The 70,794-nt window shown below is 45.5% G+C and overlaps 4 protein-coding genes, 2 long non-coding RNA genes and 2 pseudogenes across 6 annotated transcripts; 3 read left to right on the top strand and 5 right to left on the bottom strand.

Annotated features, from left to right (window-relative positions):
- The window catches only part of LOC125560653, a 7,989-nt pseudogene extending 7,149 nt beyond the window's left edge, over nt 1-840 (bottom strand).
- Nucleotides 840-1,326, bottom strand: LOC125561743. Its single transcript, XM_048725913.1, has one exon. It carries the CDS (start codon nt 1,266-1,268, stop codon nt 843-845), a length of 426 nt encoding a protein of 141 aa, XP_048581870.1. The 5' UTR covers nt 1,269-1,326; the 3' UTR covers nt 840-842.
- Nucleotides 1,327-13,859: 12,533 nt separating this feature from the next.
- Nucleotides 13,860-16,396, top strand: LOC116612856. The gene is made up of 3 exons (XR_004294011.2): nt 13,860-14,219; nt 14,964-14,995; nt 15,082-16,396. It is a non-coding gene; the product is annotated as an uncharacterized LOC116612856 (long non-coding RNA).
- Nucleotides 16,397-18,272: 1,876 nt separating this feature from the next.
- On the bottom strand, nt 18,273-19,651 carry LOC125561742. Its single transcript, XM_048725906.1, has 2 exons — nt 19,478-19,651; nt 18,273-19,213 (listed from the first exon to the last, which is right to left on the bottom strand). The coding sequence occupies exons 1-2, from the start codon at nt 19,557-19,559 to the stop codon at nt 18,648-18,650; spliced, it is 648 nt and encodes a 215-aa protein (XP_048581863.1). The 5' UTR covers nt 19,560-19,651; the 3' UTR covers nt 18,273-18,647.
- Nucleotides 19,652-19,779: 128 nt separating this feature from the next.
- LOC125561746 lies at nt 19,780-20,666 on the bottom strand. Its single transcript, XR_007307465.1, has 2 exons — nt 20,090-20,666; nt 19,780-19,965 (listed from the first exon to the last, which is right to left on the bottom strand). It is a non-coding gene; the product is annotated as an uncharacterized LOC125561746 (long non-coding RNA).
- An 11,023-nt stretch (nt 20,667-31,689) lies between these two features.
- Nucleotides 31,690-37,228, top strand: LOC125564326 (annotated as a pseudogene).
- LOC116612857 (5'-3' exonuclease PLD3) lies at nt 37,144-47,629 on the bottom strand. Its single transcript, XM_048722628.1, has 6 exons — nt 47,020-47,629; nt 46,008-46,216; nt 44,781-44,928; nt 44,294-44,489; nt 43,136-43,304; nt 37,144-37,920 (listed from the first exon to the last, which is right to left on the bottom strand). Exons 1-6 carry the CDS (start codon nt 47,501-47,503, stop codon nt 37,675-37,677), a joined length of 1,452 nt encoding a protein of 483 aa, XP_048578585.1. The 5' UTR covers nt 47,504-47,629; the 3' UTR covers nt 37,144-37,674.
- A 1,952-nt stretch (nt 47,630-49,581) lies between these two features.
- LOC5505059 (uncharacterized protein NKAPD1) lies at nt 49,582-70,230 on the top strand. Its single transcript, XM_048728396.1, has 5 exons — nt 49,582-49,662; nt 49,841-49,932; nt 67,999-68,097; nt 68,833-68,949; nt 69,338-70,230. Exons 1-5 carry the CDS (start codon nt 49,588-49,590, stop codon nt 69,354-69,356), a joined length of 402 nt encoding a protein of 133 aa, XP_048584353.1. The 5' UTR covers nt 49,582-49,587; the 3' UTR covers nt 69,357-70,230.
- The last annotated feature ends 564 nt before the right edge of the window (nt 70,231-70,794 follow it).

The raw sequence follows: 70,794 nt of genomic DNA, 5'->3' as shown, positions 1-70,794 counted from the left end.
GGGTCTGCCGTACGGACCGATTCATTCACGCGAGAATTGAAGCATGCTCTTGTTTTTTGTGGTCTGGACTGTTCTAGGTATAAATCCCATAGCTTTAGAATCGGAGCCGCAACATGGGCAGCTGAAAAAGGTATGACCGATACACAAATTCGGAGTCTTGGTCGCTGGCGTTCCGACGCATTTAAGATCTGTATTCGCCTTACGTCTATCAGTTTGGGTCTGTCTCACTAGGCTACTATTGTAAAGTGTATGTCAGACAAGCGGCTGCTCTGCACTATAGTCTACCAAAACGATTACTCATTGCTTTCTAACGGCAGGGATGTATGCCAGACAAGAGGCTGCTCTGCATTCCTATATTGCCTGACATATTCAGGGATTTATTGCTTAATCAACTTCTGTTTAATTTGAAGTTGTCCTGCCTAGCGTGCTTGCAGCAGTGGTGGGGCTTGCCACATGGTGTGGCTGCTGGCGTAAATTCGCCCCACCATTTCTCTGTTTTAATTTCAATTGGTGTGATCTCTGAAAAAAATTGTATACTTTTATTAATTAATTGATTGATTAGAAATTAAAGCCACAATTATCCAAAACAATCAGCCCTGTGTCACTTTATGTCGTGTTTACACTGCTCGCACGCTACGCTCGTTTTGGCCTTCGTCTGTGCTTGCGTATGATGTGCGCGTGAGCCCGTGATCCGAAAGCACTATCGTGAGCGTGTTCGGGTCGTTCGCGATTGCGTTAAGAAACTGCGCTAACGGCTCGTCATCGTTAGTGACGCGCGTCCCTGTGGGAGTATGCCCCATGTTGAAGTGCTGGTACGAGATCAGAGGGGCCGCGCTTGCGCCTTATGATGTATTTGTGATGGAAACAAGGGACCCCCCGCATACTGTGACGTCACATTTGAAGTCTGGCGACTCGCTGCTTCTGTTGCTTGAAAACAGCGGTCGGATGTTATCAAAGGTGTGCATGCTGATTCCGTGGAAAAACTCAAAGTCCAGTACAGTTGCCGGAATGGTGTCGTCATAAATAATCTCCCGCATGGCAGACACAGATCTCTTCATCGCCCGGAAAAAGTGCGTCCTTGCAACAGAGTCAACCACGACTATATTAATATTAATTCTCTTTTTCAAAGGGACTGTTGGCTGTATTCGCTTAGGTGGGAACATCAGCACTTGTTGAAACCCATTGCAACGGAGAAACACGAAGGAGAACCCCTCATCCAGAGCCTTTTTTGCCATTTCCTTGACTTTATTGACATCGAAGGGGTTCATATATTGCCAGGAAGCCACCAGACCCGTCTTCGCATCGACCTTTGTGATGGAAACAAGGGACCCCCCGCATACTGTGACGTCACATTTGAAGTGTCCTCACAGGCCCTTAGCACCCCAAAGATCCCCAAGACGGTCAAGTTGTCCTTACTTTTCCTAATTTATACTTTCCATACTTACTTTCCTTATTTATTCTAAACTTGCCACTCTTCCCAGAATTTCCAGAATTGTTTGCCCCACACAACCTCCTACAACCACCCGAAAATGTATTCATGTTATGGTCTGCCCCATTTCAAAACATTGCCGTTGACTTACTCGTGTTCACGGCATTTCGCTGTTTTCTGGTCATTAGAGGCAGATTCGTCAGGTTTCTTGGGAGCTTTCCGAAGTCGAGTGTAGACTTTGCGAGACTTTAACGGGCGCTCGTTCTTTCTGTCCTCAAGATAGCTTACGTCTCGCACTCTAAAATTACATACGGATGCTACCGGGTCGCTTGGCTATGCGGGTTTTTTTTTGGTAAACACTGGTTCTTTGGCGAATGGCCTGTTAGCTGGAGAACTTTTAACATTACATTTTGGGAATTATTCCCTATTGTTCTTGCTGTCGAGATTTGTGGATCTGCGATGCGGAACCGCTGCGTTGTTTTCTTTTCTGATAACCAGGCTGTAGTAGAAATCCTAAATAAGCAAACCTCCCGCGAGCCGAAGGTTATGGTATTGGTCCGTCACCTGGTCCTAACCTGCTTGAAGCACAATATTTTGTTTCGCTCAAAGCATATTGCTGGAATCCTTAACACAAAAAGTTACCTATTATCGCACTTACAGGTCGAGAAGTTCCGCGAGATTTTACCCGAGGCGGACCTTCTAGCCACGGAAATCCCCCGTCAATTTCTGCCAGAGAGTTGGAGTCTCGTTTGAGCGCTTTGTTGACAGCCGCTTTGACAATGGCTTCTAGAAAAACCTATCAGCGGGCATGGCAGAAATATTTGGAATTTTCACGCCTTTTTTTGTAATACATATTTCTTATCGCTACCGATCAGCGTGAGTAATATAGCACTTTTTGTGGCATATTTATCAGCGCAACAATTTGCTCCCTCTACTATCTCTACCTATATGTCGTGTTTAAGTTAAGTTCACAAACTCGCCAATGATCCTACTAAAACATTCTTAGTCAATAAGATAATTTCGGCCCACAGAAGGCTCTGCTCTCGGCCTGATGTGCGTTTCCCAATTACGCGAGATGTGCTGCATCGTTTGGTCCAAGCGCTCGGCCATACCATTTCCTCACCTTATTTCCGGGTGATGTTTCAGACAATGTTTTTGACCGCTTTTTATGGTTTCTTTCGCGTGGGTGAGCTATCGATCAAGGCCCCGAATCGGGAATCCGCTATACTACGTTACCAATCGGTCACCTTTCTTAAAAATGCTAAGGATATTCAGGCTGTCAAGCTGGTCATAACCGATTACAAACATAACACCGAGCGTAGACCATTTCCCGTAATTATTCAAAAAGGGGATGTTCCGCTCTTTTGTCCGGTAGATTTTCTGCTTAAATTCTTCCGTTTACAAGGCGATCGGCCCGGCCCTCTATTTTGCAACGTAGCTGGGTCTGCCGTACGGACCGATTCATTCACGCGAGAATTGAAGCATGCTCTTGTTTTTTGTGGTCTGGACTGTTCTAGGTATAAATCCCATAGCTTTAGAATCGGAGCCGCAACATGGGCAGCTGAAAAAGGTATGACCGATACACAAATTCGGAGTCTTGGTCGCTGGCGTTCCGACGCATTTAAGATCTGTATTCGCCCTACGTCTATCAGTTTGGGTCTGTCTCACTAGGCTACTATTGTAAAGTGTATGTCAGACAAGCGGCTGCTCTGCACTATAGTCTACCAAAACGATTACTCATTGCTTTCTAACGGCAGGGACGTATGCCAGACAAGAGGCTGCTCTGCATTCCTATATTGCCTGACATATTCAGGGATTTATTGCTTAATCAACTTCTGTTTAATTTGAAGTTGTCCTGCCTAGCGTGCTTGCAGCAGTGGTGGGGCTTGCCACATGGTGTGGCTGCTGGCGTAAATTCGCCCCACCATTTCTCTGTTTTAATTTCAATTGGTGTGATCTCTGAAAAAAATTGTATACTTTTATTAATTAATTGATTGATTAGAAATTAAAGCCACAATTATCCAAAACAATCAGCCCTGTGTCACTTTATGTCGTGTTTACACTGCTCGCACGCTACGCTCCCTTGTGTTAGATATTCCCGGCATAAATTCCACATTACCTCAAAAAAGATAATGGGTTTTATGCCGAGACGCGAAGAATATCATAAGAGGTTTATCTGATGGCGGCCTTATGACAAGGGTGATTGATCCTGGCGGTAAAAGGTATGTTGATGGCCCTGTCGTTGACAGGGTATATAAACACTTCTCTGCACCCAAACTGACCTCTTTGCTCGTGTTAAGCGCAGTGATAGAAAAACCTTTTGACCACCCACCGCCGCCCGCATCACCTTCTTTGTCTAGTCTGCTTTTCAATTTAACTATGTTGTTGTTAAGGTGTGGCGTAAATTCGCCCCACCATTTCTCGGTTTTAATTTTAATTGGTGTGATCTCTGAAAAAAATTTGTATACATTTATTAATTGAGTGATTAGAAATTAAAGCCACAATTATCCAAAACAATCAACCCTGTGTCACTTTATATCGTGTTTACACTGCCCGCACGCTACGCTACCTTGTGTCAGATATTCATTACAAGTTCATAGTTTGTTAATTAGTACTTTGATTCCCGGCATAAAATGAATTCCATCAACAGTTTCCACATAGTGGATTCCATTCGACGGGTGAGTAGTATAGAAGTTGGCTTGGTTCTACCGCATTTTCATGAAAATGCGTTGGAACCGCCAACTACTATACTACTATCAGTTGAAAAAAGAATAAGTAGAGTTACAATACATTTTTGCTACACTACGAAAAAAAACCCCTGGAAATCTGTAGCATGGTAACAATATGAAACAGATCAACTCCCAGACCGTGGAAAAAATCGAAGCTCCCAGACCTCGAAAATTTTTGAAAAAGCGAGACGAGTAAAAAAACGTCGAGATTCCGAGACTTTGCTGTGAAATTTCTGCGATACTTTCGAAATTTGGAGATCCTTGCTACCCCTTTCCTTGGCAAAACTGAGCTTGTTCATGTCTGCCCATAATGCTTATGCAATATTCCTCCATGGAAATGAGGCTAATAACTTTAAGATACAAAAACAAGCTGCTAGCCTTCAGCAAGTCCAAAGCAGGGTGCACAGTGGAACTAAATAACTTTACAATTTTCTAAGAATTTTTTTCTCTTGAGTCATTTCTACTTGGATAGCTTGAACTCCCTGCAAACTTGAGAGAGCTTAGAGGGTTCCACTCTCATTGACAATAACATTGTTTTTCCCTGACAGGCTGCACAATACAGTTAAGGCTGAATGTTCCCTTAAAAGTAAACTCCCTGTGGTTGATTTATTATCGTCTCACAAAGAGCCCATCAAAGCGCCACCAGTTTCTCAAGGTTCTCAATACCAAAGATGTGACATAAACGGTCTCCCTCAGTACTGGGACAAAGGGGTGTGGAGTCAAGTCAGAGAAAGAACCCTGTTTGGGTTCTACTCACCGAACTATTGGACCAATTTGTTGACGGTATGCAAATAGTTTATAACTTATAACTTTTATAGTTTAAAACTTTTTTTTATTGTAACAAACTACTTCCAGGCAAATAACTGACTTATGAAATGATTGACACTTTAATTCCTCTGTTTTTACACTCAAACACAGAACACGCCGAGGACTCTTAAACTACACAACAACAACTAGTACCCTAGTAGAAACTCAAATGCCTAACCCCATTATATTTTTTGTGTTCATTAACTCTGCATTTGTTTTTGTTACAGATGACATATTATCTTCAACAACAGTAGCATCTACCACTACTGAGACACCAAAAACCACTAAAGCACCCAAAACACCTATAACAATACCCAAAACTACTACTAATAGACCACAAACATCAACCATAACTGCTAAAATTACAACAGAATCAACCACTGCAACTCAAGCAACCACAAAAACAAAAGAATATACAACCAATAAACCTAGTACTACTGAAGGATCAACAACGACTGAGGCATACATACATTCTGCAACAGCAGAATTTACTTTTACACCAACCAAACGTTGGGTAAAGTCTACACTTACCATTAAGGTAATGAACTGCTATACTTTACTCCATACCAAAAAAGGAGTATTTTACGCTTCTCCCAAATGCCCATGCGTACACTGCGTACCTACACATCATAAATATAGGAATCATTTCTTATTCATCCTGTTTTTTTATGGCTTTGACTGGACCATGCTTTATGAGCACTTTTACAGGCCCGTACCCAGGGGTATTTTGACTATATATCATGTAAAGTACTGTGTCCATGGGGGGGGGACTAGGGGGTTTGGAACTAGTGGGGGGCGCGAATCGCCCCTCCGGGCCTCCCAGCCCCACTCCAGGCTGGGGACTTTCGGTGACGCGTAGAATAATTATTTAATCTACGTCGGGACCACTTCGTGTAGATGGGTAATTAGCGATGGTGTCGGGGGCGAGTGCTAGGGCCGTGAAAACGATGAGGGCCGCCAACCTACGGAGCCGTTTTTCGGCCGCGCTGGCGTGGCGTTTAAACCTGAGTTTTACTCGAACACCTCGCTCCCGAACTCCTCGCGAATTTCTCGCAGCCTCTTTTTCATCTTTTCGCGTGTCTCCAGGGAGGGCCCTTTCCTGCTTTTTTTATCACTCGGTGCGAGGCCGTGTCGAGCTCTGATAGCGGCCTTGAGCGCGTAGTATCTCTCTTGTTCCTGAAGTATTAGCCAAAACTCTTCGTCTGAGATATGCCCGTCCTGCAGAGCCTTAGAGACCAGCTCGCTGATCGAGTTTTTTCTTACTCTTCGCTAAAACCATCGTGTCTTCGTGTTTAGCCACCTTGCTCGTAAGACCCCTAGAGACTACCCCCGCGCACGCGCCCAAGAACACCGACCAGCCCAGCGACCCCTGCCAGCGGACCGCCGATCAGAACCCCTATCCCACTCAAAGAGACTCCCACCCCGGCGCTGGAAAGCGCCCCTGCAGCGATGCCGGATGCCACAGAAACAGCATGGGGAACGGCAAAGGCGCGCTTATACTTCTTCCGCACCTGTCGATGATGCGTTATCTCGTTGTCTAGGACCGCCTGAGTGTCACATATTTTCTGGAGTCGAAAGCTTTGCACGTCGCCGCCGATGCTTGCCGGAGCGGTAGGCGTCGTGTGCGTTTGCGGGGGGCAGACGCTGGGAAGCGAGGGGTATATGCCACCGCTGCTAACGTCGCTGTTTGCCATGCTTGTTATGTCGGACCTAGGTTAGCTCTAATACGAGGCGAACAGGCTTGCCCTTAAAGTCCACCCGTCTACCGCGGTCATCCCTGATCCATATTTGGATACTCGAGACAAACTCAGAGGCAGATGCTGCGACACAAACGGGGATGTCGGGACGACTAGCACTTCTAGGGTTTCTAGGCAAGCGAGAACTTTGAAGGCTCGTCTAAGGCGAGGCATTGCGTGCGGTCTACGACATCGCAGAAGATGTAGAGGGCCTCTATTTTCGGCAGAGTCACCTTGAGTGGGAGCCCCCCCTCGGGCAGTGCGAGTCCCCCCCCCCAACGGATCGTCTTTAGCCTCTAGGTCAAATAGTGCGCAAAGCTCGGCATTCAGGGACGCAACGCCTTTGGACATGAGCGCGATCTTCCCGGTGAGGGGATCCAGCTTCGCGGTCAGAATCTTGCTTTCAGCCCGGTTGATCGTTTCCACGATGGACTCGGCCGTGTGGTGCCCGGCTGGCAGAGTAGCGATGGGCGGGAGGGAGGCTATGGTCGTTATCTGATGCTCCCGCTTGAGATTATACCAGCTGTTAAACAGCGAGCACTGCCGGAGCGCCACGAAGCGTGGGCGCCTTATCGGTTGCTCGAAGAAGAGCGTCAGTTCGCCTTCGGTGAACACAGCATGTAGGACCACCATTGTATTGAACACAGCCCGCCTTCGTGTTTAATAGGACTGAGCATGGATTGGGAAGGCTGGCGGATGCTGAACGAGGAGGCGATTCCCCGAAGGGAGGAGGAGGAGACGAAGGAGGCGGCAGTTGCGGCGGGAGCCTCTGTTGCCGAACATATCAAACACGCTATAGCCGAACAAGTCAAACGCGCAAAAACCGGTTTCCCTAGGTCTCTGACCCTCGCGCGGCCTCGCAGAGGCCTGCTCTACGCCATGCCCGCGACCCCCGTGGAGAGCACGGCCTCAGACATCACCCCACTACTCACGCAGCTAGAGATACACGTGGCTGAGGACAAATCATTCACGCCTAGGGTCCGAGACATATTCAAAGAGACAGTAGTCACGCACAAGTCCGCCAAGGAGTCTCGCCGGTGGCTATCGGAGCCTTCCTATGGGTACTGGCCACAGCAACTCAACTTTGCGGTCTGGTGCGCAACCGCCGGATGTGGGGTGTCCCTAGTCGACCCCGCTTTCGCCACGCTGCCCTCTGTCATCAGGGGATTTCTAAGGTTTCACTTCTACTTTACCACGCGCAGGATACTCTACGAGCCCGCCGCCTCCCTGACTGGCGACAGCCCGTTCACACAAAAAGGTAACCCCTACAAGAAGGCCGCTTTCGAGCGTCTATGTATAGAGTTCGGTTTGCCGCGTAAGCCGGACTTCCGATGGAAAGGCGGGCGGAACCACGGGCTAGGCGATGTGTTTGTGTTCTACCCGGGGGAGGGGTATCGCAACGTGCACGTGATCCGTGGCTACGGCACGGCGGCGGACGAGTACCCGAGAAACCCCAATCTGTTTAGCGACGAAGGTGGGACGTACAATAGTGGAAAGCAGGTGGGCTACATACGCAACGACGACCACGGGGGGCGTGCAATATAGCTGGTTTGCGCCCCCCAAAGGTGAGGGGCTGACAAAAGCAGGGCTAGGAAAACTCGATCGCTCGGTCAAGGCGTTCGTCTACACAGTGCTTGGCGCGCAGGTAAACGTCCGTTCCTCTATCGCGGGGGCCGGCGGGCCGGCCATGGAGGCGCAGGCGGAGTTCACGAAGCTGCTTGAAGACGCGATCATAGAAAACGACATCGCTCAAAGCGTGCAAAGGTACCAGTTAGCCGTGCAGGAGGCCAAGGTGAGACTGAGTCTTGCGGTCGCACCAGGAGTGTGGCTGATGCCGAGCGATCTGGTGATAAACACGCAGAGCGTCGTGGGCTACAACAATAAGCTGCAGGAAGCCACAGACTCCATGACGCTCGGCGCAAATGCGATCAACACCGAGACGAAGCCAGTCGGTGCTCATGACATGGTCGGTGGGCATCCTAGGGTGCAACACGCGACTGATCCGGGGATCGACTGCGTGCCGTCCCGGCGGCGAAGCAAGGCTTCCGCCCCTGCGAATGTGCACGCAGAGGGCGCGGCGCCTGCCCCCTCTCCACGTATGTATGCTGCGCATAGCATGACTGCCGCCGGAGCGGGCAGACACCCCCTCCTCCGACTACCTACGCCCACTTCTCGGAGCAGATGCCAAACCGTATCCACCAGTCGGACCTGCTATTCTTGCCAACCGACCGCGTGTACAAGTATGCCCTGACTGTCGTTGACGTTGCTTCACGATATAAAGCCGCCCGCCCACTGAGGACTAAGAGCGCGGCCGTCGTCTCCCGCGAACTGGCTGGCATCTATGCAGAGGGACCTCTCGCATGGCCTAAAGTCCTCATGGTTGATGACGGCACGGAGTTCAAGGGTGCTACCACAAAGCTCCTAACAGACCATAGGGTGGAGATCCGACGGGCTGAGCCAGGGCACCACAGGAGCCAAGCTTTCGCCGAGTCTTTCCATCGCCAAGACAAACCGCGAGTGGGTTACTGCTTTGCCAATCGTCATCTCGGACATGAACGCAACGAAGACTTGCATGACTGGCTTTGCGCCTAAGGACGCCATAAAGCTGAGGCGCGTGTCTCTCAAAGCCGAAAAGTCTCCCTTAGAGGTCCCCTTAGAGGTCGGAACGGAGGTGTACATCGCCGTAAACGAGGAAGACCTTCAGGACAAGGACCGACGGCGAGCGACGGACCCGTGGTGGACAAGCAAGGCATACCCAATACTAAAAAGGGTCATGGAGCCCGGACAGCCAGTGTTGTATTACACGGCGTACTCTAACCACGGCTTCACGCGTTCGCAGTTGCGTAGCGCGACGCTAGCGTGACGCTAGCGTCCAAAAAAGCCCCCCACGCTAGCGCGATCAGCGCTTGTGCCTTCTATTGCAGCTAAGGCACGTGGGTCTGACATTCCACTTGTAGTGACCCTGACTGTCGCCCAGCCGGTCGATACTGAAGCATTGGGGATGACTCTTGGCGTACCCCTGAAGCAGAAGCTGAGTGCCACAGACCGTGCACTTCTTTTCCGCGTCAGCAATCTTGCCAATTACGTGGTCTACCGTCAGAACGTGGTGTGGTCCCGTGTACTTTGTGCGGCCCTTTTGCCTGTCGTCTATAGCGTATCGCTTGATTCGCGCTATAATGAGCTCTTCACTGGGCGTAGCCTGCAGTCCTGTGGGAACCAAGGCACCGGGGGTGTTATCGGGGGGGATCACGCGGACTATCTGGTCGGCGCACCGCACGCGGGAGATGCCGGTGTATACAGCATTTGTGATCCAGCCCTCTAAGCTGTGGTCTACGATAAACAAACGTCTTGGAGTCTGGATAGTCTTGCCCTGTACCCGGTGGACTGTCCCCCAGCCCGCGTATTTCCACTCGAGGGGAAGCCCGTTAAGGACCGCGTCGAGAGGAACCTCGACTACCGTGCCTTTGTACGCGTCGACCTTCTCACCCCTTTTGCCTGGCACGGGCACCGGCCTCCCTTGCTTGCGATAACGGTGCGCGACGCTGGGTTTGAGGTCAAAGTAGATAGTTGCTGGCAATCGGGGGTAGTTTTACCTGTGGTGCTCTACCAATCGCTGCTGGACAAGGGCCCCCATCTTGTTGGTCGAGCACACCCACATATCGCTTGGGTGGGCCTGCTCGATCGCCGCGTCAAACGCCACCCCATCCCACTCCTCTCGAAACACCTCAAGCTGTTGGGAATCTGGCTGACACCAGATCCGGCCCTTTATGTCGTGGAGCCTGGAGGAGGGCGCGGCAGAGCCGAAGTCGCACGTACTCTACGGCTTTCCGCAGTTTTCACACAGGCAGCGGTAGTCGGACTCGAACCAGCGGATGTTCCCTTGTGCCCACTCCTTGAGCAAATCGTGAGGCCCCTCTTTATCTCCCCAGGGCGGGACCTGCCCAAAGTCGCCACAACACACTACCTGACACGGCCGCGTGGCGAGATACCCTAGGATGGCGCGTAGCACCCCAGTCTGTACCTCACAGCACTCGTCAATGATGAGTACTTCTGCAAGGCGGTCGAGTTTGTGCCCCAGCTCGGAAGGTCTCCACTCCTCTATGGGCTTCTCCGCTGGTATGCAAAGGGAGTGGTGGTAGGTTTGAGCGCGCCCCGCGCACGCAAGGCGCGGGTTGTTGCGATGGTCGTGGGCGAGGTCGTTCTCGGGGGTGAACACCACAACGTTGCGGCCGCGGAACATGCTCACCGCCCACTCGGTCTTTCCCGATCCTCCTTGGCCGGCTAGATACATTTTTGCGGAGGTTGCGTCCACTAGATCGCACGGCAGACTCGGCGCGGTGCTTGGTCCCCTAGCCAAGCCCCCCGACTTCTTCGGACCCCAAGCCGCTTCGGGTCGCCACTCGTACCAAGGCTTCTTGTGGCGCCACTCTCCATACCTCGGATTTCACTCCACGAGCTTTACACCACTGGGCACCGCCTTTGCGTATATGGCGTCTGTGCACACTCGGAGGACGTCTTCGCGAGGGATCCGCCTCAACATGCGTCGCAACGCTATGTTCGTGTATGCCAAGACGAAGGCCCTGATATGGTACCATTGTGAGCGCCGGACACCGTCTTTGTATTGGATCAGATAAGCCCCGTCGGCATGCTCGAAGTTAAGTAAGTGGTCGGTGCCCGCAAGGAGGTTTGTCAGATACGCGGCTTCTTCACGGTCGCGGACTACGATCGAGGACTCGTCGCCGTGTCGAGCGCACTTGCCTACGAAACGGACAGCGAGATCTTGACCCTGTGAGTCTTCGCCGCCGGGGCGGCGCGCGATGGAGTGGGGGTAACTTGGTGGAGTCCTTTTTTCCGACGCTATACAACACCTCCCTCGCCGCCGCCATGACGAGGTCACCCGAGTCTAACAGGTCCTTGAGCTCTGGCGGTGTCATCCAGCCCTCGTTTATCTCCAAGTGCTGCCCCACCCTCCCGGAAGTGTAGGGGTGGCAGGCCTCAGAGAACTCCCACTCGGTCAGCTGAATGGCCCCGGTTAGTTGAAGAACCTCGCTCAATGGCCGTCTCACAACATCCGCGATACGATACACGTTCGTAGGGAAGCCGTATTTCCGTACCAAATCAATGGCGTCCGAGGCGCCGCCGGAGAGGCTGTCCTCGCATCCTGGGTACGCCGCACGCATGTCGATGTGCGCATGAGGCTGCGCTATTCCACACTTTGGACTCAACCTGCGCCGCTCGCCTGACGTCCCTGTATTTAAGAGGCGTTGGCCTGATGTTCTCTCTTTGGGTCCACTTCTTGAAGCGATACCCTATTGCACCGCCCATCGAGTGCGTAGCTTCGGTGTACTCTTGGTAGGCTGGGTGATCATCAGGGAGCCATTGAGGATCATGTCCAGTCTCGTCTGTAAACGCCCTGTCGATAGCCGCTCCGTCCTGTCCCGATCGGTACAGTTTGCCTTCGTGCGTGACTATAACACGCCCACACAGCCAGATCCTCGTGCTTCTGGGGATCGCCCTGTTTATAAAGCGGATGAGCACCTCTCGCACCTTCGCCTCGCGCGAAGCGCTGCCTTCTCCTGGCATAACGAACGAAGCTCCCTCTCAGCCTCGAAGTCTAGGCCGTGGACGCTTGCGATCGCAGGTGGTTCAGTCGGAAGCTCCGCCCAGGCGTGGTTATTGTGGCAAGGGATGCGGATTTGTGCGTACCCCCTCTTGTACTTCCCCGAGTCCCACATAATGTTGCCCAAGGAGTCCACGGCTACAATCTTTATCTCGAGCTTCTTTTCCATCTCAAAGAGGTCTTCTTTGGTGCATCCCGTAGTGGCCAGCTTCTTGTCATATCGCTCGAGAATCTTGCCTCGTGTCTTGGTTAGACCAAGGGAGCGCGAGATGCCGCGATTCCTCAAGAAGTCGGCAACATAGCTCACAACACAGTTAGCGAAGGCGTCACTCCCCCCTCGCTCAAACATTGGCCCAGGCTCCCCATTTTGCTCAGGTAGAGGGCGAAGCTCGTATCTCACGTAGACGAGGTACTCTCGTCCTTTCTCCCTAATACCCGCACCGATGCCTTCCAGGGCGCCGACTGCGATTTGGTCTCCTCTTTTGACTAACGACCCACCAATCTTGTGCTCCGAGCGCCCTTCCTCCTCCGTGATTGGCGCCAACGGCTCTGCGGGGCCCTTACCAACGACCGTGAAGAATCCGTAACGCCGGTCGGGGTCTACCATCTCGAGCACCATCGGCAGCACTGCGTTTGCCCTCAGAGACTCTCGCTCGTGCAAGACCCACCAAACCGAGCCGTAGTCATTAATATCAGGCCCCCGCATAACCGGCTTTAGAGCAATGACACCTGCTCCACCAAGATCTCGTATCTCCTGGTAAACACCGGCGCTTACGTCTTGGCCCCTAAGAGTGGCATCCACGCTGGGGAACCGAAGATGGGCGCCGCCAACGAAGAGCGAATAGTACTTCTCGGGGTCTAAGCTCTCTGAGCCCCTTTGCTGCCGGGACGGCGGCAAAGGGTCGAACCCGCGCCGGACTTTCTCTGCCCACACTTTCGCCGGTACGAGCGGCTTAAGCAGCTTGTGTTTGACATCGTCGGGGATGTCCTCGTCCAGGATGTTCGCACCGCGGGCCACGGTGTCGGACAGGACGAGCGTTTGGGTATGCCCTGTGCCACCCAGTCTCTAATTGCCCGTACCGCGGGCTGTGATGCCAGACAGGACGAGTGCGAACCATTTCCGAGCGCGCCTCCCGACGCCACCCATCCTCTGCCCTTCACGATTCGCTCCGCAGGGGCGGCACAACCGCGTCTCCGACCGAGTTCCTATGCCGTAGATCCTGCACGGCACGGGGAGGGGGCTGCCCTTACGGAGCCTTTGGAGGTGCACCTTGCAGTAGGTGTCCATGCACCTCCGGCCGCACGTGTTTGCGTGGCCGACCTTTAGCCACCCGCAATAATCTTTTCCGCACTTCATCCTTCGAACGCTCGGTATACCACAGGACAGACGGATGTCTAATTGCAAGTCCTTTGGGGTTCGAACTGCATCATTGGAAAAATGCAGCCATGATACTTCATAACAGCTCCATTTATTAGAGTGCGAGTCACAAAGCCCTTAAAAACATATGTCATGAAGTACCAAGCTCAATTATCCAAGATGGCGGCTCGACCCAAATAAGACCTAAAGTGCTTGGCTGGAAACTTTCAGTAACAACCGAGGGGAAAGAGGAGGACGCCTTCGTAGATGGAGTCTTAAAATGTTCGACCGCCTCTCTGAAACTGTATTTCGGAAACAGGAGGCTTCTGTGGCAAACAAGGACTGCCATAAGATCGTAGACCTGTGGTCGGTGATCGAGCGTTCGATAAAAAGAACACACGACGGTATTCGTTCGAATCCCTCAATGGCATCGCCCTATCATCGCTGCTTTAGCAGAGAAATCCCGAGAGAAGTTCTAAGTCATAAAAACAAGCATAATTGAACGACCAAACTGGGGGATTGGGAGCAATTCAAGCACCGCGTGAGTAAAACTCAGGTTTAAACGCCACGCCAGCGGCTTTGAATTTACGGCCGAAAAACGGCTCCGTAGGTTGGCGGCCCTCCTCGTTTTCACGGTCCTAGCACACGTCCCCCGACATAGATTAATGATTGCTAATTACCCATCTACGCGGAGTGATTTACCCATCTGCGCGAAGTGGTCCCGACGTAGATTAAATTATTAATCTACGCGTCACCGAAAGTCCCCAGCCTGGAGTGGGGCTGGGAGGCACGGAGGGGCGATTCGCGCCTCCCACTCGCTTCACTGAAAGCGGGGCTGGGAGGCCCGGAGGGGCGATTCGCGCCCCCCACTAGTTTCACTCAAACCCCCTAGTCCCCCCCGTCCATTGATACGCCTAGGCAATAATGACTTTTTTATGCACTTATCTGCTCGACAACAATTTCTAGGGCACAGCCTACGCTTAACAAAACAAAAATGTTACAGGTTTTGAAGGATAGATTTCTTTTTTATTTATGCTTACTTGCATTTATTTGACATCCATGAAGTACTGCGGGTTACAAAACATAAATTCTCCAAGTGCAACCGTATTTCTAATTGTTCTGTATTCATTCAGGTATTTTCCAGAAGTTTGCCTTATAATACTGACAGTCTTGCATATCATTTTCTTTTCTACTTTCTTTCCCCGGCTCTTTAAATAAAATGAGTTGCTCCTACGCTCAAGTGAAGGTCTTTCCAACTAACTACTGCTTTATACTCTTTATCCAGAAATGAGGAAGCATATAGCGCGGACATGACTGGTATGTATTGCCGTTTTACTAACTAGGGAGGCAGATGGGGTATCACAATCAATAATATTTCCTAAACATTTGTTTTACGTTTACAGTAATCATGAACTAAACAGGCCAGGTGAGTTACTTGAAATTATGTCATGACCGGGCTATTATTTGCTTTAGAGCCTTGGTTTATTATCTTCATTAAGTCAGTTGTTTCAGTTATTGCTAGTCATATAAGTAACTTTAGCAATGATGACGTTAGGAGGACAACTAGGAAGACAAGAGCTCAAAAACCAGCCAACCTATACTACTCACCAGCGTATGGTATCATATTCTGGTATCATATTCTAGACTATATGATAAAGGATTCTGGTATGACTATATGACTGATTTTTTAACAAAAGGGGCTTTAGCAAAATACTCACCATCAACTTTTCGGTTAAGCTAAACCGGTCTGCAATGAGCACTGTAATGGCTTTTTTGGAATAAACTTGAAAATCGATTATTGTACAAGATAATACAATAGTTTAGCAGTTTTGATGACGCTGTTTATATTTTTGTCTTGCATTCTTTTGTAGGACTGGGGTTGTTTGTGACTGAGTCGAGCTCTTGGAGCGTTTTTTTAATTTTGTTTAGAAGCCAAGCCAGAATCTCGTGTACTCTTGGAAGTAGGGTGAGCCCCTATTGGGAAGATAGTAAGTGTGCAATGAGTATAGGGGCTCATTTTTATCACGAGAAAGGAAACTGGGATTGATTTGTGTTGCATCAGTTACGAAGGGTGACAACAGTTGTTGTAAGCCTTACTAACAGAAGGGGGGATGTCCTGGACATCGCCTAAGAAGTCAGCTGCTGAACGTATTGTGGAATCCGAGAGATGGGACACTGGCTCATTTGCAAACCTCAACAGGGGGAAGCTTGTAACTGATGTGTGTACATAAATAGTGTTTAGAAGAGACATTTTTGAGCAACTCTTAGCATCAATAACATCAAGCTGACTTGATGAATCAATTTTGTCAGAGCTCTTGAAGATGTGATCAGCTGTTGTAAGCTGGCTTCTTGAGAAGTATTATTACACAATGCCTTGATATAGGTAATCAATACTCGCAGACTTTGATTTAATAATACCCCACGTCACATATATCTAATAAGCCATGTTACACAAACTCATAAACCCTAAAACAAAAATATTTAAGAACAGTTAGGCTATGATTTTGAGTCTTGGCCAACCGAATTTCTAGTTCACATGCCATTAGGCAGTCCTTTTAGTTGTGTAGCTCTTACATGGAGCTTTACAAAGGCATTTCTTTTTTATCATTATTATTGTTATATCTAAAATGACAAAGTCTGTACTTTACTGTACTGTACCTTGCTCAGTGCGGATATTTTCACATGAGACCAGGCTAATACAATAGCTTCTATTCTGTACCAACTGTCTATCTAGTCTTTCAATAAGAAATGACCAACTTGTTTGCGGCCAGGAGGGAGGGGTGGGGGGTGTTGGGGCTCGGGGAGGGGGGAAGGTTTGGACATGCCTGGTCTCAAGTCCCTTAGGGATAGGAGAGACGCAGTTATAGCCTGCCATCTAACCATCTAATGCTTTAAGACCTCAGATAGGACACACACATAGGTTCAATGATTTTATTTCTGTAAAATATCAATGTGTGTGATTGTTGCTGGCGCTGACGGACCCAGCAATTCAGTCACTACTGCAATTGGTTTTAATAATCCAACATCTATCTGTCTGTCTGTCTGTCTGTCCGTCCGTCCGTCCGTCCGTCCCTAGATTCATCGTGGGTTCTTTTCGTAACCTTTTTTCAAAGTTGACCTTCTGTCATATACGACATACTTTTCGAACCATATTAAGGCGGTTGGCTAGATAAAATACATATTTTACGGCACTGATGACCGTATTAGCTTGCGTTAATATTTAAGGGCTTCAAGTCTTGACAAAGTCGAAAATGTTACTAAAAGGAACACTCTTCAGGTTTCTGAAATAGAATACTTAATCATGGGGATATATCCCCTTTACTAACATGCATACTGGCCACCAAGCTTCCTGAAACGTTTTAATTCGTGTTATAATTTAAAAGCTTTCAAGTCTAGTAGATGTACATGTACTCTATAGTCGACTTATCCTTATCAAATTTCGAAAAGTAGTAATATTTGGTTCCCTGCATAAAAACGTAATATCTCTTTAAATTCACAGTCTAATGCATTGTTATTTATATGTTATTTATAGGTTAGCGAGAGGAATAGCTGAGGATGGTGACCAACAATTTTGGGAATATTTGGTTGTGTTTTAACAAATTACGTGACTTTTTCGGAAAAAATTGATGTTACGCAAAAATCTCAAAACACAGTTTTTTTGGTTAATCTATCACATCCACGCAAAAATGCGATTTGAGCTCGTAACAACGGTGGCTATCGATCGTTTTCGATAGATTGCGTGGCTTTGTCATCTGTCGATGTAATATGAAAGAATGAAAGCAATACGGTCAAGCAGAAGAGAGTTTTAATTTTTTTCCTGAGTGCGTTCAAAATGCACGAATGTTACGAAAAGGAACATTTGCAGGGTGTGCGACAGAATACACAGAAATGAGTATTCAGTAGTTTTCGGATCACAATTTTCTTTTCTTTTCGTGTTGCATATTCTTTGGGAAGTGCAGTAAATCTGAATATTTAATGTAACAAAGTCTTTTCTTTTTTTATTCAAAGACTCTTGAGGTTACAAAAAGAAACATAGTGAAAATTGTGCGTTTTACTAATGCGAGAGTTCTTTCCTCAAAAAGTATATATTGGTCGATACTAATGCAAGCGTATTATCCTCGTCTTGTTAACCAGAGGGTATTTAAAACAGAAACAGAGGATATTTTCTGCAATAATTTGTAAAGCTTGATTGTAGCAACTCTTATGATTTTTTTTTTTAATTCCTTAAGATAGCCTCTTCTTAACAATTTGAAGCATCGACGTACTAAACATATCAGACTTTCAAGTCATCAAATGAACAAAGAAAATGATGCAATAAACAAGACGCATGCTCCTTACAGATACTCTAAGCGCGTTTTGTTTCTGAATAAAGAAGGCGCGTGGTACTTACGCAGATACTATTAGCGCGTGTCGTGCGGTTTATTTGGCGATATCAATGCAAAAGCTGACAAATATTTCACTCCAGTTAAAGAATGTAATCAAACGCCATCACATGCTAATAATATTTGTGACCGCGGGGGTATTTGAAAGAGCAATATAGTTGTTTTTCCAGCTTTTTCAACGATTCACATAGCAAGCATTTGATGCTAGACAATGATAAACTATTATGTTTATTCTGAGTTCTGCAAGGTTGTCTCTTCTTAACAATAAAGCATCGAAGCCCTTGAAAAGGGGGCTTAACATATGAGTTGTTCAAGTCATAAAATAAACAAATACAATAATACAAGAAATATTGCTTGCTCGATTAACAAATTGAAATGTTGTTTCTTGAAACGAGGTATCAACAAATGGCTTTTCTGGAAAACAGAAGCTGGAATACACAACTTACATTTAAGTCATAAAATCAACGCCATGATTGTAACAAAATGGCTTGTCAGCATGGTGACAGCCTAAAAGTCAGTGTTCTTAATGACGAGCAAATTTTTTCTTGTCTAGATCACGTTTAATCTTTCTGCGCTCTGTGCGAATCTTATCCACAAGTTGTCGTGGTGTAAAGCCGATGATCTCCCTCTTTGCCTCCTCGTCCCTCAAAACGATCTTTGTAGCTGTTCACTAATTTTCCCTTAGTGAGTGGGGTGTGCATGTTGTCATGTTGACTATGGGATTGGGCCTTGGGGGCTTTGTCAAGGTTAAGGTTGTACTTCACTAGCTCGAGATCATCACATGTCTTGCAGCCAATTATGGCAGGACCTGATACTTCAGTAACATTGAATGTTATTTCTTTAACTTGACCCTTGTGGTGCACATACAATTGACACTGCCCCAGGTTCGAGATTTCATGTCCACCGTAGGACATGATTTTGCAGCCAGGTTTCTCCAGCTGTCCTTTTTTTTTCGGGAAAAGGCACTCAATGTCCTTCTTTGCAATGACGTTGGGTTCTGCGCCAGTATCAATTCTACATACAATAGGGATGGTATTTTTGTGGTGTGGTTTGGAAGTTAACTGCAATTCCGTCGTTACGCGGTTGCGGTTTTCTAGCTGGAAGATGCTTTCAATTCCGCTTGGGCTATTTTCATTAGTGCTGGTTTCTGCCACTAGAGTTCCGAAGAAAACTCTTTCATCACAATTTTCATCACCAATTGAATGGACAAATTTTTTTGGAGGTGTAAAGCACATGTGCTGATAGTGTCCAGTTTTGTGGCAGGCAAAGCACTCTGAATCGATAGCTGGGCATTTCTGGCCCTTTTTGTGGGGTGTATTTCCACATCTTCCACAATTATCTGGTGTATGGTGCTGAGCGGATGCGCCATTTTCATCACCAGGCTTCTTGTTAGATCTATTTACTGGGTGGGTTTTACCTTTTCGTTGCTTTCTAGCTTTGTTGTTGTTCTGGGTGGAGTTTACCTCTCTCTGATTCTGGGGGTTGCTCATGTCGTTCATTTGTAGCCGTGTCGCCTCCTCAGTGTGGGCGATTTCCCTGGCTCTCTTGAAGGAGAGGGAATTTCCTTTTGGCGATGCACTTCTTTTGTACCGCGTCGGAGTCGGCTCCAAAAACAAGAGAATCTCGCATTAGCTCATCGTGTAAGTCGGTGGGAAAACCACTATTCTGGATAAGTAGTTTGCCTCAGTAAGGAATTCGTCTAGCGGCCTGTTGTTTTGCTTCAGGGATCTTAGGTAAAATCGATTTAGTAAGTGGTTGGATTGTGGTTTCACCTGCTCTTCGAAACGCTTCCAATATTCGGCCAATTTGTTCGCCTCTTCTGTGCTCAAATTCCATGTATTAAACAAGTCAAGGCCATAATCTCCCGTCCAGAGGAGTAAATATCTACACTTCTGTTCCTCCGACCTCTGTTTTAGCGGCCCGTCAAATAATAATTCACATTTCTGGCGAAAACGTTTGAACTTCAATTCAATGTCGGGGCTCGTGGTCCAGTCTATTTTGGGAGTTTTAAATCCGATTTTCCTCCGACCTCTGTTTTAGCGGCCCGTCAAATAATAATTCACATTTCTGGCGAAAACGTTTGAACTTCAATTCAATGTCGGGGCTCGTGGTCCAGTCTATTTTGGGAGTTTTAAATCCGATCAAATCGCTCATTTCGCTGGCTTATACCAAAGAACAATTGGAATAAACTCACGTTTTTCTTTCTCCTTCCAGTCTGTGACTTCTAGAAGATCCCGCTACTGAAAGCCATGTCGAGTTTAGGAGTTTCAAATCCGATCAAATCGCTCATTTCGCTAGCTTGTACCAAAGAACAATTGGAATAAACTCACGTTTTTCTTTCTCCTTCCAGTCTGTGACTTCTAGAAGATCCCGCTACTGACAGCCATGTCGTGTTTCATGAACTGCAGGGTTTATTATGATACTCGTGCGAGTCGTACAAGTTGTACACAAGTATAAAGCTACATGCATAAATTAACATAATGAATAACTATGGCGCGAAAGTCACGCAATACATGTCAGTCACTGGTTGTGTTACAGATTGCTTATTGTTTCATTTTTTGTAAATGTTTTCACAATGATGGAAAAATAAACTGCAGGAAAATTAGGAAAATTTAGGAAAGTTAGGAAAATTTAGGTTAACTTTGTTATCGAATAGTTACACAAAATAGCTGTATAGGTAAAATGTGTCATGAACTACAGAAATAACACACCAATTTAGTATATTCAACATATACATAAACCAAGATGTGTTGTAATGCATTATGATGAAAGTATTTTGTAAAGATAAAGATACACATTTTAGGAACCTGGGCATATGGAGAGGGGCTATTATTTTATAGTAGGTCCTAACCTGGCTTAATGTCTATTTCAGATTTAGATTTCTGGAGCACATAGCCATGAATTGTCAAGTGGGTGTGCCCTGACATAGATATCATGCAAAAAGCAGAAAATTTATGTCTCATAATAAAGATGATGTACACACACCCTAAAGACATGTTGTAGTATTGTAGTTCAAGTGGATATGAGCTGAATGCTCCACCCAAAATCCTACACAGGACACTAGAACATTGTTTGGGTGAGGCGTGAGCGATGATTCAAAGAGGGGCATTTTAATTTGAAGCTGTATATCAATGCTTCATGTCTATGCCAAATATCTTCATATCATATCAGGGCTGCATCGCAAACACTAGCATACTGTCTCTGTGATCAGTTGATCCTAGGCCATGAAGCATCATTCTGAACAGTATAGACAATATAATGATTCTATTGTAGTCTTTATTTATACATGACATTTCAAAATTACGAGGAAAGATACATACAAATCTTACCTTATTTTGACATTGTATTTCACCACACTTCCAGATGACATAGTGAGTTTATCCACTTCATGGAGTCACCGCAAACACATTGCAACTGCACGCTGGCAGTGCCCCTGTCTACAAAATGCAATGCTTTCGGGTCAAAACAAAGACTACAACACTTTCCTTTCGTTTTTTTCTAATAAAACAGACTTAGTGAATACATAAATTCATTGAACTGGCTTCCTGGGATTTAATCGAAAGCTATTTAAAAGGACTGAAGAGCTGAGTGGAGGAAGGAACTTCAGCGTGAATAAGTAAGTTATAAGTACATATCAGTTGTTGATTACTCGATGTTCGCGTGAGTAGTGCTCTGTGTCGTTGAGGTTTCCTTTGATGAACCAGGACGGGATTTGCAATCTTGTTGTTGATCCTTTATTCTCTCAAGTCGACCTTCGTCTCCTGTAGAAAGCTCTATGTTGAATAGGGTGCTTCGGTCTCAAAAAGGATTTCGCCACCATTGCAAATGGCCGTTGCACTGCTTATACATTGACTGAAAGACCGAACTTCTGGCTTTGGTCTCTATATTTGGGGGTTGTTTTGCGGCTGTTCTTTTAGTTGAATCTGCTATCCACAATAACAAACTGAGGGAGGCTCGGAGGAAGGAAAAGAGTGAGACTGCAGCAAAAGGACTGATTGACACTGGGAAAATGGCGCGAATTTCAAAAACAGCCTCCATTCACAACAAAAAAGACGGAAAATACCGTAATTATACAGCCTGTCGAAGACAAAAAATACTATACATGCAACAAAAACCACAATTATTAAATTAGAGCTTTATTGACTAATAAAAAGTTTTTTTCATTATGCTTTATTCGAGCTTTAATTCCCTCCTTTGATAACGCTACCAGACGCCATGTTGGATACTGATTAGTATGCAAAAAGGGGGCGGAGCGTTCCCTTTTATACCGCGCGTTCGTGTTTAAAGCCATGATGGGATGTTGATGTTGTTGTTTTTTTTATTATACCTAGTTCCTAACTAGTAATTCAGCTAGTTTGTTCATACATTATCCCATAAAAAGGATAGAAATTGTGCGGTTGATTGTTCGTAAACAAACGTCGGGGGGGACTGGGGGCTTTCAGTGAAACGAGTGGGGGGCGCGAATCGCCCCTCCGACCCCCCCAGCCCCGGGCCAGGCTGGGGGCTTTCAGTGGCACCGAAACGCGTTTCGCGTAGATTAATAATTGCTAATAATTAATCTGCGTCGGGACCACTTCGCGTAGATGGATAATTAGCAAAAGTAAGTCTAGGCAAAACACACTCCACGTAGATGAATAATTAGCAATGGTTAGCAATCATTAATCCGCTGTCTATCGACAGCAGCGGGACTGGGCCCTTTCATAGAAACGAGTGGGAACCTTGCAATTGGACCCCCGTCTGTCCTGTGGTATACCGAGTGTTCGAACGATGAAGTGCGGAAAAGATTACTGCGGGTGGCTAAAGGTCGGCCATGCAAACACGTGCGGCCAGAGGTGCATGGACACCTACTACAAGGTGCACCTACAAAGGCTCCGTAAGGGCAGCCCCCTCCCCGTGCAGTGCAGGATCTGCGGCATAGGGACGCAGTCGGAGACGCGGTTGTGCCGCCCCTGCGGAACGAATCGTGAAGGGCAGAGAATGCGCGGCATCGAGAGGCGCGCTCGAAAATGGTTCGCACTCGTCCTGTCTGACATCGCAGCCCGCGATACGGGCAATTAGAGATTGGGTGGCACAAGACGTACCCAAACACTCGTCCTGTCTGACGTCGCAACCCAAACACTCGTCCTGTCTGACATCGCAGCCCGCGATACGGGCAATTAGAGACTGGGTGGCACAAGGCATACCCAAACACTCGTCCCGCCGGCTTTGATACGGGCAATTAGAGACTAGGTGGCACAAGGCATACCCAAACACTCGTCCCGCCGGCTGTGATACGGGCAATTAGAGACTAGGTAGCACAAGGCATACCCAAACACTCGCCCCGCCGGCTGTGATACGGGCAATTAGAGACTGGGTGGCACAAGGTATACCCAAACATGGACGCTTATATAGAGGAGATTCTCAATAGCATGCCTGACAAGGAGGCGCCCGCCGTACTGGCAGGGCTGGTCCAGCGCAAGCTGCTTAAGCCGCTCATGCCGGCGAGCTCGCGGCCAGAGGAAGTCTGTCGCGAGTTCGACCCATTGCTGCTGGAACGGCGGCAAGAGGGCCCAGAGGGCTTACACCCCGATGAGTACTATTCTCTCTTCGTCGGCGGCGCCCATCTTCGGTTCCCAAGCGTGGATGCCACTCTTCGGGGCCAAGACATAAGCGCCGGTGTTTACCAGGAGATACAAGATCTTGGTGGAGCAGGTGTCATTGCTCTAAAGCCGGTTATGCGGGGTCTGATATTAATGACGACGGCTCGGTGTGGTGGGTCTCGCACGAGCGAGAGTCTCTGAGGGCAAACGCAGTGCTGTCGATGGTGCTCGAGATGGTAGACCCCGACCGGCGTTACGGACTCTTCACGGTCGTTGGTAAGGCCCCCGCAGAGCCATTGGCGCCAATCACGGAGGAGGGAGGGCGCTCGGAGCACAAGATTGGTGGGTCATTAGTCAAAAGAGGGGACCAAATCGCAGTCGGCGCCCTGGAGGGCATCGATGCGGGTATTTGGGAGAAAGGACGAGAGTACCTCGTCTACGTGAGATACGAGCTTCGCCCTTAAGCTGAGCAAAATGGGGAGCCTGGGCCAATGTTTGAGCAAGAGGGGAGTGACGCCTTCGCTAACTGTGTTGTGAGCTATGTTGCCGACTTCTTGAGGAATCGCGGCACCTATCGCTCCCTTGGTCTAACCAAGACACGAGGCAAGATCCTCGAGCGATATGACAAGAAGCTGGCCCACTACGGGATGCACCAAAGAAGACCTCTTTGAGATGGAAAAGAAGCTCGAGATAAAGCTGGTAGCCGTGGACGCCCTGGGCAACGTTATGTGGGACTCGGGGAAGTACAAGACGGGGTACACACAAATCCGCATCCCTTGCCACAATAACCACGCCTGGGCGGAGCTTCCGACTGAACCACCTGCGATCGCGAGCGTCCACGGCCTAGACTTCGAGGCTGAGGGGGAGCTTCGTTCGTTATGTCAGGAGAAGGCTCTAACCAGTGCCGCCACAAAAACGCGCGAGGCAAAAGTGAGGGAGGTGCTCATTCGCTTCATAAACAGGGCGATCCCCAGAAGCACGAGGGTCTGGCTGTGTGGGAGTGTTATTGTCACGCACGAAGGCAAACTGTATCGACTGTACCCTGCTATCGACAGGGCGTTTACAGACGAGACAGGATATGATCCTCAATGGCTTCCTGATGACCACCCGCACACGATGGGCGGTGCAATAGGGTATCGCTTCAAGAAGTGGACCCAAAGAGAGAACATCAGGCCAACGCCTCTTAAATACAGGGACGTCTGGCGAGCGGCGCAGGTTGAGTCCAAAGTGTGGAATAGCAAGGAAAACTTAGGGGCGCAGCCTACGGCGCAAATCGACATGCGTGCGGCGTACCTAGGACGCGAGGACAGTGTCTTCAGCGACGCCTCGGACGCCATTGATTTGGTACGGAAATACGGCTTCCCTTCGAACGTCCCCGGCGGCGAAGACTCGCAGTACCCTGAGGGTCGAGATCTCGCTGTCCGTTTCGTAGGCAAGTGCGCTCGCCATGGCGACGAGTCCTCGATCGTATTCCGCGACCGTGAAGAAGCCGCGTATCTGACAAACCTCCTTGCGGGCACCGACCACTTACTTAACTTCGAGCATGCCGACGGAGCTCATCTGATCCAATACAAAGACGGTGTCCGGCGTTCACAATGGTACCATATCAGGGCCTTCGTCTTGGCGTACACAAACATAGCGTTGCGACGCATGTTGAGGCGGATCCCTCGCGAAGGCGTCCTCCGAGTGTGCACAGATGCCATAAACGCAAAGGCGGTGCCCAGTGGTGTAAAGCTCGTGTAGCGAAATCCGGGGTATGGAGAGTGGCGCCACAAGAAGCCTGGGTACGAGAGGCGACCCGAAGCGGCTTGGAGTCCGAAGAAGTTGGGGAGCTTGGCTAGGGAGCCAAGCACTGCGCCGAGTCTGCCGTACGATCTAGTGGCCGCAACCTCTGCAAAGATGTATCTAGCCAGCCAAGGAGGATCGGGGAAGACCGAGTGGGCGGTGAGCATTTTCCGCGGCCGCAACGTTGTGGTGCTCACCCCCGCGAACGACCTCGCCCACGACCATCGCAACAACCCGCGCCTCGCGGTGAAGGCTCAAACCTACCACCACTACCTCTGCATACCAGCGGAGAAGCCCATAGAGGAGTGGAGACCTTCCGAGCTGGGGCACAAACTCGACCGTCTCGCAGAAGTAATCATCATTGACGAGTGCTGTTAGGTACAGACTAAAGTGCTACGCGCCATCCTAGGGTATCTCGCCACGCGGCCGTGTCAGGTAGTGTGTTGTGGCGACTATGGGCAGGTCCCGCCCTGGGGACATAAAGAGGGGCCTTACGATATGCTCAAGGAGTAGGCACAAGGGAACATCCGCTGGTTCGAGTCCGACTACCGCAGCCTGTGTGAAGACTGCGGAAAGCCGTACAGTATACGCGACTTCGGCTCTGCCGCGCCCTCCTCCAGGCTCCACGACATAAAGGGCCGGATTTGGTGTCAGCCAGATTCCCAACAGCTTGAGGTGTTTCGAGAGGAGTGGGATGGGGTGGCGTTCGACGCGGCGATCGAGCAGGCCCACCCAAGCGATATGTGGGTGTGCTCGACCAACAAGATGGGGGCTCTTGTTCAGCAGCGATTGGTAGAGCACCACAGGAAAAACTAACCCCGATTGCCAGCAACTATCCGCTTTGACCCCGATCCTAGCGTCGCGCATCGCTATCGCAAGCAAGGGCGGCCGGTGCCCGTGCCAGGCAAAAGGGGTGAGAAGGTCGACGCGTAAAAAGGCACGGTAGTCGAGGTTCCTCTCGACGCGGTTCTTAACGGGCTTCCCCTCGAGTGGAAATACGCGGGCTGGGGTACAGTCCACCGGGTGCAGGTCAAGACTATCCAGACTCCAAGACGTTTGTTTATCATAGACCACAGCTTAGAGGGCTGGATCACGAATGCTGTATACACCGGCATCTCCCGCGTGCGGCCCGCCGACCAGATAGTCCGCGTGATCCCCCCCCCCCCCCCCCCCGATAACACCCCCGGTGCCTTGGTTCCCACAGGACTGCAGTCTACGCCCAGTGAAGAGCTCATTATAGCGCGAATCAAGCGATACGCTATAGACGACAGGCAAAAGGTTCGCACAAAGTACACGGGACCGCACCACGTTCTGACGGTAGACCACGTATTCGGCATGATTGCTCACGCGGAAAAGAAGTGCACGGTCTGTGGCACTCAGCTTCTGCTTCAGGGGTACACCAAGAGTCATCCCCAATGCTTCAGTATCGACCGGCTGGACGACAGTCAGGGTCACTACAAGTGGAATGTCAGACTCCTGTGCCTTAGCTGCAATAGAAGGCACAAGCGCTGATCACGCTAGCGTGACGCTACGCAACTGAGAACGCGTGAAGCAGTGCTTAGAGTACGCCGTGTAACACAACACTGGCTGTCCGGGCTCCATGACTCTCTTTAGTATTGGGTATGCCTTGCTTGTCCACCACGGCTCCGTCGCTCGCCGTCGGCCCTTGTCCTGAAGGTCTTCCTCGTTTACGGCGATGTACACCTCCGTTCCGACCTCTAAGGGGGGCTTTTCGGCTTTGAGAGGCACGCGCCTCAGCTTTATGGCGTCTTTAGGCGCAAAGCCAGTCATGCGAATCTTCGTTGCGTTTATGTCCGAGATGACGATTGGCAAAGCAGTAACCCACTCGCGGTTTGTCTCGCCGGATGCAAGCTCCTTCGAGTACTGCGCACGAAATAGGCGCTGTGCCAGCCAGCGATGGAAAGACTCGGCGAAAGCTTGGCTCCTGTGGTGCCCTGGCTCAGCCCGTCTGACCTCCACCCCGTGGTCTGTTAGGAGCTTTGTGGTAGCAGCCTTGAACTCCGTGCCGTCATCAACCATGACGACTTTAGGCCATGTGAGAGCCCTCTGCATAGATATCGTGAAGCAACGTCAACGACAGTCAGGGCATACTTGTACCTGCGGTCGGTTGGCAAGAATAGCAGGTCCGACTAGTGGATACGGTTTGGTATCTGCTCCGAGAAGTGGGCGAAGGTAGTCGGAGGAGGGGGTGTCTGTGTGTAGCCCCCGACGGGCTGCGAGCTTACCCACTTGCGCACTCGATCTATGGAGGCTGAGCCCTTGGGAAGTTTGGCATGCAGAGAAGTCACTCCCTGGAAGCCGCCTCTGGCGTAGTATATTGGACGAAGGAACGCATCAAGTTCTTCGTCGGACATGCGCTTCGCCGCCATTACGTGTCGGCTATAATGTGCTGCGATACATTGCAACAGGTGTATCAGTCTCCAACAGGCGGTTGCCGTCTGCTCGGGTAGTGCCAAGGCGGTCTTTCTGAGGTCGGTAGGCCCTCGGAGAACGGCATTGGCGAACCTCTTAGCGCACTCCCTGTCTGCGCGCCACAGCTCGAGTCTTTAGTTAGCAATGTCACCAAAGCTACGACACCTTCGGTGTCACCCACCCATCGACCGCACTTTCAGTATCACTCGCTTAGCAGCGGCTGCTACCTCGTGCATAGCACTCCACAGCTGGTCTGCAATCATCTTATACGTATACGCGCAGTATGGAAAAAGGCCACCTAGACGCAGCGCTAGAACGGCAGCTGCATCACAGCAAGCGGCTAGCTGTGTAGCCGATGGCGAGAGCGCCGGTGCTAATGTACGCCAACTTGGCGTTTTTCTGCGTTTTGCTGGGGATGTAGTAGTCGGACAGCTCAGAAGCCCGCATCGACTCCAGGGAGTGTTTTGGCCGGGTCTGGTTGTAGAGTTTGAGAGCGTAGTCAGTGTCGGTGAAGTTTTGCTTTGCGAGGGCCCCTCTCTGGCGACTTTGAGCTTGCCAATCGAGGATTTTCTGTCGCCGCTGTTGGTAGCGTCCATAGTCTTGTTGGTATTTCTCTAGGGCCTTGTCGTGCCTCTCCTTCTCAGCTAAGGCAGGGCTCTCATCGTTCGACAGGAGCTTTGCGAGGTAGTTGCCACCAACGAATGCAGTCGCGTTTAGGACGGCGCCACCAACCAAAATCGCGATGGAGGCCATCGAGTAGTGTGTGATGCTGTGTGTACGTGTTCATACATGAACACGAGTCTAATACGTGGCCTACACATGTAGTAGTGTGCCACAGTACACTACTACATGGACAGGATCTTCTGGTCCTCAAGGTAACCCTCCAAAGCGACAGCACCTGCAACGGCGGCAGTCATTTTTGCGTAGTTCATGGCGTTCGCGGAGGGGTCTTTGGTGAAGTCTTCGCGCAAGACCTTGCGCCCAACCCAGCCGATACCGGCGACGAGGCCGGTTATGACTGCGGCGTCGGTGATGGTCTTTGTAATCTTGCTTTGCTGCGTCGTCGACATTGCACTGCAAGGAATTGGGTGGGGCCCTTGTGTTTAAATGTCTGCTTACTCCATGGCTAACAGTCAAGATTTGCACTGTCCGGGAGCGCGAAGCGCTGTCGCCGGAACGGCAAGCGGTCGATCCTTGGTCTGTTGTGCGGTCGCCAGCGGCGGCCTTGCGGGCGGAGTCACGTCTTCGGCAACTACAAGTGGATCGGTAGCTCGCTGGTTAACAGCTGGTGTACGAGTGAACGCGGCAGCTAGCTCCCGCCTGCGTTTGTAGAGGCCGATAAATGACACTAGAAGACCAGCGACCCCGATAACCGAGCTAGCCGAACAAGCAGAGTTGCTTTCCGGGACTGGTGTGTGTATGCGCGCGCGCAAGCCCTCGCGTCCCTGCGGCTCGCTAGCGACCGGCGACCCAACGTGTTGCACGACACGAAGTGTCTCTTTCTTCGCTCTGTTAAGTCGGTTCCACTCTGCCAAGCGCCTTCCAGCTTTGACTCGCACAGGGTATTTAGGTCGGGTCGCGGGTGGTTCGGGGCTCGTGATTCTCTCCGCCAACGCCGAAGGCGTACGTGCAGGTTCATGAGCAGCTTGTTCCGCAGCTTGTTTGTCAGGTTCCGCGAGATGCTGGGCACTAGTACTTCCTTTAGGTTCCTCCATTTGTGATGCAACTACTTGGTTGCTGAAGAAGTGGCAAGCTCTCAAATGAACGTCTGCTCTGGGATGGCAGACTCGCCACTGTGCGTTAGCGGGCAAACCACTGGTGAGTCCGCGACTGCTAACTCGTCTTGACACCGCGTGTCAGCGCTTGCCGTTCCGGCGGTGTTCACATGACGTGCTACGTGTAACGCCCCGACGGCTAAAGCCATCAAACGACCGCAGCGTAGAGACATGCTTCCGCACAATGTGCGGAGCTCGTTGTTGATGATGTAGTCGGACACTAGGTCATTGTGAAGATCGACCACACTGTCTACTAAGGGGAACCAGATCTGGCGATCATACATTGGGATGGGTAAAATACGATGTTTGACAATATTTCAACACATTTAGATAACGGGCCCCTGTTTTCTGTGTCGTCAATGTTAGAATAACTAGGTAATTGCTTTCAAAGGGACAAGGATAGCTCCCTATAAAAAAAACATCAATTGTTCTCTATAGAACAACACATTTACAATCTTATTTTAATTTTTTTTAATGACTTTGGCGGGGTGCATATATTTTGTGCAAATATTACTCTTTTAATGTTTTCCTAAGGAATGGCTGTTCATACACTGAAGTATGGGATTAAGTTTGAGATATCTTTTAAATTTTTCTTTTCATCTAGGAATAAAACAAGCAGGCCACACTGTTGATGAGGCCCATCCCTTTTTTGACACTCTAAAGGTAGGTAGAAATTTGTTTTCCATTTACACATGGATTGGAAATAGCTTCACTTCACTTAATTTTTGCTTGGATTTCAAATCGTCGCTTACACACTTAGGCCCAGTCTCGGCCTCTCTACATTCTTCCTTCTCATCCCCTTCGTTTTAAGATATACGCTATAAGATTATTTGTAAAGTTAAAATTATTTGTATCAGACATGATAGCAAGGGCAGCAGAACGAAAAATCAACCTAAGAAAATACAGCGATGATAAAGTAAGTTTAGCAACATCTTAGTGTATTTTTGCCATTACACTTGGAAGTTATGGCCAGCCAGTGTTATCAGAATATGATTATTTTAACCGCTGTGTACTGATAGGTTGGTGTTTCATTAGATGAAACGGTAAAGGAGCAAGATCTAGATGACTTACTGTGGGTGTTTGGCTGTGATTCGAAAGCAGTAAGTTTCTAAGACATAGCATAGCCTATTCGTAATATTACTTCTTAGAAATAATCATTTTATAAATAATTTGAATCACAGTCTGACTAGATCCGTTTAGAGGTTGATATGAAACCTCAAACAGTGAGACAAAAGTGTCATTAGAAGTGTTATCATGTTTATATCCATTTTTTTTTTCAGGCTGAAGTCGGTACACATTTAGCTGAAGTTCCCCATAAAAGCCTACTCAATAGCCCCTTTAAAAGGCTTAGCAGCTTCTTGACCCATCCAGTTTTTAACACACATCATGCAGAAAACTAACGTTGTGCGTTACATGAAGCTGCTGGAAAACAAAGACATCTCCCTCGTCCACTCAATGATACCTCTAGTAAGTAGGAAATTAAAGTAAGCGTCTTGACTTGGCACCCTTAAAAAAGCAACTTCTCAAGGTTAAAAGATCTTCCCCATGGAGGCTGATTCAATGCACCATACCTGAAATGCCTCAGATTTTCCGAAACATGGTGTTGTTTGATGCATGGATCTTGTACAATGAAGCTGAACAGTACAACGGAGATGATGCCGATTACTTGGCCTCGCTTTGCGGACATTCATCCTTATGCTCCAATTCAACAAGCAAAGGGATACTTACAACTGTATGATGAGTTTGAGAAAGACTTTTGCGAGATCACAGGCTTTGACGCCGTCTGCTTCCAGCCAAACAGGTATGCTTTGACTCTTTGTAGATTCTGCAGGAATTGGACAGTGCCGTTCCCTCGCCATCCAGGTTCAAAATTACTAGCTGTAAAGAATCAATACTGCTGAGACGTTGGGAGCTTGTATGTATTTTCTGTGAATGTTTAGAAGTTAAAAAAGGAAAGTTAGAAGAAGTTGAAGGAAAGAAAGAATCGAGTGTTCGGGGAAATAATGGTTCTTATTTAAATGTTTCACTGGTGCCCAGGGAGAGTATACAGGGCTGCGCGTTATCAAGGCGTACCTTGAAAATAATAGACAGGGGTACAGAAAGGTAAGGAGAGGGGTACCTTGATAATAATGGACCGAAAAGGTAAGGCGAGGGATACCCTGGCAAAAATAGACAGAAAGAGCACAAAAAGGTAAAACAAGGTGTACCTTGATAAATAATGGACATGGGCACAGAAAGGTAAGGAGAGGGGTACCTTGATAAAAATGGACCGAAAAGGTAAGGCGAGGGATACCCTGGCAAAAGTAGACAGAAAGAGCACAGAAAGGTAAAACAAGGTGTATTTTGGCAATAATAGACAGGATTACAGAAAAGAATAGCGATGGATACCTTGACAATAATTGACATGGGAACAGAAAGTTAAAAAAAGGTGTACCTTAGCAATAATAGACAGGATTACAGAAAAGAAAAGCCAGGGATACCTTGACAATAATTGACATGGGAACAGAAAGTTAAAAAAAGGTGTACCTTAGCAATAATAGACAGGATTACAGAAAGGTAATACAATAGGCTACCTTGACAAAGGGCACAGAAAGGTTAGGCGAAGGGTACGTTGACAATATAGACAGGCGAAATACATATTTAAAACCCAAGCCATATGCTTCATGATATCGTATTTGTTAAGAGAAGACAAGGATAGCTTAAAAGTAAATTGTTTCATTCTGCTGATTGTCATCTCTTGTTGAGGACATACCAATATTTCACATGTTATCTCTTATACAAAGTAATTGACGGCGGCGTACCGACTAATAAGTAGCAATGTGATCTCGTGTTTAGGTGTGTTTGATCCCAGTCTCGGCTCACGGTACCAATCCTGCAAGCGCACAAATGGCTGGATTTAATGTGCAAGTGATCAAAGTCGGGAAAAGTGGAGATATAGACATGGAGGATTTGAAGAAGCAGGTTTGTTCATCTGACCGCTCAGTCCTCGAGCCCCGTGCAGACATGTTAACGGAACAATTTGTCAGAAAACGTGCACCAATTGATGAGTCTACAAAAACACCCACTTATCGATTTGCCTAAAAAACAATGCTATGTATTTTATTTTCTCTTCGAAGCGTAACATTATAGGAGTTGCAATATAGGTTTGATTGTGTTTATCAATGCACACCAAGAGAAAATTTTTAATATCGACTAAATATGTCTCAACGCCAATCATTAATTATTTTGGCTAATGATGCCGTCGGATATAACATTTCCAAGTATACTGTCTGTCAATATTTCAAAATCTCATAACCAACTGCACACTTCACCATGAATATAGGTGTATTCAACCCCCATTGTTGGCAGTCACAGAAAAATAGCCCGCGAATTGATTAGTTCCGAAGCTGATGCTGATATGTTTTCTGCCTTTTTTTTAAGGTTGAGAAGTTTAGTGACGAGTTAGCGTGCATCATGGTCACTTATCCATCTACGAACGGAATCTTCGAAGCAGGAATCAGGTAAAGTTATACACTATGTTGTCTAGGTTTACCATAAATTTTTCCAGCGTTAATCTTATAATCTGTTTGCAGGGATATCTGCGACATTGTTCACTACCATGGCGGCCAGGTATACTTGGATGGAGCAAATCTGAATGCGCAAGTCGGCCTGTGTCTTCCAGCGGACTATGGCGCTGATGTCATGCACAGTAACTTGCACAAGACGTTCTGCATCCCACATGGAGGTGGTGGACCGGGAATGGGACCTATTGGAGTGTACGTGTACTACCGTGCTTTGAGCTTTTGTCTTCTTTATCGATTTTTACTCAAATAGGGCCTCTTTTTACCATATTTGAAGGTTCCATGAACCGATAAAAATAAATATTATGGTTGGAGGCAGAAAAAGAGCATTAGATAAGAGCAGGCTTCTCCATAACCCCCATATTTTTGCTTTTGTTTGTTCGAGTAGATCGCGTTGGATTTTTTGTTCCCTTTTCCTTTTAGATTATTTTCTTGTTTTTTGATGACTCCTAATGCTGTGTTATAAGAACCGCAAGCTACTTTTATAAGAAAGCGGAAGCTTTTTTTGTCTTTTATTCAATTATTTTGTCATGCGCAATTGCCGATGGATTATTAAAGCGCTCAATGATATTCGGAAATTTACCCCTTATGTAGCCTATGATTATTCTATTTTATGGTTTCCAGGAAGAAGCATCTCATCCCATATCTCCCCTCCCATCCTGTCGTTCCACCCTAGAGTACCATTGCTGCTGGCGCCAAGCCTTTCGGAGTAATCTCCGGGGCCCCTTATGGCTCTAGTGCTATCTTGCCCATATCCTGGGCTTACATCAAGTTTATGGGAGGCAAGGGACTCCGCAAAGCAACCGAGGTCGCGGTTCTCAATGCTAATTACATGGCTGCCAGGCTGAAGGATTATTATGCTGTGTTATTTGTTGGCGATGGTACGTGAAATTCAGTGGAATTATTGGTCACATAAGTCACATAAGAGTTTTTGAAAAAATTGCGATTTTCTGGTTACTGTGCCCATGAGTTCATCCTCGACGCTAAAGACTACAAGAAAACTGGTGTAGAAGCCATGGATATCGCCAAGAGGCTGCAGGATTATGGTATGTCAGCAGTTGTGAATCTAAGCACCCCTCCCGATTACTCCTCCCAAACCTGTTCAATGCTAACGTACTCGCCTTTTACCTATTTCCCTCGCAAATACTTTGCCTTTCTCCCCCTTTTATTTTGTTCCACATAATAGAAAAAATCATTGATTATTTAGGTTTCCATGCACCAACTGTCTCGTGGCCCGTGTCAACTGCATTGATGATAGAACCAAGAGAGTGAGAGCAAAGCGGAGCTGGACAGACTTTGTGATGCCCTCATCTGTAAGTGAGCTGTTCTAGTGCAACTCTGCGACTCGTTTAAGGCCTCTCGCGGGTAATTGTTTTAAAAAATTCGTTCAAATTGAAACCCGTTTAGTATCCCCTTCAGAGCATGCAATCGATCTGATCTCTGGCGAATATCATCACCAATGCTTCTAGTTTTAAAATTCAAAAATAAATATAAAATATTATTAATCGGCAAGGCGCGATGCACGTGGGTTTGGTACAAAATCTGAAAAAAACTGTGGTTGCAAACCACTTCATTGTGCGTATATGAGGTCAGTCCAACTTGATGTCTTACATGACAAGCGGACCAACTAATCGGTTCCTTGGAAATGTCGAAGAGTAAGTTAGAAATTGGCAGTCGTTTTTTTTTTATATTTCCAAGGAATTGTTACGATTTGAGCGAATTTTTAAACACAATTACCCGCGAAAGGCCATAATGTTATAAAGCTATCATCGATGTCTCTATTTATGTTCCGAAGCAATTTTTATTTCGATTATTAAAGAAGTTTCTCAAAACGAACTTCGGTGATTTGTCCAATACCGATAGACACAATCTCTCATAGCTGGCGAGTTCACAATTTTTTCTCAAGAAAATAAATAAATCAAAATATCCACACTTCAATATCAATTATAATTACAATATTTACCCTTAGGTATAAGAGAGGAGATTCGTAACATTGAAGACGGAGTATGAGATCCTAAAAATAACCCTCTAAAGGTAGGCGGTATCCTATTGTTTTTTAACTGTTTTCCATGGGAAAATTAGCAAGCGTGTTCAACGTAAGCAATACAGATACATTTATGTGTAGACTCGTGGTAGACAAAACAACGAACGACTAAACAAGATGGCTTAATTCTTATGATTTTTTAGAATGCGCCTCACCCACAAGCTATTGTGATGTCCGATCACTGGGACTACCCCTACAGTCGGGAGGTTGCAGCTTTCCCTGCTGTGAGTACATCAAGACAAAACCAGTTATTTGTTTATTTGCTTTCTTTAATTCCTTTTGCTCTACTTATCCTTCCTCAACTACCTCAATTATCATCATAGGGAAGGTGGGGAATATTCTTTATCCGTCAATGCATATTGGTCCCATTGCCGCTCTTCCTTGCGAAACAAGCGTCGTTTCTGTGGGGTTTCAGCGGAAAAAGAGAGCGAGTATGACTTCATCCTTCCTGGCCGATCTTCGCGTCGACATACTCCTCTCTCGCTCTCTATTTCCTCTAAAACGTTTGCTGCGCAGGCTACTCTTTTCTTCTTCTACTATAGTGTTTATCCTTGTCATGTCATGGACGTAGCTACCTATAAGCAAAAACGACATGGCGTGCCTTTATAGTCAATATACAGGGGCGGCGGAGTGGTCCCATGAGTGGGGGAGGGGGGGGGGGGGGGCGAACGTTGGGGGGAAGGGATGGGTAGTGGCTTTCAGGGGGAGGGGTGGGTGGTGGTTTTAAATTTTTAAGCGGTATTATAAAAACGCGGGGAATTTAAACCTAGGTTTTTATGCACAGGATTTTAAACTGTTCTAAATTTGTTGTTGGTTGCTATGTGCCGCTGGCGTGCCTCCTACCCCACCCCTTCCGCTTCCCAAGATTAACATGAGATAATGTATACTAAATTAGTGATTTGCGTTCCTCCAGAAAAATCTTGGCTACACTCTCACTTGCCAATATTCCACTCCTGTGTACATATGATTCTCCCTTTGACAAGCCCATATGTTCTTCTTTCCACAGCCGTGGTTGAACGGCACGAATAAGTTTTGGCCTGGCTGCTCCCGCGTGGATGACAAGCACGGAGACCAGCATTTAGTGTGCACATGCCCGCCATTGGAGGACTATGACTATGAGAAGACCAAGACGTTCGTTTAGAGGAGAGCTGCCATCTTTTATACCCCTTGCCATGGGTTTATCATGGATGACTCGCAATGAGGGGATATTCATGGCAAGACAATGCCTCCGACTTGTAGTTTGTCTTTTGGATTTCAAATAGTCCGACCAGGAGTCTTGAAATACAGTCAAAGGACTAGCACGTTAGCCAAATGGAGACCAAAGTGCCTTGGCAATTTAAAATCAAATATTTCTGTATGCTTCTGATACAGCTGTATTAGTGGACGTTAGAACTTCATGCTTTGTGATAGAGCTATATTAGCAAGCTTTTAGAACTACATGATTTTTATACCGCTATATCAGTAATCCCTAGAACACCATGATTTTTGCATACAGCTATATCAGTAAGCTTTAGAACTCCATTGATTTTTGTATACAGCTCTATCAATAAGCGTTAGAGCTTCATGCTTCTTGGTACAGCCCCTTTACGTCCCTGTGGATACAGGGCCATGGCTGACACTTGCCTTCGTGAAGTCCCCATAAACCACGCTCTAGCCTGCGCACTGGTAACTGTAGGGAGGGAAAGGAATGCGGAAATTTGCTGGGGGGGGGGGGGGGGGCAAAGGGGTTGGGAGACATTAGAAAAACATACTGGTTTGCAGGCTAACAGGCTATTTAGGTCCAGTTTGGACAATATTGCATAATGTTTTCGTCTGCGCACAAGCACACGATTAAACCTTAGTTTAAGCGTGTGTTTTTGGTTAGTATTGGGATTGGGTTTTTTTTGGTACTTAATTGAAAACACTTACACTTTTGATATGTGTTATTTAACATACTAAAGGATCTGTAACAAATTAACCAAATAGACCAAATAAAGAAAAGTATTGCTTGTATGTAGCTTGACTTTTTTGGATTTACACGATGACATGATATTAAGATCAATTAGCTAATAGACAACTACTTATTGATAGGCTCGAGGTTTGTCACTTCGGAAACGCCTAGCTTTGCGACTGACAGTCAATTCACCTTCACCGTGTCTTCCCACAAATCTTAGCGACGCGAGCATGAAACCTAGGTCAGGGGGACAAAATTGTAAAAACATGGAGGTTTGCCAGCGAACCTCGGTCTTATGCGCGAGTCGCAAAGAGTTGTGGGAAGCCATTAAGATATTGAATGATTTCTAAGATTTCCTTTCATTCATTTTTCTTTGATTTCGACCTACTTTCAATATTTTTCGACTTGTTTCAATTCCATCGGACTAGCCGCTTTGTGTCGTTTTGTGGACGAAACTAAGAGCAGCTTCCAAGCTGACTAATTGGAAGGGCGCAGTTTCCTAAGTCTACAAAACATCTTCGATGTAGTTTGAATTCCAGTCCCTCTCGAACACAGCTTCCACTTGAGCCCGCACATTATTAGAGCCTCTGATAACATAGCCGATACCACCGGTGTACAGGAAGTAATCTGCGGCCCAGTTGGAAGTACCTACATACACGGTGTTATCTGTCACCATGAACTTGTCGTGGTTCACTCGAGAGAACGGAATTTTGCCTTGGGCGGGTGTGTAAGTTGGCACATGGAAAAACCGCTGTAGGACAAAAGCAAGTGTCAATGCCGGACAGAGAGATTGTGGACAGGACAGAAAGACAATTGCAATTTAAAGTCATTTTTTTTTTGTTCTTTTTTTTGGTGGACGACACTAAGTTTTTGTTCATTTTCTCTTAAAAACAAATAGAGAAGCCACGAAACAAAGGGTTAGTAATCAGCAAGAGATCATTGTCTCTTTTAATGAGCCAAGACAGCAATGCAACGAAAAGGGGGTCTTGTATAAATATGGCCTGTGGATGGAAAATGTGCCAACTCTCCCAGGCAAATCTACTGTACTGTATAAGAATATAGATTCACCCTTGCAATGGAATGACCAGCTTATCTGAGCTCGAGCACTTCACTTCTCTGTGAGAATCTTTAGTATATTTGTTGTTTGAACATGATATGGAATAAATTCTTGGAGACTATTATAAGTTATAGCATGGCACGAGGGGAATTAAATGTGATAAAAGTTGCGGCGCCGCAGGCGGAGGGACATTAACTAGTCATCCCGAGGTTGAGGGGACATTTAATCACTAAAGTCCCCAAGATGCCATGCTATTACTTTGCAGGGATGGATCCAGGCCAAAAGTTGACTGATTCCAAACGGTCACGGACCAATCAAGGGGGGGGGGGGGGTATAGGGGCATGCCCAACAGGAAATTTATGAATAGATGATAAATTCAAAGCTTCGTTTCATCGGTGCTGTATTAAACTTTTGGTCATTTAAACTAATCAACACTAGATGAGTTTGGCGGGTGGGTGCCCAATGGAGATTGCTGCGCTCGGTAACCATGGTAACCATGTCACCGTCCCAAATGTTCTCTAAGGTGCTTGGAGAGAGGAGACATGGGAGACATGGACCCTCCCACCAAAATGACCCAAGCACCTACCACTACTACGTATCTACCCCCCCCCCCCCCCACACACACACACACCCTACCAACCCAAAATACCAGATCGAATAAGTTAAGAGCTCACTAACGGTTTAATAGCCCTATACGGTTACAAAGCTGTGCAAGCTAAAGTACTGCCGCTACACCGCAGACGCTAAACGGCGCGACGCCTCAACTAGAGCACTGGCCGAATATAGCCGAGTGCGAATATACAATTGGTACGCCCACTTCTCCACCGTCCCAAAATCTGGATCAAATGATCTGGAATCCCATTCTGGGCCGCTACTGAGGCCGTACCTATTCGAAAACTATGGCTGGAGAAGTTTCCTGGGATACCAGCTGCCGCGACTATCGAGCGCAGCCATGTCGTCAGCTTTGCACGTGTTAATGGTCGGCCATCCTGGGAATGAAAAAGAGGGACCTGAACATCCCCACTACGGATTATATAAGTCGAGAGAGCGTCGACAGCACACAGCGGGTAAGTACCACGGCCGATGAGGATATAATAGCCCTTGCGGGAGGGATCCGTCTCAGAAGCTTTTATCCACACCCTCACACAAGAGGGGTTAGAGCGTTCGTCGAAAGCCAAGTCGGACAACTGAAGATGGAGCGCCGGACTAAAGCTTTTCGCATTTGGGACCGTGAACTCAGCCGATCTTAGAAAACCAAAGTAAGCCAGATTACACGCCGCCCAGAACATGGCATGATCAAGGAGAGCCGGGTCTAAGGAACGAAATATCACTAACGTGATGTCGTAGGATACCGGCAAGCGCTGTGGTGAGCCAGAGGGACCCTGCGAGCGCTTAATCCCCCGCACTATACGCAGATACCGCTCGCAATTAGAAAGAGGGTCCGCATGTCCAGATTCGATGAGTAGCGAGCGCACCGCAGATACATACACTTTAATGGATGGGTACCGAATCGACGCTGCCAAATGAGTTACGAATAGGCAGAGTTTCCACTCATCTACTGGGCACGAGGAACCTGTCGAGTGAAGCCTTCCGAGTTGCTGACAAAATGTCACAAACTTGCGTTGCGCGGACGAGTAAGTACGCCGCGTGGACGGTGCTAAGCCTTCCAACAGGTACGTTCTGCAGCGGAGTTCTAGTGACGAGGGGTCAGCTCGCGAAGCAGTTGGGGTGGAATTGGAGTCGGATGGCACTCCGCGTACGGGGCCGCTCGCCTGAACTCCTGGTAACGAAAATGCGTCAGCAATCTGATTGTGGCGCCCCGGGATATGGATGGATGAAAAAGAAGAAATTGAACCTTGCCGCTGAAAATAGGAGACTGCGCAACAGATGCATCAACTCAGGTACTTTCGATGTGCGGGAGTTGAGTAACGCGACCACCGCCTCGTTTTTGCATTGGAACAGTACATGACCTCGAAGCCATCCGTGACCCCACACGTGCGCGGCCACGACCACCGGGAACAGCTCCTTGTATGCAATAGAACGCGCTATCTGATTCTGTTCCCACCGACAGTTGAACCATGCCCCGTGATAATGCGCCCCATAACCAATCGCCCCCGCGGCATCCGAGGTCACGACGATATTCGCCTCCACCTGTAATCCAGGAAATAACCAGAAACTCACACCATTCCACACGGAAAGGAAATTATGCCACCACGCTAAGTCAAGCCAAAATTCCGCGCTCAAACGAATTTGGTGATCCAGATGGCGGAAGCAGCATAAGAGGTCGATGATACCCCGAAGAAAAGTACGGCCCGGCCATACTACCTTAGCCGCATGGTGAAGGTGGCCTATCGGCGACTCGAGTTGGTTGCGGGTGGCCCACTTGAATTCCCGCCATGTCAAGACGAGACCGCGGAGAACCGACAACTTATCGGCCGGTAGGCGTGCAATTTGGGAAGATGAATCTAGCATAGGCACTATATGTACGTAATCTGTATAAAGAACGAAGAAAGTATAGGGGTCAGGCGTCTGCCTAGGAAGGGAAGGGAGTGAGACATAACAAACAGCAACTATGACAAGTACTCTAGTTTATAAGCTTACAAGAACCCTCGTATACACAACTGCCATACAACAACCTGCTAAGGTGCAAGAATAGGCGCATAAGATATTAAGTAAAAGTACCATAACTAGTAGACTACTGTCTCTAAAACAGTCAAAAACCCCACAGGGTTTGACAATCCTGCTGCCGCCCTGGGCCATCTCAGGCCCACCGCGTGCGCGACTCCTTTCTAGGTAGTGGCTCTGGAGACGACGCCTTGCGCCTTCGCCCTGCGCTCGACGGGCACTCGCGCGCCGGATGGTTCCCGTCGCAGTAAGCGCACTGGTGGGTGTAGCGGCACCCCGGGAAGTAACACCTGGCGAAATTCCACGAGCGACATGCCTCCGAACTTGTAGGGCGATCCCTACCGGCTTCCGGGCGGGCTAACGCTCCCGCTGCGCAAACGTTAAATATCTGCGGGTGAAGTTGGCACCAATCGGTCAGCTTGGCCGCGGCCGCGTGCTCGCGAAACGCTCTATCGTAATTCAGCCGTACGCGACCGGCGAACTGGCGATAAGTGCGCAAAAACCCTAACTTGTACAGCAGTAAATCCCTATTCCTCTAAGGGAATTGAGAGCAAAGGATTAGCGCATAGACCGAAAACGCCTCACACCACGCCCCAATATCCTCGATGACCCGCCGAGGTCTCTTATTTGCCGTCGTAAGTACAAGATTGCCGTTCATAAAGAGCTGCGGCTCCAAGTTTACCTCTCGCAGGTTTGAAGTCAAAAGCTCGCTAAGCTCCACGAACCGCCCGCCTACAATTGATGATACCAGTTTTGCAGGGACTGGCGAGAACCAGATGCCACAATAAATGGCTCGCCGACCGCCGGAGAATGCATCATCATGGCCGTCAAGTCAACGCTGCCCGAGGCGACCGATAACGGGAGAGCAGCCCTCAAACCCGCCACACCGGACGGCGCCGACGCGATAGAGAAAGTGTTGACGTTATCTGGCAACATACCTGGCGTTACGGGAGTCGCCCTGGTACCTGACGCCGGAAAAATCCCCGCCGACCCCGTTTTCGTCTCGTCCTGGACTCGATATTATTGGTTTTTCACTGCTCGCCGCCGGAAATTGGAAAAAAGAGCGAATCTCTATATATCTGAGACGCTGCCCTGTGTTGTGAGTCTAACCTTGCCTAAATGCAAGCATTTAGTCTCATTTTAAAACTGAGTTTCTAGATTTATCGATTAGTCAGATAAGAAATACATCATTCCTACCTAATTCAACCAATTCATGAAAGTGTGGCGAGGAAAGTATCAGTATTCTCTTCGAATACCCCTTGGCAATATCCAAATGGTGTGATTGTAATATATGAAATAACAACCTCCCCTTGCATTATAAAGTAGCTTGTGCCACACAGACAGCAACTCGTATCAATAATCGACTCCATGACCTCTCAATTCTAAGCAATTTTACGGTGCATTATCCCATCTAGTTGCTGATCTATTGGCACTTCTCCCCTTCGCATGTTTCTCCTAGATTCATCCATTAGAGGCATCGAAAATTCGTGTACTGGTCAATTTTGCTCGTGTGGTATCTTACGCTAATGTCGAAAGTACAAGAGATGATTTTACCAGCCTAATTACCTTACTAAAATAACGGCCGAAAATCTTCCCAAATAAAACACAGGGCAAACAGAAATGCCATTAATACACTAAGAATACACTGTCCGGGGGTTTTGCTAAAAACATTATGTATTTCACTTACGAGGGCGACCACTTTACAATACCATAACTTTCACCACCACATTTTCACGAACAAGTCTCAAATCAAGCATAGTTGATTTACATAGTTGCTCTACAGCTTAGTTCTTTGTTTCATTAGCACGCATGCGTACAGCAATACAAATCATCCCACATGGATCTAGCCTAACGTTGTTTGGGTATCACGAGATTAAATACTCTGGTATCTTGGCGCAGGATTCCTGCGCTTATCAGAAACCTGCCTTCTATTTGTCTCCTTGGTGGAAACTAGAAGACAAGCATCTTGGTTCTATATTTCTCTCATGCACTGATGTAAAGGGAAATTTAGAAGACAAAAGATTACTTTCTCTTTTTCTAAATTTCCCTCATTATTAATGCATGAGGGAAATTTAGATCCATCTTGTGTTTTCGAGGGAATTTGGCTAGTAATCGTCCCTCAAAAACAAAAGAATCCGAGGTGAGTATGGTTTATGGATATAACTTCACTAAAATTTCTGCATGGTTTCTTGGTCAAGCAAGCCAGACTGCATTGGCAATGAGTGATTTTAGCGGAATTCGAAAGGGAATTTTTGTTTTAGAATGATTTTTTTGTTAAACGTACCGTTTGCACGCTGACCTTGCCATGGTCAGTCCCATTGATGGCTGCCAAAGATCGGAGGAAATTTCTAGCATCAGGGCGAGTGTGATTCCATAAACCAGCCAGAAGACGCACATTCACTTTGCGGTCAAATGCGGCCTGGCGCAGTGCATCATCGATAACAGCCCAATACCTGCACAAAAACAAGTAAACCGATGTCTACACCTACATCATTCGACTTACTTTTGTGGCGAAGTTGTGTTTTTTTATTAATATGGGGTACCCTATGATACAAAGGCTGAATGTTCGGTTTACATACACCCTCTGTTAGTTTTAACATAAAAACACACATAAAAACACACGAAAAAGACAACTTCAAACTCACTATATTTGTTTATTTAAACAATATTTACAAGCAATAACAGAAAGCTTATCTAGGGTGACTCCTGATTTTAGTAATACAAGCATTAATGGGAACAAAGAGCAGACACTATATGATCAGTCTATCCTCAAAAAATAAAGAAAGACTCAAGCACGATATTTTAAGCTATGTTGTTTTTTTTACAATAAAGATTTTTTTTATAAAAAAACAGATTTTCCATATACAGTACTGAAAGTAGCCTTGGGCAGCATGTGATTTAAAAAGAGTTAGTCTCAAATTTTAATACAGGGTTTAGGGAGGGCCTTAAAAGTCTGGAACCCTTAAATTTTCTGGCCAGAGCCCCCCTACAAAATAAAAACATAAATGTGATGCGCCTTCTGCTTGAATTCTCATGACTTTCATTTGGCTGGCGCTGAAATCATTCTGTTACAAGCACAGATTGGGTGAATAAAAAGATAACTAAATAAAAATTCGGGAGGGAAGAAGTTAATGACAGTGTTTGGTATTTAGATTTTTTAAAAAATTATTTTAAATGTATGAAAATGACAAAATTTATACGATGGTGGAATGTGCCCCCTGATTCCTCTTATATACAACCTCTGGAATATGGAACATTTTCTATAAAGTAATCCACTCTTCCAATCATTTTGCTTCCATGAAACATGTCACACATATAAAAGCAAAAATTACACAACTAACACAAAAAACATGCCACACAAATAAAAGCAAAAATTACACAACTAACACAAGAAAGCTAAATTATTGTAAAGTACAGATACTAAACTGGTTGAAATACTCACTTCTTGGTCTTAGTGTATAAGGTAGTAGGGAAGTAGTCCATGACTTCAATGTAGATGAACTTTTTAGCCTTACCAATAACATCCAGGATGGCATCTATGTCAACAGTTCTGCCAGAAGGGCACAGCTCAGGTGGGGATGACGCCAAATAGATGCCGGAATCATCGGTTCCATTGATTGTTATTGAAGCAGGTGTAATTAAAAGCAACATTCTAACTTAAACCAGTTATTACTATACCTTCTGTTTTGCTATAAAAACCAAGGGCATTTGTTTGGGATAATTTAAAAGCAGTGAAGTGCTTCACATCTGCTCTTAAATTTCCCAAATAAACACTGAGGGGTGGGAAAGTGGGAGGACCTTCATGGAAAATACTTATTGAAAACTTTCCCTTCTGTCAGTGATACATTTGTTAAGATACATGCCGAAATTATGGATGCAGTGTCCCTTTAATGAAGGGGACTCATTGCTCACCATATAAGCACACAAACCTTTGTTGTTACTGGTGTTATATCTAGAAGGCCAAGGTGAAGGGATTTTAGAGTCTGGCACAGCTAACATCCAGTAAGCCTCAAAGATCTTTGAGATATCTTCACCAAGGCAAGAACAGTTGTAAGTCATCAAGCCCAGCTCTTTCACCCAAAAAAAAAAAAAAAAAAAAAAACAAGTTGTAACCAACAGACACATGTGTATGCATAAATTACTCACATAGTAGTTCTTCAAAAGATACACCTCGAAAAATATCCCTTTCCAAGGGCGGATACAGGGGAGGTGGATTGGATTTTGTTATTTTCTGTAGAAAATAAGGGAAGGAGGGACAGGAGGTACTGTCCATATGCCTTCACCTGCTTGACTTTGCTGACACAACAAATCCAATTCAGTGTAAAGTATTGTGATTTACCAAGAACCACTGGTCAGGTCAGTTATAAGCCATCTATCCGGCCATTATCCACCACTCATTTTAAAACCCTGGATCGAACCCTGCTTTGTAAATGGCCATTGCGATTTCAACACTTTCATTGCATTTGCTTTTGAATGTTTAAGTAGAGTCGCTGTTATGTACAAAAACCATCTATTTGCTTACAGACATTCTTTGCTTACTGGAAGGAACAAACACTGTGCTCCTGGAAGGAAATCCTGCAAGCACCAAATAGAAATTTGTGTGCATGCAACACAAATGCAGTGGGGAAAAAATAAATGCAAAGCAGGTAAAAGTAATGACTTGCTGTAAAGTCCAGAATTTTAGTTTTGGTTGAATTCCTTTTGCAACAGTGGTTTGGTATTCCACTAACCTCCTCGATTCATTCTAGTGAGTGAGGTTGCTCCATAAAATTTATAAGCTTTGTACCACACTCATTTGAAGTGTGAAAAATTGGAAAATCATGCACCAAATAAGATACTCAAGAAGTGAACATTGAAAGAAATCCTGTGAATACTGAATGAAATTCTCGACAATAGCCGTGCAATTTGTGTGAACACACAGAGGTACATAGGTATGTTTTCGGAATGATGTCTTTTGGAAAAAAATGAAAAACATTTTTAGACATCTAAAAAGTAATGGGTATGCCTCTGGTCAAAAGTGTGGACAATTGTTTACAGTGTCAATAAGCACAAAGTTTACCTTATTGATACATGCCAGTTTAATTCTTCATGTCTTCCTATAAATTGCTTTTAAACACTTTTAAACACTGCTTTAGTACACAGAATGATACACTGACCTGAGTCAAAGATCTCCAGTCCTGATTGGCACTACCAAGATAGTAATGCTTCTTATCTACTAGCCACATCTTAGTATGCAGTATACCACTGTCGATAAGTCGTTTCATATCAAGATTACGTACTTCAGCCACACCCAGCTTAGCAAGTATCTTGGTATCATTGTTTTGCGATGGGGGTGCCTTTGATTGCACAATCCTAATTTTTACACCTAAAATTTGAATTGAAGGAAATATAAATAAGCTGGAAGTTTTCCATGTAAGTGGCTTACAAGGAGGCTAGCATACTGATCAACATGATTTCCATTATTTGGTACATTCTGCTAGCTGTCAACCTCACTTTAGGAAAAATCTTTAGAAAATACAGTGAATGTATAATACAGTAAAAAACCAAGATAGCTAATGCGGGAGAATACAGCAAATGTATGGATATATTTAAGAAAGTGATTGAGAAAATGTTCAAAATCTTGAGACTCCTGCCTAATTAGGGAGAGTTGACAGCTATGATTCTTTTGAAGCCTCTTTTTACTAGGGGAGGGAGCAGAGGCTGAGAAGGAAGTAGTGATGAAAAATGATTACTCCACATGTGTAAATCAACACAAAGGAGATGCAAGCGGAAAAGTAAGAAAAGGATTCCTAGGGCGGTCCTATTCATTTTTCCTCTGCTTGCATCCCGTTAGCACTGATTTTCACATGCTAAGTCAGGCCTGTAACCAGGATTTTGAGCGAGGGGAATCGTCGAGTGGGAGGTTCTTCCAAACCCCCCCCCAACCCCCCCCCCCCTGGCTACAGGCCTGTAAGTGTTCATAGCTGACGGGTTTTACTATCGCCGCACCACAGGCCCCTTGTCATTAAAATCGCTTATTGATTACTGAGGACTTTCTTTAATGGTGACAGATGGATCAAGCGTTTTGTCACATTGTCTTCACTTCATTCTACATCTGTGTCCTTCCCTAGTGAAGAAAGGCCTTAATTATATTTCTTATTCACTGGCTACCAAAAACCCAAAACTCACCACTTTTTTCAAGAGCAATGAGTTCTCGAAAGATTGTCTCCCCCCACTTTGATGTCGGATCATCAGTGCCGGTATCCACACCTCTAAGTGTCCAGTAATCAGCAGCAATGTCTAGGGACTGTTTAGCGGACCTTATGAGCTTGAGCCAGCCACTGTATATCGATGGATGAACGACTTCACTCGAAGGGTATGCGAGTCCTTGGGGAATGCTTTCGACAACTTCTAAAACGCACGCACCCTTGCAAGGACCGCTTTGCGAACTCTTTGTAACGCCACTGTTGTAATAGAAATGCAGAACAACAACAGCCACAATGATAATCGCAAGGAAACACACAAAAGATACGATAAATATTCGTCTTCTTCTCCCGTGCGTTCTATTTAGACTTTCTTGTGGAGAGCTAACAACTTCCGGAGCTGCCATGATGGTGTATCTTCCCAAATACTTCTCGTTTCGTCCTCTGCTGGTATACGCTGGTTCTGTCATGCCTAACAGATCATATTTCGTTTTTTTTTAATCGCTTTCGAAGTCACATGCCTTTGCAGCACTTCTGTTGTTCACTTCAAAGAACTTTGATACCACAGGTAATCCGTTATACCACAGGACTCCCAAAGAAAATCCCTGAAGTTTGCGAGCTCCTAGACTTGCCCCAAGTCGCCCTCTCGGATTGGCCATGATAGGAGTGCGCGGGTATTTTTCTCGAAAATCAGTGAAAAAAAAATCAGGCGCACGGAGAGGACAACTTGTTCCGTTTGCACGATTTCGATTTTAATTTGCATATTTTCGCCTCGAAAAATAATATACAGTCGTTTGACAAAAGGTTGCCATCAACCGACTTTGAGACTGCGCGACAAGCCCGCATGTAAGCCTGGGTAAAAACAACTGAAGCGCCTAGTTGCATATATTAGCCACCGCTACCTAGTCTAAGTCTGAAGTTATGCAGTCCTACGCTATCCTATAGCGCGCGCATGAAACGAAACTTGAAGACGTTTTTGCTTCAAAGTATTTCCAGTCTCTATTTCTTTTCTGTCCGGTCACCAGGAAATATTGAAAATTTTGTCGTCTTTACACTATTTATGTTAATCCGACTTTGATAGAAACAAGATTTCTGAAAGCAACCAAAATAGCGATCAAAGCCCAAATATCAGGCGATTTTATTTTTCAAAAGTCGGAGAGGAAAAATAAAACTATCGCTTTCCTGTATATACTTTATAGGGAACGACAAAAGGGACTGACACTGAAGCTATAGCGACCATGACGTTTACTGTGGTGTCGGCATCTTTCTCGCACTCCGATTGGATGTTTATGAGACACGTCACCAACCTAAATTTAGGTCGGTAAAAATTGGCGGGAAGCGAACTGAAGGGACGTAAAAGAACCACTGGGGACGCAATAAACCCTCTGGCAGTGACCACCCCCAGTGACAGTGCTTTCAATGCTTGCGAGGGCCATATGATAGAAAACTGTAAATTCGGTTATGATGTTACCCTAGATAAAGATAAACAATGATTATTGAATTGTTGTAGTGTGGGCAACAGGGAGCCCAAGTTTACAGTTTGGGTTTATAGGATTTGTAAGAAATTCACAATAAAACCACACGAGACTCATACTGTTAGAAGTGATCATTTTGATTACCTCTGTGAAGTATCGTAAAAATCGGCTATCTTTGCCTACTGTCTAGTGTGTTTTTTTATTGTGACTTACCTGAAAATCTTCCCTGCTAGCAGAGGCCTCTTTTCTCTGTATTTCGCTGGGCTGGAGTTCGCGAGGAAAAGATACCTCTGCCATGGGTCGAGACTGTTTGTGTTGCGCATGCGTGAGCGTTAATAAGCGACCGACGTGCCAAAACCCGTACCATCGCGCGAAAGCTGCCAATATGCTTTGCATGGGATTAGTCGGAAATCATGAATCAAACTCCGGTTAGTTCTCCTCTTCGAAAAAAAACAAAACAACTGTTCAATTTCAATCACCTAAAACGTCACTAAAAAGATTGAGCAACAAACGCAGCAAAGACGAGTTTTGTCTTGTTCGTGGGATTAATTTCAAGACATCTGGGCAGGCGAGTTTCTTCAATGTAAATATCGCACAGTTGGATTCGAAGAAAATGTTACAAAACTTTTTGGTAAAATTAGATCAGCTATTCCCAGAAGAATATGCAAAACCTGTAAACGGAAGATTGACTCGTTTGTCAAAAGAGAGAAAATTCTGAATGAAGATAAGGCATTGAATGGCTTCTTTTTATAATTCGTCGCGTGATATTTCTACGGAGGACGCCGTTTCGAATGCGGGCTTATTATCCGGCAGCGGATATACGTTTCATGCATGCGCTAGTCATTGTAGGCTCAAAATAGTGGCCAGTAATTAATGAACGGAGCATGCGCTCTGGATCTCGTCCACGATCGTGGACGGCGGTTTGATCAAACGAACGTGCGACCCATGGCAGAGGTATCTTTTCCTCGCGAACTCCAGCCCAGCGAAATACAGAGAAAAGAGGCCTCTGCTAGCAGGGAACTGAAAATCATAAAAACCACAAACTTTTAGCTTGGGCTCCCTGTGCTCTAAAATCCAAGATGGCGGTCGCACGCAAATTTATCGACAAGAAAGTTCTTCACAATTACATCCGCAGTACCGATGCTCATAATAAGGTAAGATCCTAGACAGACGTAAGAGAATCAGCATTAGATATATTTTTGCGTTTTTGTACTTCTAAATCAGAGATAACGCAAAGCTACAACGGAATTCTCTTAAAGATACCATTCTTATATAACTTATACACAAAGCTTAAACCCTACTTTACGTTCATTTTTTTTTACTCTACAAAAGATCAGAGAAGAACAAGATATGTGGCGTCTCCGACAAGCACAGAACACACAAAAGAGTGATTGTCTTGCATCATTAGCAGCAACTAGCAAAAGGTAAGTGCAATCTTCTTAAACACGAAACCGCGCTATAAAAGGGCCTGTGCCAGGCGTTTGTCACCTTCAGTTGTCATTCACCCTCCGAACTGACAACAGCTCCCGGTAGCGCTTTGAATAACAATGCGAGTAGAGAGGAATATTTTTAACTCTATCCTGCTTAAATTATTTCAAATTACAACAATTCATAGAATAAACTCTACTAGGAATATTCAAATTAAAGGGTTTCACATACCGCATAGAATGACAATAAACACCGGTATATGTTGAATTACGATTACACACGCTATTACGCAATCTCAGTCTCGCAATCTCACACTTGGCAGCTAAAATATCTACATTTTAGCCTATAAGCTACCCCTGCAGAATCCCTCCTTTGAAAGTAAACCTGTAATATAACAAAGCTTTTGTAAAAAACTTGTTCTAACCAGTTAATAAAAGGATGAGCGAATCGCACGGTACAAGCCGCGATTGATAAATATACTACCGTTGCGCAAGTCACGTTGCAGATTCTAAGTTGTAAACAGACGATTTAAAAGCGAAATAATTTTAAAATCTTCAGCAAAATTGCTATACTCTAGGACTTAATTTCTCGTTTCCATTGCTATTTTTGCTGTTAACGGCTAAAGATTGTCATAGAGACATTGTAACTCGAAAACTCGCCTCTCGTGTAGCGCATTCCGTATTTGTCAGTTGTTTCAGAAAATCAATGAATAACGTCCTAAAATTCTTCAATAGCTCAACCCGAATCCCGAGGGACTATTGCATGCATGTTCTATACTGTGTAGCGGCTGTAAAGATATTGTGGGCTCGTAAACATGGCGGAGACAAGGACGATTCATGAATGGCCCGAACAAATTGGCGCGTAATTCGAATTCAACTCAAATTTTGGGCAAATTTTTGCGAGAATTAGCTCCTCTTGTGCTTCTAGATTTCATATGTGATGTATAAGTCTACTTTAAGTTTCTAAATATGTTTTATTTTCGCCTCTGAATTGTACGATATATAAGCAAATCAAAGAAATTTATTTTCAAGCTTCGAGTTCCATTACCTCCGGCCATCTTTACTTCGGATTTTAATTCAAAAGGTGTCGATTGTGGGCGGTCCTTACCCTTTTAAGGCGCAGTTTCGTGTTTAAGTTATATCTAATACGCGACGGAAAAAGTGTTTGCCATATCTCAAGGAGAAAAGGAGGAACTAGAAAACTCAAGAGCCACACGAATGGCAATCCCTAGCTAAAAGGGGGTACCAGGAATGGTTTCCACTTTCAAATGATCAGTCAAAGAGAAGCTGCAATTCAACGATTTTTCTAAGCGAGAGAAAGCACTCTCAAACGCGAGTTTGCGTTTTTTTAAAAACTCCCACAATGATATCGGTTGAATAGAGTAGTAGTGTTTTGGCGCAGCTGGCGCAAAATTTGATCGGTCGCGCAAAAGTTTTTTTGATCGCACCTGCGCATGCGCGAACACAGCCACGCCCACCCGTCAATCATTTGTCACGTGACAGCCACACCCACCTGCCAATCATTCGTCACGTATCGCACCTAGGCTAGCCTCTCGGAACGCCAACCAACTTTAGCTCACATCTAAAAAATTTTTGAAAAGTGGCTTAAAGACATAAACAGTTTAATAAATTGGAGGAACAAACGGTTGAACGTATGGCTGAAGATCAGTCACCCCCATCACATAATATTCTCGACCCGGTGCCCGAGGTTAACATCCCCATTCTCGTGTCGGGATTTGCACTGTTTGACCGAGCCCTCACCGAATACGAGACTAGTAGAGCCTCCTTGGAAGACGAGGGTAGTAGTAACGCCCTTTGCAATCATGACGACCTAGTCACAGAAAACGGGGTCACTAGTTGCTTAGAGTGCGGGGAACAGATGCAGCGCGTGATCGCGCACGAAAGGGAATGGCGTTTTTACGGACATTCCGACGGCAAACGGTCTTCAAATCCAAGTCGGGTCCAGGTACGTAGGTCTGAGGATAGAAATATTGACAAGGATGTGGAAAACATGGGTTTTAGTGGGGTAATTGTAGCCAAAGCTAACGAGATATACACTCAGGTGACGAAAGGCCAGATTTTTCGCGGCGACCCGCGAAAGGCGATCGTCTTTGCATGCATCTACTACGCCTACAAGATGTCCGGTAAGTGTCAGACACCGAAAACCTTGATGGAGACTTTTGGATTGAGCAAGAAGAGTTGCCTTAAGGGTCTAAAAATCTTTAGTGTTAACGCACCTAAAGATTACTTACTACACGGGGCGTCTCCCACCGTTGTGCACCACATTCACGATGTGATGGGTAAATTCTCGGCTTCTCTTGCACAAAAGGAGGAGGTAGTTCGGCTTTACTACAGGACTAAGAATCGCTCGTCTAAGTTGAATCGCGCTCGCCCACAATCCTTTGCGGCTGCTTTAACCTATTACTGGATACGGCGAAAAAAGATCGATATTACGCTTAAAAATTTCTCCGAAAGAGCCGGCATCTCCGAGTTAACCATCGGTAGGAAAGCGAAAGAAGTGGCTACAGTCCTGGGTACGCCTGATGTGGTATGATATTTCCTGATTTCCAGAGAAATCAGGATTTCCAGAAGACTGTCAGTTCGGAGTAGATGTAAATTGGCACATCTAAAAAAAATTGATTAAATTGGTTTAAAGACGTGGATGTAATAACAAAATGGATATGCAAAGTGCTGGGAGTCTTACAAATCTCACCGCGGAGGATCAAGCCGCCACCTTGATGAGGTGGGGAGCCGCAGACTTTAACGCCGCCATGGGGCGCGCGGCGGGGGAGGGGTGCGTCGAGATCGTGAGGTTGTGTAAGAGTTGGGGTGCGACGGATTTCGACTGGGCTATGAGGGAGGCGGCGAAGAACGGTCACATCGGAGTCGTCAAGCTACTCAAGAGATGGGGTGCTACGGGCTTTGATCATGTTATGGCGTCTGCGGCGTTTGGTGGTCATGCTGAGATCGTCAAGTTGTGTAAAGGGTGGGGTGCGGAGGACGTTAACTATGCTATGGCGTACGCGGCGAGAGGTGGACAAGTTGGGGTTGTCAAGTTGTGTAAAAAGTTGGGCGCGAAGAGTTTCAATTGGGCCATTGAGGAGGCGGCTTGGAGAGGTCACGTTAAGATCGTCAAGTTGTGTAAAGAGTGGGGTGCGACGAGTTTTGAACATTCTATGATAGGCGCGGCTGAGTACGGTCACATCGAGATCGTTAAATTGTGTAAAGAGTGGGGTGCGACGGATTTCAGTTATGCCATGAGTAGTCCGGCGAGGAACGGTCACATCGAGATCGTCAAGCTGCTCAAGGGGTGGGGTGCTACAGACTTTGACGATGCTATGGCGTGTGCGGCGGTTGGTGGTCACGCTGAGATTGTCAGAGTGTGCAAAGAGTGGGGTGCGACGCGTTTCAACGGCGTCATGGTACACGCTGCGCGCCGCGGTCACGCGGAGATTGTGAAGATGTGTAAAGAGTGGGGTGCGACGAATATCGATACAGCCATGTGGTGCGCGATGAGTTGGGGTCATGCTAGGGTCGCGGCGATGTGTCGCGGTTGGTTGCCCACCTGGGGCGCGATCCACGAGGAACTGTTCAAGTACCACCACAAACGCAGATTTCTCAGGGACCTTGAGGACGAGCTTTTACCCAAGACTTGGCATCCAGATAGGTTTTGGGATTGGTGTCTTGATGAGCAAGAGAAGGAAATGTTGGAAGAGTGTTTCGATGGGTAGGCGTGAGAGGCATGCTTTGGTATGTGGTGTCAAAAAATTGAAAAGCGGTTTAAAGATGTGAACAGTTTGATAAAATGGAGGAACAAACGGTTGAACGTACGGCTGAAGAGCAGCCACCACCACATAATATTCTTGATGAACCGACACCTAACACTTATAAATGTCCTCACGGCAAAGTAAAATATTATTGCAAAGGTTGTCACGGATCTCAAATATGCTCCCATAATCGAAGAAAAACGCGGTGTAGAGATTGCAATGGTAGTAGTATTTGTGAGCACAGACGAGTGAGATATATCTGTAAAGACTGCAAGGGGAAAGGAATATGTGAGCACAACAAACAGAAATTCTTTTGTAAATTATGCGGAGGGTCTCAAATATGTGAACACGACAGACAAAAGCATCATTGTAGAACGTGTAGCGAAAATTAATATTGATCCAGTTAGTTTTGTAACGTGTCTCGCGTTACAAAATGCGTATTGCTTCTGACCCTATGTCGCAAAAGCTAGGCTCATATGACGGTGTGACGTCATACATTCCTTACCACCCTAACATCGAGCGGTTCTGAAAATAGGTTTTGTGTCTACATCGAGAGTTCGTGGTTGTTAGGGGGATCTGGTATGCGGTCTATTGTTTAGCACGTGAACAGGTATTGTTTTATTGCAATACGTCACATCCGTACACGTGCATCTCACATGCTACCGAAATAGATACCAAGCCAAACCAGCCGTGAAGGCTGAGATCATGACAAGGTTATTTTCGTGCTGCGTGTTCAAGGGTTTAGTCACGTCCGGCTTTGGGTTTGTTTTCGCTTCAGGTTTCGGTTTGTGAGCCGTGACTGACTCGGTATGAGGTAACACAATCTTTGAATGACCCATATTATGTTTTGGGATCGTTTTTATCTCGTTATTTATTGGATTTAGCCCCAATTTCATATCAGTAGTGGCTTTTTGTAATTTGTTATTATAACCAGCGATTGAGGTGTTGTTATTTATCACAAGATACGATGGGCTCAACCAACAACCGAGGGCGAAAGCCAAGTCTAGTTTTTGCCTCGCCTGTTGTAAAGCAAACTGATACCTTTGTATACTTTTTGATATATCGTTTTCTATCACTGCGCTTTCAAAGAGTTTCGAAAAGACTTGTTTCGTTTCTTGAGCTGAACCGCTGTCACCGACGATTGACGACCGAGTTTGAACTTGTGCGCCTAGAATACAATAAACAAAGGCTTCTATGCTTTGATTTATCCTAGACAACCCAGCCTTGGTTAGTCCCTTTGATTTTTCTGGAAAGAACCACTCGTACTGAAACTCGGTTCTAGGGTCTTTCAGGTACTCGATCTCAAAGTGATTCATTTGTTCGTCGTCGCTTTTAGCAGCATCCCATTCGTCGTGTAATTGGTCAATGGTACCATAGGGTTTATACTTGTCGTTAGAAGATGACAATCCGTGATAATCGTAGTTATAAACATTTCCTAACCCATGATTTATCGGTCCAAGGAACCGGAAATCACCACCAGTTCGGAACTCTGCCCTTAATTTTTGGTAAGCTGCTTCGCTGTAGAAGTTTTTATTCCAACTAAAGAGCTTATCTTTAGGAAGAGGACATTGTAGCTCATTTAATATTCGTCTGATAGTGAAAATGATATGAAACCTGTAGAATGACCCCACTTGAGAGTCGTCAATCATGTCACGCGTCACACCACATCCAGCAGTAGCGCAAAACATAGCAAAATTTAAGGCTTGACTTCAATAACTGAGGTTCGGGGCGTCGAGCCACCTACTAGCCTCCTTTGCTGTTCTGAATACTAGCAAGCTGTCGGTGAATATGTCCCTGAAAACAAAATGTGTCTTTAGCTTCGGTGTTATAAAAACATCAAAAGAGACGTAATTATTTTTCGTAGGGTTTTCGTCCCATGGCGATATTTTGTATTCTGCACGCGCGTCTAATCTATATTGTTTTGGAAATCCAAACAGTTGCTGAATTGTTTCCTTGTATGCCTGTGCGTCATCGGCGACCAGAAAATCCTGGATATTCTCAGGTTTCCAGCTATTACCAGGGAAGCGGTATAACGTCTTGACTAGATTCCCATTCTTGTCGAATGGATCGTATTCGTCCCCATTGAAAACGAATTGCACATCGCCATGCTCGTCGGCAGAGAACCTAAAGCGTGAATAGTAAGGGTACCTTTTCACAAATTCTGTAAACTTCATCTTATATGTTCTTCATTTAACATATAAGATTTTTTTAAATCAGTTCTTTGCATACCTCAATTCGTAGATCCATCCAACGGGGGTTCTTTCGAACAGAAATTTTACCGAGCGGGTCGATTCGCCAGGTCTTTCAAAATCTCTTCTCTTACTGTTTCCCTCAGCTTGGTAATGTTTACGTTTTTTTCGTCCTCTCTTCCCGACTTTTGACGGATCTGGAGCTTTAGAGCCTCAAACTTATCCACCTCATTCAAGATCAATGAAAACTCTTCATCTGATATTTTGTTGTCTTTCAAAGCTTTAGAAACCAAATCACGTATGCTGTTTACCTTTGCCCCTGCCATCGCCGCCGTTTGGTCGTGCTTAGATACTTTTCGCGACAGTCGGTTAGAAACCGCCGCACAGCCTACAGACGTAAGACCAAAAACACCAGCCAGAGCGCCTAACGGAACTCCAACGACGATACCCAAACCTGACAGAGAAGTTCCTAAACCACTAGACCCAAGAATGACGGATGCGAGTCCTAAGCCCACACTTACCTTTGAAAACACGCTCTGCGCTCGTTTATACTTTTTCCTCACATTCTCGTAATGTTTAACTTCTTGTTCCAAACTTCCCAAAACATCGTGGGTCTTTTGAAGTCTGAAGTTATCACCACGTTGTGGTACATTTGGGTAGATTGAATTGTATTCTTCCATAGTTTTATTATGGAGAGAGGCTATTCTTTAAGTAATTTCTAAGATTAGACGTATCGGGTAGAGGCCACTCTCTATTGTATTTCCATCGCCGTCCTTCATACTAAAACGAAGACTACTCACGTAACCGACTGATGTGGCTCTAAGCTGTATCGGACTGTGAGGACTAAAGTTTATCTTTTCTTTATCAAGCTCTATACATGCTAAGATTTGTGAGGGGGCTCCTTGTTCGAGGGAGCTAGACGCGTTCACAAGGTCGCAGTGGATAAAAATAGCCTCAAGACCCTTCATCCGTATCTCGTGTTGAGTGTTTGCTTCCAGCTCCTTGGTCTTGAGTCCTAACAGGCAGGCAAGCGGCTCGTTCAACACGACGTTTCGATGAGCTTCGAGTGACGAGTCTTCAATAGAGATTGGCTTTTCACCAAGACGCAAACCCTCGTCTATTTGACGTTTTAGCGTTTCGATCGTATACTGCCCCGCAGGAATTCTAAGGATAATGTGTTCACCATCGGAAACAGTTCCCTCACTTGAAAGACTATTACAACGATTGTAAAACGTACAACCTCGCAACGCAATAAACCGCGGCTTTTCGATAGGCTGTTCTAAATAGACAGTAAAGTCAGCAACTTTTCCTTCAATGTAGAGTATTACCATTTGTTATGATTTCCGTCTCCTTTTAAATCGTTCTACGAAATACAGGACGACAGCGACGATGAGAAGCCATGCGTTTTTAGCTAAAAAGCCAACAACTTCACCTGCCGTTCTAAATATGAAACTAGCTATCGCACCAACCATTCCTGGGAGTATTTCTCCTAATTTTTTGCCTATTGTTTTCAGACCATTTCCAACACCTTTTGCAACACTAGTCAGCCCAGCTTTCAGATTGCTTACAATAACACCAACTATAACACCAGTGGCAGTTAAAACAGCAGCGACTGTAAATCCGTATTTCTTAAAAATCGCTTTGACACGATCTTTCAACGACATTCTCTCTTCAAGATTTTCTCTCTCCAATTGATTCTCTTCCAAAGTCTCATCTATGACAGAATTTCTTTCGCTGAGCTCTTCATTTTTACGATCTATAGCTCTTAGTCTTTCTTGGTTAGTTGTTTCACTTCGTTCCTCATTATTTTTTCTCATTTGCTCGGTGTTTCTCTCTTCTTCTTCTCTGAGTGTATTAGCTGTAGCGTCTAGTTCATCGAGTTGAATCTGAATTTGCTTGTACTTTCCGGATCTGATTTTGGTGTCAACACTCTTCCGCACCGTTTTATCCTCATTATACAACCTTTCTGGTCTAGTCCAACCACCTTTTCTTGCAGAAAAGAAGGAAATGAATTGTTTTCCTCTTTCATTCGTTGAAATCTGAACTAAATTTTCATCAAGATCTGGATATTTCGATAACAAAAGGTTTACCCTAAGTGCGTCCGTTGAAGAAGAACCCTCCATATTCTGTAATTCCATGTATTCGGGGACGACCCTCCCGGGGTTTCGTGTTTTCCATAAATCGATCAACCTCCTACTCACATAGCTTGCACCTCTACCAAATCTGTTTGAAATCCTTTCATTCCATGACTCTCTTCCCTCACCATCGTTTGGAATAAGAGAATCATAATCTTCGTCTACAGTAGTATTCAAATCTTCTCTACCTTCTTCTGTTGTGGGATCAAAATCTACATCCATTTCTTATTTTGTTCGAAGATAAGAAATCTTTAAGTGATCTTTACACCGAATATGCTCAGAGCCATTTACTCGCTACATAGCCAAGAGCTGCCATTCCACCTCCAACATATGCCATCTCTCCCATCTTTTGGTTGCTACTCGGTCTGTAGTAATCTGAGAGCTCAGGCTCTTTCAAATCAAAATCTGGGTGTGTTTGAGCGTATAGTTTGAAAGCCTGATCGGTCTCCTTATCATTCTGGTCTGCACAAAGTTTATTATTATATTCTTCCCCAAACCAATCCTGGTATTCCTGTCTTTTTTTCTGCCAATCACCCATTGCTTGTTGATACTTTTCAAGTGCTTTATCATGTCTTATTTTTTCTTTATCAACATGAGTAGCGTCAGAAGATAAGTATCTTGCTAGGTAACTCCCTCCAACGAATGCCGTCGCATTAAGAATAGCTCCACCAATCATCAGCGCTATACTTGCCATTTATTAATCAGTCTATAAAATCTTTAAGTCGCCTACAGCGGTTTTGGCAAAATCTTTTGTGTTTCCAGATAATCTTTCAAATACATACTACCGGACAGGACAGCAACCCATTTAGCATAGTTTGTAACACTTGACGAAGGGTCGCTGATAAACGATTCTTTCATAGCCTTTTTAGCAACATAACCCACGCCGGCAGCCAATCCGACAATGACTTCTGAGTCGGTAACCGTTTTCACAAGTTTGTTTTCAGTTGACATGATTTTATTTATTACAGATTCAGATAATCTTTAAATCACAACATTCCTATTTTTGGCGTAGCGTTTGGGAGGCTAGCCCCTCGAGCTCCCCCTAGGTGGGGGGTGGGTCTCTCGATAGTTTCGGTCTCGTTGACGTTAGTCTTAGACGGTTCGCCCTCTTGCTTTTTGTAAAAACGCATATACATATCCAATGCGGTGAACCCTATTCCAACTAGAGACAGTACAGTTGTAAACGATAGCTCTGGAATCCAAGCGTCCGCTTTGCGGTGGGGTGTCTCTGCTCGTGTAGCGTCTTCTGAACTCGCCTCCGCGTCACGTTCCATTTCCCTAGCAAGTGCTTCTCTAGCCCTCCTATTATATTCGGCAACTTTCTTACCAGCAGCGACTTTTTTAGGATCTTTCTCCTTGCTTTTTGTTGGTTGTGGGTTCCTAGTAATCTGTTCAACCTCTTGATTTTCGTCAGACATTTCTTATTTTGATTTACAATAAGAAACATAATCTTTAAATGGCGTCTTAGTAGTTTGCTCAAGAGCTTGCTTAGGCGTGCTCAAGAGAGCTTGCTTAGGCGTGCTCAAGAGCTTGCTTAGGTGTGCTCAAGAGTTTGCTTAGTTGTGCTTGAAACTTCTTGAAGTTTGTTGGAAGTCTCCTGTGAAGGTGTTAGTTTAACATGCTTAGCGACCCGAAAGAGGGCACTAGCAAGTGCCACCATCCTTCCTCCCTTCAACACCAAGAGACCTGCAAAGTTTGACAATTCGCGTTTAACCAACTCGTCGTTCTGTAAGTCTTTGCTAAGCGCTTCGGTGTCATCTACAGGAACCACGTAGGAAATGACTTGAGACACCGCTTGAAGTGCCGATTCTACTAATCCATCAGTAACTTGCTTGCCTAAGACAGTCTGGTAGCGAACAAAGTACTTTTCGACGTCTTTTGCTGAGAGCTTCTTGATATCACCAAGACTCATACCGGTACCAAGAAATTCCTTTGTAGTCCCAAGAGATGCGAGAATAGCCAGCGATTCTCGTTTGACTTCAACATCGTCTTCGAGAGGCTCGCCCTTCGAGCTCCCCTTAGACTTAGGCTCCTCTTCCATATAATCCTCAATGCTTGCCATCTTATTTTGTAAGTAGACCAAGATGTTTTTAAACCACTTCGAGGGGCTGGCCCCTCGAGCTCCCCAACTTTTCTCTAATCAGGGCTCACCACTCTAGCTCTCCTTAGGCGCAGGAATCTCTAAATAATTTTGGAATGGATGCCGTAGACAGAAACAGAGTCTAGAATACTTTTCAGTTTTCAGCAGTTCTACAAACTTTTTACGAGTCTCGACGTCTAGGTCACCTCCATAATCTTCAAACAGTGTTTTGGTGCCAATTTGAGATGGATTATGGAATGTAACCACACAGGCGACGTTATCACGGAAGGGCTTTGCTATGGACGTTAATTGTTGCGTCAATACCCACACTGATAACCCATCGTGTCTCCCTGAGAACGCTAGATCGATAAACTTGTTCGAGCGTTGCTTTAGATCTTTCGACACAGCACAGTCATCCAAAACGAGTAACGTATTTGTACCAGAAAATAGCACCGCACAATCTGTTAATAACTCGTTGATCTCATCGCTGTTACTAGCATCCGGCGATAATACCAAGAAACGTCTATCTCCGTGAGCAAATCTATGATAGGACTTATTTTTCGCATAAGTCGGACAAATCAACACAATGTATTCAAACACATTGCGGAACGGTCCTCGGAGCTGTTCCGTGAGGTACTTTGTCTTCCCACAATTAGTAGGTCCTGTGATAATACAATGAAAAGGAACTTTTTCTCGTAGTTCTTCCATCCTTTTTGTATTATCACACAAGTCTTTTTTAATACATGATTGCTCTCAAATTCGAGTTCATAACCTCCATCAACGCGTCGGCTACTACAAACATGTAGCAGGTGATGTTTCCCGTTCCTCCAATTTTCCGTTTCATTTCGAGTTTTACTCCGTCTCGCGTGTTGTTCAAGACCAGACCTCCTCCGTGAATGCTGTTATCTGGGTGTGCCCTCAAGTCGACCCACAGAGCAAACTTGTTATTAGCGTAAAAATCCTTTTGCTTGACACCCTCTCTACCGAAACGTTTCTTTACCGACTCCCAGAGGTCCGGCGGTGTCATTCCCTTGGAGTAGAGACGGTTTGGCATGCCATCCACATTAATGTTGATCGATGTGATACTTGGATTGACAAACCTTACGGAATCTCTTGTTCCTCCGGTGTAGCTCTCTGTGAACAGGCACAATATCCCTGTCATTGACCTCCTCGGCAGATTAATGTGCTCGTTTATGACACTATCATTAGGTTTGGAAATGGTGAACGTTTTGTGGAGAATGACGTTCTCGTAAAAGAATCCTCTACCAACCTGATAAGCCGACAACGCCTCACGAGCCAAGTATTCACTTGAGATGCAAGCATATTCCAACTCGAGGTTTGTGATTGTGTACGTTGGAGTCTTTACCGTATCAGCATAAACAACGACATCGGAGACTGGGGCTAGAGTAATTTCAAAGGTTAGCGGATGAGGTAACGCCTTTGGATAAAAGGCCCCATGCTCGCTGAGAATAGGATGGTCGAGTGGAACGCAGTACTTGGTGTTGTGAACTGTTGCAAGAGCTACCTCCTTAGCATCTGAGGTCACTTTATCACCTGCATTTGTCCTGAGCTTCCTCATGTTTTCAGAGGAAATACCTTGTTTTATTCTATCCTCACGGTCTTCAGCTTGTAAGTATAAGTCGTGATAGGTTTGAAAGAGATCGTATCTTTGAGTATCCTGTAGTGTTTCTCCGCCGAAAAGAATCTTGAGTCTTGACACTAGGTTCCGACCAACGTTGTTGATGAGAGTATTATTCGCGTGTCCTGCGACGTCTAGGTCAAATAGTAAGGATACACTACCTGGAACAATCACTACATTCTCTGCAAGTTTTGGAATATTTATATAGAGGGTTTCTCCAGGACTCGCCGATGAGGGATTGAGTGTAATTCGATTCAGCGACGATTCCGCTTTCAAGCCGAAGGGTTCCCGTGGGATTCTGTTTGGATTAATTTTTTCTGAAATTGCCTGCGACATATTTTATTTTAAGAAAAGATCGGTAATCTTTAAATGAATAACGGAATCAGATTATCAAAAATATACTACAGTGACATGGTCAACCCATCTGACGTTCATTATCAAATATATAGCTTGAAAAAGGGTTTATAATCTTTAGTACAAGCAGTCCAATACAGCTAATCACCACACCGGTTGTGACGCCTAAGTCGAATATTAAGTATGCGCCATTTTCGGTAAGTTTTGGTATGTTTACATACTTAAGAGACTCAAACTTATCAACCTCATACAAGATGAGTGAAAATTCTTCATCAGAAATTTTATTGTCCTTCAGAGCTTTTGTAACCAAATCTCGAATGGCCTCACCAGGATGATTAATTTTTTCTGATATCGCTTGTGCCATCTTTTATTTTAAGAAAAGAGAGATAATCTTTAAATGAGTAACGAAAGCAGGTTATCAAAAATATACTATTCCACCGATGGATACTGGAAAGGGTATTTAGCTATTTCTAAATTAGCTAGTGTCGCTAAAGTCAGTGAAGCCGAGGCTAAGAAGTGGCTTGAAAAACAGGCGTTGTGGCAGATCTATCTCCCAGCTCCAAAGTATGCCCCCAGACCGCATTGGACTGTGAATAAACCTAATCAGATTCACCAAGCCGATCTGTTGTTTATGCCCCACGATAATGAGGCAGAAAAACCTACCGTTACGCCTTGGTCGTGATTGATATTGCCTCGAGATATAAAGATGCGGAAGCACTGACTACCAAGGATTCGAGTGGAATTGCTAAAGGGTTTGAAAAGATATACTCCAGAAAACTTAAATGGCCTCATACGGTGATTGTCGACCCGGGGACAGAATTTATGGGAGAGGTAACGAAGATTATGAAAAAGAAGGGGGTTACCATCCAGCGAAGCGAGGCTGGGAACCATCGCGCACAGGCTTTTGTCGAACGCGCCAATAGAACACTGGCGGAGAGGTTGTTTTCTCATCAGTATGCTCAAGAAATGATTAGCGATGATCGGTCCAGAGTTTGGGTGAAACGATTGCCGGGTGTTTTGAAAACTCTGAATAGTCAGCCTATAAGAATCACCGGCAAAGAGCCCGCAAAATCTATTGCGTTGAAAGAGGTTGATATTGACCCTCCAGCGTATAAGCGAGCTGTTGGACTTGACGAAGTTAGACTACCACCGGGGGTTAGAGTTAGATATCTGTTAGCTCCTGGAGAAGAGGAAGGAGGTGAACGCAGACGAGCCACAGATCCTATTTGGAGTTTGAAAGTCTTCGATCTGTCACGTAGTGTTGTTTCGGTTGGACAGCCTGTGTTGTACTACCTCTCTGAAGGTGCGCCAAGGAGGTCGTTCGTTAGATAGGAACTTCAAGTCGTCCCTGAAGATACCGAGTCACCACCTGATAGCGTTCTGAAATGACCGTGAGCATAAGTGTGGATGCCATCGTCACGGATGATCCGCTTGTCATCCTCATGAGATAGAGCGACCTTGTTCACCGTTTCAGTGTAAACATCATGTTTATGACTTCTGATGACATTCATCAGTCTCATCTGAGGTTTCTTATCAAATAGGCAATCCTTGTAGTTATCAAAACTGATGCTCTTCTTGACGACGGCTTTCTTAACACCCTTGCATTTCTTTTCTTCTTCACCTTCATCCTTCTTGTATGAGTAAAGTTTGGCTCTCAGTCCTACAAATTCTGTAATTTGCTGGCCCCCAGCCTCATCTTTAAACATTCCGATGACTTTCTTGTTCACACCCACCTCAATACCGGATGGGTGACCCTCCGGAAAGTTGCTGGTGTCGAACATGGACCTCACATCCCCGCTGATGTCCTTGTAAAAGTCTTTCGTCTCGATCTCATACATCAGGCTGTCCGTATCAGTGAATAAGAGCTTTGCATCCTCACCGTACTTGGGCTTGACGAAGTTGTAGTGGAAATCATACATGAGCGTCTTGCTTATATCCAGGATGGACATGCCTAAGTAAACGGGTTTGTTGAAGGTTAACTTTGTCTTCTTCATGTGAATGGCGACTAGATTCTCGCAAAAGATGGTGCGATGTTGATAGTTCGGCTTTGATATGAGCTTCTTGGCCTGCTTCTCGTCCGTCACCAAGCAAATGTCCACCCTGTTCCTAATGTTCTCCATGGTTTTCCCAAAGACGGAGTTGTTCATCAGCTTGAAGAAGTCCTTCTCAAAATCATTAGTCGCCTTGGCTCTCAGATTGGTGTTCAAGTCAATGTAGGGCTCCAGCCACGCAGACTCCTCAAAAGTGACACCCCTGTGAATCTTGGTGACTTTTAGCCCAAAACTCACATAAAGTCTCAGAGTCTCATGGTGGATAACGTACTTTGTCTTGTTGTTGAGGTTGGGGACCAACTTGTCCACCTTGCCTAGCCCGATAGACTCCGGGGCTAGTGGGTAATCGTTGTGCAAGTCATGTAGGTGGTGGGGGTACTCCAAGTCAACCTCCAGAATGCATGGGCGGTCTCTCCAACCTGACAGCTCTTGGTCACCCATCCACCTGAAACCGTGAGTCGGTAAAGGGTTGCTCATCGCCCAGCCGTACAAATTGTTCGCATCAAGGTAGGTGATATATTTTGTAGGTAGGTTAGGGTCATACTCCTTCATGTAAGGGTTATTTGCCTCCCCATGTCTGTTGCTTATCATGGAGACACCCCCACGGATGCCCTTCTCAATCATGAGCAACATGTCGAAGTCCGTCAGAAGCTCTAGCCTCACCTTGGTGGTCTTCAAGGCTGCATCCCAAGCCAGCCCCGGCGCTGTGTAGTACCAAGCGGGATCCAGATCGTAATTCTTGAGACAAACGTCTCTAAAGTTCTCGAAAACGTCAGCTAAAAGCAACACATCCGACTCTAGATACAGATTGTGGTAATCCCTCATGGTCCCCATCCCAAAGACCTCCCACACTCTCCGCGCGTGTAGGTGATCCTCCTCCGATATGTCGGTGTCGTTGAGTTTGGAGTGGAACGCCTCTCTCTGTGGGAGCTGTGTTGCGTCGAGCTTGCCAAAGCCGTCTAACCAGTCGTAAGGGAAAACACCCTTCCTCAACAACAGCTGTAGCTCCTCCCCCTCATAGTACTTCGCCAGGTTTTTGAAGCACTCCCTTGACATATTACCTACTAGACTGTCGAGACTGGCTGACATAAACTTGAAACTGTCGATAAATCTGATATCACGTTTAACATCAATCTTGTTGCCCTTCTTGTTCGTGAAACTGTCGACCACGACCTGTTTCGTGAAAGAAATATACTTTTCCTCGTTATTAGGTATGCAACTTATCTTACCCTCTGACGCGCCTAGGTTCTTGATAAACAAATGACTGTCGTACCCGGACAGGTTGTGGAAGAAAACAGGAAAGAACTTCGGAATTTTGTGGTTTAAGTTGCATTCGTTGTGAGCAGCGCCTCTGTACTTTCCTGTAAGGTGGCAGTGGTCCAAAACTTTGTCCTCTCCTAATTCATCCTCACAGATGTGACAGCGAGTGGCATTGTTATAGTCAATTCTATCCCTCAGAGTCATTTTTACCTTCTTAGGGAACCTGAACTTACCGTAAATTTTCTTAATGTCTGACTCCAAAGACTCTACGAAAAGCTGTGCGATATCTTCGTCTGGAGATTCAGCTGTGTATCGTACAAGCTCGGATGGGGATATATCTCCGTCGAAACACTTGACGAGATAGCAGAAACCAGACGGTTTGTGCTTCTGGTATTGCTTAGTGAAGCTTTTACTCCCATCTGGGGAGCAAGTGTCTATATCCTCTGTGAAGCTCTCGAAGTCGGCATAGACAACAAAGGGGACACGCATTTTTCTGTTGTAGTTTTCGAATTTAATGTGGGGTAGATTCCCATCCTTGTCTATCTTAGGCATCTCTATTCTAACCGCTTCATGATTGTCGCAGCACTCAGAATGTTTTTCTAACGATTGTTTGCATCGAAACGAGTTCAGGCATCTACGGCATAAAAACCGAGTATGATGAAACTTATCAATTTGAGTAGATACTAATCTCATCATATTCTTTATCCAGCAGTAATGATTCGTCTCATCATCCGAGATGAGAAGTAAGTTGATTGCATTATCTGGATCCTTCTCGCTGATTCTCAATGGATATACTCCGTTTTCGTATCCAAACACATTAACCGTATATGGGTTCTGTTTCTCAAACTTGTCAATCTGTTTTAGTGAGACGGGGAACTCTATCCCCGACCAGTCGAATTTCTCAGAGTTCTCTATCATTTGTTTACTGAGCCTTTGAGGATCTTTCTCCCTAGGATACATAGCGGAGGTTACTGCCCACTTGAAACATTCGTGATCATTCTCGTTCTTAACATTGATGATCGCCTTCTTGGACGCTAGTTTCGGTGGCAGCGGAATATAGGAAGATCCAGAAAGCGGTTCAAAGGGATCGATGTTGATGTCAAAGTATTCCACCTGGTCGAATTGCCATCCGGAGCTTTGCTTTTGGAATTGCTCAACTAATCCGAGTAAATAATTTGTCATCGTATCGAACAAGTCGGAGAAATCGGTCGACTCTGTTACAGTTTCGGGCTTTTCTGTATGAAAATATCCCAGTTCTTCATCGATCTGGGCGGTGGCTGGGTCCTCTTTGATGAACTTACAGGTAAAGATGAACTTTACTTTGATAGGCTTCTTTTGTCGGTTGATGAGCTCTAGGACTTTTGGTTTGATATTAGCGATGAATGTCTTGGGGTCGTACCCTTCCTGCCCGGCTATTCCGTGGGTCTTAAGATACCCCTTCAATGCTGTCCGTTGTTCTTTGGGTGTGAAGCGACCTTCTGTCCCCTCGGATATACGCTTAATCTTTTCCTTCAGACGTTTGACTCGTTTATCTACAGTCTTTTTGACAGGCTCAGGGACATAAGATTGTATCCAGTCCGCAAACTCGTTTAACTCCCTCTTGATTGAGCCGACCGCCCTGTTCGCAAAATGCTTGAGTGGACGGACGTGGGAATTTCGCGTGGGCGGGGAGGGTTTGAGAATGGGGACATTAATCTCAGGTATCGGTTCGTCCAGAACCCTCTCCGATGTGTTGGACGGAATAATGTGAGGCGGTAGTGGCAGCCCTTTGAGAAGTTCAGCCGAAGGGGTTTGTGGTGGCGCGTTGGTCAGCGCTTCGACGAGTCCGGCTTTTAGCATCCAATAATACCTGGGGATACCCCGCTCCTTGGCGAGGGCTTTCAGATCTCTCACGGTGAGGGCTTTCAGATCTTTCACCGTTTGTTCCTCCATTTTATTAAACTGTTTATGTCTTTAAGCCACTTTTCAAAAATTTTTTAGATGTGAGCTAAAGTTGGTTGGCGTTCCGAGAGGCTAGCCTAGGTGCGATACGTGACGAATGATTGGCAGGTGGGTGTGGCTGTCACGTGACAAATAGTTAAATAGTTAAATATTACATTTCAACTACAGAATAAAAAACTAATTCTAAACCATTTTCAACTTCCATTTGTTGTTAGATTCAGTTCTGATATCCTGTCGGTCCATGTTTTCTTCGTACGACAAAACAAATCTCAAGCTTAGCCGATCATACATAAAGCCACAGACCTTCGTGTCACATTACACAGAAAATAGTATGGACCCCACCACCAAAAAACAACCAATACCGGGGATGAAGCAAGGATTTGTGCTTTTCAATGTCCATACAAACTAAAAAACTTTGATTGCATTTGACTTGAATGTAGACTGCAAACTCGCAGGAATTTCCCGCCAAACACTCTGAACACAGGACCCCCAATAAGGCAGAGAAAAGTGAGGGAAAATATTTTCGGCATAGTTTTTTTTATAGCATAGCGTATAAAATTTCTTATAGAATAAAATAAAGATAAATTATCATGAAACTTGATACATTGATATCATTGCTTAATTTGTCTTGTTTTGATCGTCTGTAGAAGAGGAAGGTTGCACAGTGATGAACCTTCAGATTCTGGTGAGAGGAACACATACTGGGTGAAGCAGTTAACTGAATTTGAAAGCTCCTGTACTGATAGGTAAGATTTAATTCTACAGTAGGAACTGTACCTTGTCTTGTCTTATAAAGAAGTAGACTTGCCCTTTTTTGCACTGTTTTTAATATTAATTTAAACACTTTTTCACAATGGTAAAACAATATGCAATGCGTTTACTATTCACAATGCACACAGACTATTATTTGGAAAGGAGTAAAATACTTAATTAGCCATGAAACTCCTTGATTATATAGTGCAACAGCACTACAATGACCAAAGACAAAGTCTAGTGAAATAGGGCTTCTGGAATTACGCGGAAAAAAACTCGGATTCTTGGCTAAATTACGCGGAAAATCAATCATTACGCGCTAAATTACGCGGAATATCAACTGTTACGCCCAAACAACATTTTGTACCGAAGAAAAGCACGAAATAAGAATATCTCTCATTTTACACGAGAAATAGAGGTAACAACCCTAAAAGAACACATCAGCTGTGCAATTAAATGTTTTGTCTTTCAAAATTTAGCCAAATTACGCGGGATTACGCGGAAATTTGTGGATTACGCGGAAAAAGCTAAATTACGCGCTTCCGCACAAGCGCGTAATTCCAGAAGCCCTGAATATAACTTGGCAGCATCACAGTTTTGACTGAAACAGCATCATAACCAGGAGGATTCCAATTTGCATGCACATGCTGACATCAAGCGTGTCTTGATACACCAATCAGAGCTTGCGATTTACAAGTGTAGTTGTATTGTAATATGTTGTTATTCAGATGGGGTCACAGTGGCTACAAAGAGCTTTACCCTGAGGAGTTTGCCTCAGGTTTTACTGACTCTGATGATGACTCTGAAGATGAGAAGAAAAAGAAAAAGAAGACTTCAAAGAAACGGTAACTTACACTGGTGAATTAAAGATTAAACTGGGTTTAGTATGAGGTTTGATAATGTAATATCATACAAAGCAGCTGTCATTCACTTTTTTACTAAAAAATGGGGCGGATATACACCCAATCAACTTCCCTCTATCAATCCCTATTCCTATAACTTCTTTCCTTTGCACAACTTTCTGTTCCTTCTCCCTACAGAAAGTAGAGACACAAGAAACACTAAAACCTCTGAAAAAAGTAGTGAATAACAAAATCTTAATATCGGCCTCCAAATAATTTACTGTATGTCTTTTATATTAGATACCATTTGTAAAGTAATTGCAAGCAGGTTAAATCATGAAATCTTTGCTATACTAATCTATAAAATGCCTTTACTTTTCTTAACTAATAGAAAAAAAATCTTCCAGTAAGGATGAAAGGAAAAGGAAAAGTAAAAAGATCAGAACTGTGCAAAGCTCAGACTCAGAGACAAAATTAAATCAAGAAAAGAGAAAAAGAAAAAAGAGAAAAAAGGATAAAACTTCAAGGAAAAGCAAGACTGAAAAAAGAAAAAAGGAAAGAACTGTTAAAGATTCCGACACAGGTAGTTGTTCAAGTAGAGAAAGAAGAAAAAGGATGACCATATCACATAAGAAGTCTACAAAAACAAAGGACAAACCAACTTCTAGTAACAAAAAGAGAACATCTTCAAAAAGGGACAAAAGAGATATTGAGCACAGATGATTTCATTTTTTAAATGTGAAACATGGATTATTTTTCGTACAGAAACAAAGGACAAACTATCTTCTAGTAAGGAAAAAAAGGAATTTCAAAAAGAGACAAAGAAGAGATTGACCACAGCTGAGGGCAAATTTTTATGTGAAGTATGCATTCTTTTTTTTTTTATCACATGTTCCTAACCTTAGCATAACAACGATTTTATTTTATATTTTGGCTTATCTTACCCTTATTACCATTATTACCCTTTCTCTTGTCTCGAAACCCTATCGATCGATTGTTTCAATTCTCGAGATTCTCGAGAGCAGGTTTTAGTCAAGTACAGAAGGTGTCAAGTCTTAGCATAGGGAAACACTTAATACAATAACTGTCTGTCAAGTAACTGCTACCCCAAAAGTTTTATTATGTTAATATTATGTTATACGTAGCAAGGAAAAAGAAGACATGACCCCCAAAAGTTCGCTGGGTATCAAACCAATCCACCGCCCTGTACCCATCCTTGCTAATAATAAAACCTTCACGATATTTATAGATGAGTATCATAGAATAAAGAAGAACAAAAATGGCTCTACAGCTTTTTGATAAGTTGTTTGACTAAGCGCAGTTGTTTCGTACAGCTAACCTGGCTTTTTCTCAAGGCCTTATTTTGTTGTCGTTTGTAACTGAAACTTTTACCATGGGTGAAATGCTTTACCCTGCTTTGCAATGCGTTAAGTTTTAACAACGGATAACTAAAAGGGGCAGTAATTCACAAGACGATGAGGGTAAAGGGGAAAGTATAGCCAAATTCCATCTGAAAGGGCTGGGGTTGGGATGGGGCGCGTAAAAAGTAGTTGGCCAACATCTCCTAAGATGTTGGCAGTGTTCACTCGAGTGTGGCAGTTCCAGTAATGCTGAAGCGGCTTCTTTGACCGGGGGCTTTTAAGGTAACGATAAATGGCTAAATCCTGGTCTCTGAAAGCCGTGTGAACGTTTGAGGGACATAAACAAGAATGTTAAAGCCTTCTAACCTGTGTTTGTTTTTATTTACGCTTACTTATATTTATTTATTTGATACCCATGAAGCACTGCGGGCTACGACATAGATTCTCCGAGTGCAACCTTATTTGAAATAGATGTATAAAACGGTTT

This window comes from Nematostella vectensis, chromosome 1 (assembly GCF_932526225.1).
Source record: "Nematostella vectensis chromosome 1, jaNemVect1.1, whole genome shotgun sequence".
Classification (NCBI taxonomy): Eukaryota; Metazoa; Cnidaria; class Anthozoa; order Actiniaria; family Edwardsiidae; genus Nematostella; species Nematostella vectensis.
Note: the sequence above shows the minus strand (reverse complement) of the source record. Positions and strands in the feature narration are given on the sequence as shown.

Excerpts from the sequence above, each read along its gene's own strand:
- LOC125561743 (XM_048725913.1), bottom strand. The coding sequence starts at position 1,268 with ATGAACCCCTTCGATGTCAATAAAGTCAAGGAAATGGCAAAAAAGGCT.
- LOC125561742 (XM_048725906.1), bottom strand. The coding sequence starts at position 19,559 with ATGAACGACATGAGCAACCCCCAGAATCAGAGAGAGGTAAACTCCACC. Across the intron at positions 19,214-19,477 it reads AGCTAGAAAGCAACGAAAAG|TGGCAGAAACCAGCACTAAT; the intron begins GTAAAACCCACC and ends TCGGAACTCTAG.
- LOC116612857 (XM_048722628.1), bottom strand. The coding sequence starts at position 47,503 with ATGACAGAACCAGCGTATACCAGCAGAGGACGAAACGAGAAGTATTTG. Across the intron at positions 44,929-46,007 it reads ACTGGAGATCTTTGACTCAG|GTGAAAGAGCTGGGCTTGAT; the intron begins GTCAGTGTATCA and ends TTTTTTTTTTGG. Across the intron at positions 43,305-44,293 it reads TTATACACTAAGACCAAGAA|GTATTGGGCTGTTATCGATG; the intron begins GTGAGTATTTCA and ends GTTTTTGTGCAG.
- LOC5505059 (XM_048728396.1), top strand. The coding sequence starts at position 49,588 with ATGGCGGTCGCACGCAAATTTATCGACAAGAAAGTTCTTCACAATTAC. Across the intron at positions 49,663-49,840 it reads GTACCGATGCTCATAATAAG|ATCAGAGAAGAACAAGATAT; the intron begins GTAAGATCCTAG and ends ACTCTACAAAAG. Across the intron at positions 68,098-68,832 it reads GAAAGCTCCTGTACTGATAG|ATGGGGTCACAGTGGCTACA; the intron begins GTAAGATTTAAT and ends GTTGTTATTCAG.